The sequence below is a fragment of the Medicago truncatula genome, chromosome 5 (assembly GCF_003473485.1).
Source record: "Medicago truncatula cultivar Jemalong A17 chromosome 5, MtrunA17r5.0-ANR, whole genome shotgun sequence".
NCBI classification, from domain to species: Eukaryota; Viridiplantae; Streptophyta; class Magnoliopsida; order Fabales; family Fabaceae; genus Medicago; species Medicago truncatula.
The window spans coordinates 20,996,729-21,068,817 of record NC_053046.1 but is presented as its reverse complement, the minus strand read 5'-3'; the positions used below and the strand labels follow the sequence as shown (position 1 = coordinate 21,068,817).

At 32.7% G+C, this 72,089-nt stretch overlaps 5 protein-coding genes across 5 annotated transcripts in view; 1 reads left to right on the top strand and 4 right to left on the bottom strand.

Annotated features, from left to right (window-relative positions):
- The window catches only part of LOC11430090 (dipeptidyl aminopeptidase BI), an 8,869-nt gene extending 5,076 nt beyond the window's left edge, over nt 1–3,793 (bottom strand). The window contains exons 1-6 of the mRNA XM_024785256.1: nt 3,383–3,793; nt 1,995–2,161; nt 1,460–1,682; nt 1,196–1,340; nt 910–1,113; nt 652–786 (exon numbers count right to left, since the gene is read on the bottom strand). Coding sequence (XP_024641024.1) covers nt 652–786; nt 910–1,113; nt 1,196–1,340; nt 1,460–1,682; nt 1,995–2,161; nt 3,383–3,789 — 1,281 coding nt within the window. The 5' untranslated portion in view covers nt 3,790–3,793. The remainder of the gene's footprint in view (nt 1–651; nt 787–909; nt 1,114–1,195; nt 1,341–1,459; nt 1,683–1,994; nt 2,162–3,382) is intronic.
- A 28,944-nt stretch (nt 3,794–32,737) lies between these two features.
- Nucleotides 32,738–37,917, bottom strand: LOC11432095 (uncharacterized). The gene is made up of 6 exons (XM_003614274.4): nt 37,366–37,917; nt 37,177–37,280; nt 35,162–35,259; nt 34,505–34,710; nt 34,096–34,145; nt 32,738–33,206 (listed from the first exon to the last, which is right to left on the bottom strand). The coding sequence occupies exons 1-6, from the start codon at nt 37,745–37,747 to the stop codon at nt 33,156–33,158; spliced, it is 891 nt and encodes a 296-aa protein (XP_003614322.1). The 5' UTR covers nt 37,748–37,917; the 3' UTR covers nt 32,738–33,155.
- A 4,063-nt stretch (nt 37,918–41,980) lies between these two features.
- On the bottom strand, nt 41,981–43,510 carry LOC11432094 (F-box/kelch-repeat protein At3g23880). The gene has a single exon (XM_003614273.3). The coding sequence runs from the start codon at nt 43,464–43,466 to the stop codon at nt 42,165–42,167; it is 1,302 nt and encodes a 433-aa protein (XP_003614321.2). The 5' UTR covers nt 43,467–43,510; the 3' UTR covers nt 41,981–42,164.
- Nucleotides 43,511–52,899: 9,389 nt separating this feature from the next.
- LOC112422086 (uncharacterized) lies at nt 52,900–53,891 on the top strand. The gene is made up of 2 exons (XM_024784829.1): nt 52,900–52,938; nt 53,259–53,891. Exons 1-2 carry the CDS (start codon nt 52,900–52,902, stop codon nt 53,889–53,891), a joined length of 672 nt encoding a protein of 223 aa, XP_024640597.1.
- Nucleotides 53,892–63,154: 9,263 nt separating this feature from the next.
- On the bottom strand, nt 63,155–65,446 carry LOC11432584 (probable root meristem growth factor 8). Its single transcript, XM_003614270.4, has 4 exons — nt 65,294–65,446; nt 65,085–65,137; nt 64,921–64,984; nt 63,155–63,574 (listed from the first exon to the last, which is right to left on the bottom strand). The coding sequence occupies exons 1-4, from the start codon at nt 65,376–65,378 to the stop codon at nt 63,429–63,431; spliced, it is 348 nt and encodes a 115-aa protein (XP_003614318.1). The 5' UTR covers nt 65,379–65,446; the 3' UTR covers nt 63,155–63,428.
- Nucleotides 65,447–72,089: the final 6,643 nt, after the last annotated feature.

The window sequence follows — 72,089 nt, the reverse complement described above, 5'->3', positions numbered from 1 at the left end:
GATTTTATGAGATAGGTCCTGTAAAACTTTATTGTGATACCCAATCATTCTTCAAATCCAATCTTTCATGAAAGAACTGAACAAAAAAATGTTACTGCTGCTTCAATTGAGAAACGAACCTCTCAAGTGTTATCAACTTTCTTTTGTGGAATGATATCCAATGTAAGCTGGTGGACATGCTGACTAAGTCCTTACAGGATCGTAGAAAAGTGCATTTATGTAACAAGATGGATGCATCTAAGGTTTCATTTTTGACTGGATGACTCTTTCCTTTTATTCTTTATAGCATTTCATATTTTCAGTACATAGCCCTAAGCTAACATTAATACTAATACAAGTTTAAGGATTTCGACAGCACTGCCTTTGTATATATTTGTACAGCCCTTTCTGATTAATAATAAAAAATATGCAGATTCAAATAATAAAAAATCTGCAGATTCAATTATGCTATTAGTTGAAGTGGAAGAAACCGGTTTATATACAAAATGATAATTTGTTTTTATCGAGCCAACTTTCCCACTAAAATGATTTAGCAACAAATTCAATTAACTAACCCAACACTAAGCCATTCAGTTATCACATATAAATTAAGTTTAGAAAATGTATATCAGGTAGCATCAGTTTGATTGTGATTGATGTCAAATAATATACCTTGAAATCAATTTCGAAAGGTAAGTTCAAGGAACATAGCAAAGGAAGACCTTTCTTATTGAGGAAAAGAACCAGATGTCCATTAAAGATGTCCATATCACATAGGCTTGTATCTTTATCAGGAAGGATGATAGTCTGAAATAAAAAGAGCATACAAATGAGGAGTTAGAGACACGATAACGATATCATCACACACAGACGCACAGGTGAATGACAGCTTAAATGAGAGAGAGATGTATGAAGCTCATCAAACATAACCTGCAACTTAGGTGACTCGATATCTTCAACTCGGCATCTAACAAGGTAATACTCTTCACCAGACCATTGACCATCAGGCAAAGGAGCATTAGTGAGGATATAAAATAGACTAGAGTGATGCTCTACAAAGTACTGTACACCAGAAGTACGTTCACATAGTCTTTGTAAACCATCCATTGGATTGGTGGAATCTATAACATAAACCTGTGATAAGAATCAATATAAACATGTCACTAAGTTAGAAAGAATTTGTTATAAATTCATAAAACAAGACATATAAGCCTTCCTCAGATGAAGTCCTTGAGTTTGAATTCACAGTAATGAACTTGCCATCCTTTGTGCTTGTTATGTCCACACAAAAACTGGAATCACTTTCAGTAAATATTGGGAGATCATTCACAAGATCACATCCAAGTTTCCTGCAGAGAACCCTGCCGTAATATCATACAAAAGTTAGGATACGATCTTAACGCAACTATCATTCATTACCTTCCCTTCCCCAAACCCTAAAAAAATCCACAAAACAGAGATTCTGGTTACAATATTTTGCCTGTAAGGTCGCTGGTTTTCATCCGATTGAGTATAAAAAAGAGAGCTTGCATCTCGAGCCCAAGCCAAGCTAACAACATCATCCACTTCTATATTTGGGTCATGTAATCCACTTCTGAGGTCTTTAACCTGAAGCATAAACCGTTCACCACCAGAAATATCAACCGTGTATGCAAGGTAGTTATGATCAGGTGAAACCCTACATGTTCCCACGTGGACATACCCTGTAGTATTGTTTAAATTGTTAAATATCACCAATCACCAATAGGGAAGTAATAAAACAAAATAAAAAAATCAAGCAGAATTTAACATTTAACAATTTCAGTATAAATCCCTTAAAAAAATTCAGTATGAACCATCCCATGAAGTAATATAGCCAGAGGTTAAAACAGTGACCTTAATTCCTTATCCAATTTAGAGTAACAAGATTAATTATAACATGTCAGACTTGCATTCAATTTTGCATAATCAAGTCTCGGAATCAAACTCAAGGTAACTTACAATACATCCATATATTGTGTTGAATGGTAACTTACCATATTTCTCTGCGAGTTCATTCCAGTCAAGCAAAACCTCCTCCCTTTTAGATCCTGCCATTCCATGGCGGTGCAAAAATGTATTCATCCAACCACTTCGCTCTGTTTCCAGCTTCCTACACATCACAGGATATTCCTTTCCCTCTGGAATGTACTGGTAATACAACCTGAACAACAAAACAAAAGCAATCAATTAAATCAAAATAAACCATTTTGCATAAATACAATTGTATAGTTCCATTAACACAATCAATTTTAATTAAAATTAAACATTCAATTTAAATTAGTTTTCAAAATATTCAAGATTATAAATTATAAATAACTAGCAGAAAGACGGACAAAGGTGTGTTCATCATTCTGCATTTCTTTTGCGTTTAGTGTGTCTATTTTATTGTATTCTTTACAATAGTTGTTTCAATCAAAACCAATAAACCGCGCACAAAATTGAAGAAAAAAATGTCACACTAAAATCTTGTATTCTCTTTATACATAGGTAAAGTCATTAATATGTGAAAATAGTCAGGTCTAATTGGTTGGAGGGGAAGCAAGTGGTTATTTCAAGATTTAGTGTCATGGTTCATTTTTTCTGGAGGAGACAAATGAACTTTTAGATGAGCTGGTTTGACCCAAATGAGATCCTTATGAGTCGCCTATTCATCTTGAACAACCTGAGTCAACAATGATAAATTCCTTTGACTGAGTACCCATCATTAGGATAAATGTTCCAATACCATTTGTCTTAAGAGCTATCCTGCAAAAAATTGTTATCCGGCATAGAACTACATTCTTCCACCAATCCCTCCTGAGACCATTTTAGCTCCCTCCAAAATGGGGGACTTGGAGGGCAAATGATATATATTTTTCGTGTGAATTGGATAACCTTTGCATGCAATTCAAGAGTATTCCCTTGATCCTCGTCGTAAGACCGCAACTCATAGCTGGATTCGAACTTAGAACCTTTAGTTAAGCTGAAAGATCCTTACCATCTCACCTAAGTGTTCTTGAGCGAGCGGAGAGAATAATCGATTTAACTTACACTACAATAACCCTATACTCTTAATATGACATTAAATATTAGGGTTAATAGTGTTTTACCCCTGTAATATTAGTCATTTCTGGTTTTTCCCAGTAATAGTGTTTTAACCCTGTATTATAAGGGTGAAAAATGTAATTTACTTTCCGTCGAAATTCCTCCCCTTGTCTAACCAAACACAAAGCATTTTAAAATCTCTCCCCTCTATATCTCTTCCCCCAACAAAATGTGCATTTGAATTATGTATATAACATTGTATTCCCCAAATAACACAAGGTTTAAGTTTAATTATTTTATTTCAATTGAACTTGAATGTAAAGAGCTAATTAAGTTTAAAAAACAGAAGAAAACTAACCATGGTCCCCAACGTTCAGGTGGGGTGCAAATAGAAGGAGGCAATCGTGCTTTCATCTCAGAAGACAACTGAGAGCGAAGTTTGAGAGTATCAGCCATGAATGCATCAGCATAACTATTTTCACGGTTGAGATGTTCCAACAAATGAGGATCGTCGGTGTTGGACATCCAGTGATATGGGTCCTCCCATGTCCTGCCGTGAACAGACACTGTGAAAGGGAGTTTTCTTGGGGAGGGTGGAGGTTGTGGCGGAAGTGTGGTGGTAGGGTGGTGGCAGAGGGTGGAGAAAAGGGAAGTGATAGTGACATTGGTGAGTTCGAGTTTGAGTTTGGCGGCGTGGCAATGTGGGAGATGAATAAGGGCGCGGTGTGCCATGGAAAAGATTCTCGTTCTCTCGCAATAATTCATATAAAAATTTCAAAATAGTTCTTTAATACGTACACCATTCTCCGGTCGCTATTATAAACAAAAATCTACATTTGTTTACCTATTAAATAAAGGCGCGGTGTGCACATGGTCTTTATTATAGACCACATACATCATTAAATAAATAAATCTAAAATGTAATTTTTTACTTGTATTAGTGACCGAAGGGTGTATCTATACCTACCTGTTAATGCAAAACATAATTTTGGTGTAGCCTATTTGTTTACCCATTTTACCCCTGATTATTTGTAAATATTCCATATAAAATAAACGGTTGGAAGTAAAAAAAAAATCAACGATGTTTGGTTATCATATTTGAAAATCAAAATGTAACTTCTTTTCTTTACAATCTTTTTGTCATTGACCTTTATTCCATTACAACCTTTCGTTACAATTTTCCCTTCCACCATTTTTTTCCCAGGCACTACCATTTCTTTTCATTGATATTCTTAACCTTCCCATTAATTTTAAAGTCACGCTTGGTCACTTAAATTGGAAATTTCAACATGAAATGAGGGGTACCACTTACACTAATTCATTCCTTGATTCTTATAATTCTTTTCATTGACATATCTTTATTTATTTTATCATTTCCTTCTAATTCAAGTTGATTGTCTGTATTTGAATCACTCTCTCCATCTTTCATCTCACTGGATCATTTCTTTATTTCCTTTCTAACTTTGCTTTATCATTTTTTTAATTTTAATGTGTGGCTATGAGGCCTTTACAATGCAATGATGGTAGGAGTTCCTATAGTATGTTTTTCTTCCTTATATTATCTCTTCCATTTTTTTGGAAACTAACTTTTGAATTTGATATCTTTAATTTCTATTTAATGAAACAAAAATGTTGTAATTCCATAAGACATAACTCTCTCTCTCTCTCAATTTGTATCTCAAACTATTTCATCATGAACTTATTTCAATTATCAATTTTTCCTACTTGCTACATTTATCATTAAAGTACATATAAGTGATCTCCTTTTTCAATTTTCACTTTGTTGAGAAATATTTTTTACCAGTAAAAATTTCTTTTAAAACTCCGATGAAATGTTTTGCATAATTTTTCTATACTACTGATGCAGTTATAGAATTTGCCTCTCAATGAATTACAAATTCATACTAACCTTCATATTGAACGTACCAGATGGAGAGGCCAATGTGGAAACTTGATTCTACAAACTTTAATGAAATTTTACATTGATTTTTTATTTAACCGGACAAATGTTGAAACTTGATTCAGAGAGGGAGCATAACATTCACAGGAGGGGTCTTCTACTCTATTTTTTTTCCAGTAATGAATTCAATTTTTATAATTTGTACTTTATTAATTTTTATTAGGGTTAATAGTGTTTTATCCCCCTATAATATACGTCATTTTCGGTTTTCCCCCTGTAAAAATTTTTGTTTAGTTTCTGTCCTTATAATTTGAAGATTTTTTAGTTTTGGACCTTCATGACAAATTTCGCCCCCTGTAAAATATTCAAATTTCGGCTTACCCCCTTGTAATTTGAGAATATTTTGATTTACCCTCTTGCTAATTTGAGCAAATTTCGGTTTACTACCATGCCATATCATCTATTTTGTACAGTCAAAATTCATGAAGGTCCAAAACTAGAAATCTACAAATAGTCCCTGACCCCACTTTTGTGATAATTTGCATACGTGACACATTATAATTGAACCAATTTTGTAGTTTTTGGTCCCTGCAAAATATTTTGTTTTTAGAAAAAGTCCTTGCAAAATTATTTGTTTTTGAAAATAGTCCCTCCAGGGACTATTTTCAAAGACAATATTTTGCAGGGACCAAAAACAATTTTTTTTTTTACAGGGACTAAAACCAAAACGAGACATATTTGCAGGGATTAAAACCATATTTTAGCCTTTTACAATTCGTAATATTTGTGGAACATACTCCTCATATACGTAGACCATAGTTAACATAAAACACATAACAGCTAGTATGTTAATAATTGAGCTTTTTTGGTTTGGAGAACATGACCATTTTATCTGAATCCTTTATCACATTCACCTCAATACATGGACCAATTCTGTTAATTATCCATAATTGCATATCTTCTCTAATGAAAATGTCTCCTTTGCAAATAACAAAGACTTTTGGTACACTTTCATCCCTCTGCTTGGTAACTCTTGTTTCGTTCAACAATAGTTTTATATTCATTAAAGATAGGATGTGGCCTCACCAAAAATGATCCAAATTATATATGCCAATTATAGAAGCCTTGACAGCGGGATTTGAAATTCTGTTACGACTGGGGGCAAAGAATGTTGAAATAAAAAATGCTCGTAGAAATTCTGCATTATGCAGGAAAAATCTGCAATCAAAAACACTCTCCAATGCATCAATTGGACTTCCTTCCCTGCTACACCAATACCTAACATGCTGCGAGATAACCTAAGACACCTCAAACCTTTCGCATACACAGCTCAGCGAAACAACCCCATACAAATCTACATTAAGCTGTAACTCAGATAGTAGTAAAACAGAACAGCAATAAAATTACCTTTAATAACATTCTTCATTATAGTACATAATTCATCAACTTTTAGTACATAAAATAAGTGAAAGAGAAGAAGAATAAAAGTGACTCAAAAGAAATATGCACTGAAAAAATTAGATTATTATTCCTTTTGTCATAAATATAGCTTTTAAGTTTATATTGCTTATAGCTTAATTTCATCGAGAAAATGAGAAAGGTTACAAATACGGGAACGATTCCACAAAAACAGTCAAAATCTATCCTCTCAATGGTGCATCAAGTTCACTTCCATAAGTACGATTAATTTTTATTGAACAATATGAGCCTTAATCAAGATATTACAACAAAAAATTAAAAAATCATACATTTTGAAACTTATTCAAAAGCTATAAGTTCCATAGACATTATGTCTAGTTCTTAAACAGACTGGTTACTCATTACTTACTCATATTCATGAAACTTATTCCAAAACTATGGTTTCTTTAGATATAGAGAAACAAAAAATTTCTTCTTAAAAATGAGCAAAAAGTATTTACAACCTAAATCAGCCAATTTAACTCTTCTCATTATTTTACTGCCCTTAATTACTTGAATGGAAGAGTAAAACAGATATATTCTTATTAGTGCAACCAAAATTCAACAAAATAATGCAACTGACATGATAACCTAAGTTGCAGTTTTGACAGCTTCGTTGGTATAGACTCGTTGAACTCAACACCATCAGCACGTTGATTTTTTAGTGTCATGATGGCAGAGTCAAAAACAAAAATTAAAAGAAGGATTTTGCAATTTTGTTCAAGAAACAAAAACATTTTCATATTTATTCAATCAAATTAAACACAATAACCACCAAACCTTTAAACCAAGAAGAGCAGTTGTTGCCTCTCGATTGTTGCTTGCCATGATGAAATTCTGCAAACACGGCATATACACTGAAGAAAAATGACATCGGTCTTGTTCTCTAATGCATTTTCATAGTCCAAATATATGCAAAAGAATTAAGTCATTAATAGAATTTGTATAAGTGACTTAATAATAAGGGCTAAAAATGTGGATGAATTAATATTGAAAACGTACATCAAAATCAGAGATTTGGTTTGCATAAAATCACTCAAATTTGAAGAACAGTTCCAAACATATAAAATACTTGGTGAAGACAAATACACAAATTAGGGGAGATCACAAAAAATAAGAAGAAAAAAAAACTTACACTAAGAACTCTAGAAACAATTTATAAAATTGGATGCTTGAACTTCTTTTCAGAAATTGTTTCATCAATTGGTTCTCTCATAAAACAGGTTTTTTTTATCCAACACTAATCAACTTTCAAGCTAATTTCAATGTTCCTTTAATTTATAGAATCAAATAGTTACATTTAATACTAAAATGCTATCAAACCTTTGCAGGAAGAAAAAAAAACTTCCAAGCTTCCACCAAACCATCAATAAACATATAAAAAACAGAAAATTCTAAGATAATATCCAGATGATCCGCACAAAACAGGATTTCATCCTTATAGACTCTTCGAACACAAAAAAAACATCATCACTTTGATCTGTCAATGAAAGAAATGCTTAATATCATATATGGTTTGTAACCAAAAGTAATCCAGAAATGCTATTTTTATGAAGATTGTTTAAAAGACAGAATCACTTGCATATTTGATCATAGTAAAGTAAAAGCAAAAATCAACCTTTCATTTGCTAGATAATCTATAAAAACAAAACAATTACAGTAGCAAAGCATATTAAAGAATACAATTAAAATAACCAAAATTGAACCATATATATCAACAAAATAGATTATGGTGGTTCAAAGATGCATATAGGTCATGTATAAATTGAGTGTAACAATACAATTTAAACACTCACCAGATTACGAATAACCAAAAATAAAATTAAACAAATGCTATTACTCTTATCTTAACCCCTAATTTAAAAATTCATAGACCGTAAAATCAACAAACCGATCAAAAACAAATGATTCAATTTTATGGTTAAGAAAGAACCTTATGCTTGGTATTTCGGACTAAGCAATTAGATGATTCCTAACTAATTGGTTTCTGTAATATTGACTTTCCTAGAAATCATGTATAATCACGAGTAATAGCTTTTACTTCATTGGAGCCAACACGGTATCTTGGTCCCAGAATTGCCAACAGATGGCATGGCGAGATATTGGATTGGACAGTTCCCTTCAACGAAGTATTAGGGTAAATGGAGATGCTAGACATGTCATCAACATTGATACATTGAAAAAGATTTATGAAACACGGACACGAACACATATAACATGGTATTGACGAGTCGATTGCAATAATTAAAACAATGGTATAATTCAATGTAATCATATGTGTCAATGTTGTTGTGTTGGTCACTGATACATGTTGGTGCTACTGAAGAAACGATTATGAAAATTATTCGTATTAGAAGGCTGAAACAAGATACAAATTTGATGAACAAAATAAGCCCAAAAAGTGCAATAATGATCCAATAAATATTTGGAGTTTATGGCAAAATCGAGTACAAGACATACTCAAGTTAATCGCAAAAGATTAGAAGACACCCCACACGGGGCCTCTAAACAACTTAGCTTAAGTCTAAAACACAAGGGACCTTATAAAACCACTGCATAGGGGCCTCTAAGCAAAAACAAAAGCTAATACACTAAAGTGAAAAACCACATCACTAACCGCTAAAACATAAACTCAATCCCATGAACTAGCTAGAACTAGCTAAATCCAAGTAACAACAAAAACTCTACTTATGGAAATAAAGACTAGTTCCAAGCAAATAGTTCAATTTTCCCCCTGAAATTGTAAGTTTCGTCAATTACCCCATGAAATTGTAAGTTTCGTCAATTACCCACCTGAAATTGCATAACATTAATCAATTTACCCCTCCGTCAAATTTTTCTGTTAACTATTTACGGTTATGATCAAATACCTTATACCCCCTAAAACATAAACTTCATCAGGAATTTCGAAATAGCTTACAAATACAATCAGTCACAACAATAACTGATTAATTGAAAAATAACTTCAATCACCAGATAGTTTTCCTTAAAGCATATTAGACATTCCATTGATTCCAGAGAAAATTTTGGGCCAGAGGTTAACATCAATAGAAATTTTCAGAATATCAACAAATAGAGTTTTTCATACTTCTAACTTTAAAAATGAGGGCAGACAACCTGAAATAGTATTGTTATAAAAAACAATATAAAATAAAAAACCAACCTAATTCATTTTCATTAGATGTTGAACTAAATGCAGAAATGTAACCAATACAGAAATAAAAACCAGCCTACTTCATGTTTATAAGATGACCCAATTTATGATTCTTTTCACGATTGCAGCTCATCTGAACAAGTCCGGTAAGAGTTTGAATTTCAACATTCACTTGTTCGACCAAAACGAAAGGAAATCAATACAAAATCAATATTAATAACAAAGTTACCATTTTCATATTATAGTAGAATCAATCCTAATTCTAGATAGCTGCATAAAAACCCTTCAAATAGTTTACATGTAAGGCATGTATAGAATTTTCAAATCATTTGAAAGCTCCATAAAAATACAGCAAAATCAGTTTGTAAAATATTCAATCTCCTAACCTAAAGTTCCAAAGGGGCTGCACTAGACTAAACATTGATATTGATATTGCCCTGAGGTAAAACTTGATAAAGATTTTGAGACACATGAGTCTATCCTCCATAGTTTGCATTTCAACTCTGAGACTTTCCAAGTTCTCGTTTAATATATCTCTATCCTCTAGAGATTTGAGATAATTCAGCATAAAACTTTTCATATATCTAACAACCACCAAAAAAATATCCAACTTAGCCATCCTGATTATCATCGTTTTCTCATCGATTTTATCCATATTTTTTCTCTTCTTCAATTGTTCCTCTTTTCGTTCAAGATTAGATAGTTTAATCAACGCTTTCCATCTCAACACCTCCTCATCCTCCTCATCATCATCCTCATCATCATCATCATCATCATCTCCCTCTCCCTCTCCCTCTCCCTCTCCCTCTCCAGAATCAGCACCATCAACATCAACATCAACATCAACATCAACATCTTCTTCTACATTCGGCACAAGCGGGGGGTTATATACAATATGTGATTTGAAAGCAATAAAGTGTCCCTCGATCTTGTAACTAAGAGAAGAAAAGCCGGTAATAGATCTGAGAATGTGATTCTTCATGAACTGAGGATCACGAATTAACGATTTCCACAAGTTGCAAACGCACCTCAAATCCAGATGATTACTTGAATCAACTCTTGAAAGGATTTCCATCAGCAGTTCATCCGGTAGTACACTGATCGGTGAAACCGCCATCGTGAGGTGGCCGGAAAAAGGAAGTTACGGTGGCGGCGGATATGGTTTTGAGTGAGAGAGGTACGGCCACTGTTAAACAGGGGAAAGGAAAAAATTAATTCGTCACGTGTCTGCTGAAAGGAAAGGTACGTTTGTAGAGTTTTGGAGGCGAGGGGAGGGAAGGGGAGGGGAGATTTTTAATTTGAAGTGTTTGGTTCAATTTTTAGAAGGGAAGGGAAGGGGAAGGGAGGGGAGCAAATCTCTTTAAAATTTTATTGCATTGTCATAATTATACTTAAATTAATTTCAAATCTCAATATTAACCTTGTAACAACTTTTATTATTATTAGATTATATTATTTTTGTAACAATCTTATTATTATTATTAGGTTATCTTATTCTTGTAACAATTATTATTATTATTTTGTTATATTTTCCTTGTAACAATTTTTATTATTATATAATCTACCACTCTTATTTGTTAGATGTACAAACCGCTCTTACTACTATTTTGTTGTTGTCAACGACTGCTTGAGGCTTCCTCCAAAGTGAATTGTGAGTAATTTCATCATCTCATTGTCTATATCGTAGTATTATTATTTAAGATAAAATAGCGGCTTAGATGTGTGCTTGTCTTTGTCAGTTTCTGAAATCGTAAAAACAAACAGTTTCTTTTATTTAATTAAGTTTAAGGGTAAAATGGTAAAATACTGTTAAAATCCCTCCCCTCCCCTTGTGAATCAAACACACTTTTAATTAAAAATATCTCCCCTCCACTCCCCTCCGTAAAAATCCCTCCCCTCCCCTCCTCTCCTAATTCTCGAACCAAACGGACCCTAAAACTCATGATCTTGTTAAAAAAAAAAACATGATCATTTTGCAAACTGCTACAAATTTTCACGGATAAATATGAAATTAATTAATTTATTAAAAAAATTATAGATAATGATCATCACAAATCTAAATTTTTTTTTCAAATAACTATGAAATCAATTTATTTCTTTTTTAAAAAATAATATTATTGGACTATCCACGGATATAACAATTTCCCACACATAAATATTTTTTTGAGTCAAAATTAATAAGTCTTTGAAATATTTTTAATTTTAAAATTTTATTTTGTTTTTTTATCTACTAACAATACATAAGAAAATTCTTTATAAAAAAATTTAATATATAAAAATTGAAATCCAACAAAATTTCGTAATATTCATTTTTAAAAGCCAATATATTATCATGATAATTACGGACAACTATTTTTTCAATTCCACACAACAAATTTAAATATCTACTTTTATTACTAACTAGTAATAGACTCGTGCTTCCACACGGATCACGTGACATTGTGCCAATTTTATAAAAAATAATTACATTGTTAATATTGTCAAATGTTTAAAAATATTAAATAAAAATTATCAACATTAACATAATATTTTTATTGAACTTTTTTTCTTATATATAGTAAAATATTTGAATTGTATATGTTATGGATTTTATTTTCTAATGTATACGAAAACAAATTTTTATATACATATCTGAGAAAGTTAATAAACTAATTTTTTTAAAACTAATGATTATTTTCAAAATATCAAAATTAATTTAATGTTTCTATTAAATAACTTTTATTTTATATGTTCCTTTAAAAAACAAAAAAAACTTTTATTTTATATGCAAAACGTCGTTCAACATTTGCATCGCGTCCGTTGCAGATTTTATGTGTTTATATGATAAAAAAATTACGTAAATATATGATAAAGTTTATATGATAAAATTGTGGAAACTCATTAATATTGTCAAAATATAACATTAATATAGTGTTTATATTGAATATATTTTTACTTTACATGCAAAATTCCGTTCAATGTTTGCACCGCACTCGTTGTAGATTTTAGGTGCTTATATTTGCATAAATAATTTTTTATGTACATATATAAAAAAATTGATATGAAAAAATTTTGGAAACTCGTGACCATTTTCAAAATATCAACATCAATGTAGTGTTTTTATTAAATAACTTTTTATTTTATATGCATCGTTCAATGTTTGCACCGCACGCGTTGCAGATTATATGTGTTTTATGTGAAGAAACAAATTTTTATCTAAATATATGAAAAAGTTGATATCATAAAATCGTGGAAACTCATTAATATTGTCAAAATATAAACATTTATATTGTGTTTCTATTGAATAACTTTTTATTTTATATCCAAAACACCGCCCAATGTTTGCACCGCACCCGTTGCAGATTTTATGTGCTTATATATGCATAAATAAAATTTTGCTTACATATATGAGAAAATCGATACGATAAAATTTTGAAAAATCGTGACTATTTTCAAAATGATAAAATTTTAAAAACTCACGACTATTTTCAAAATATCAACATCAATGTAGTATTTCAATTAAATAACATTTTATTTTATATTTAAAACACCGATAAATATTTGCACCGCACTCGTTGATGATTTTATAAGCTTATATATGCAGCAGAAATTTTTTATTTAACGATATGTGATAGTCGATATGATAAAATTTGGAAACCTCGTGACCATTTTCAAAATATTAACATCACTATATTGTTTCTCCATGTGCTTATATCTCCAAAATTAAATTTTATGTACACCGATATGAGAAAGTTGATATGATCGAATTTTGAAAACAAATTATTATTTTAAAAATATTAATATTAATGTATTGTTTCTTTTTTGAAGAAATTAATGTATCGTTTCTATTAATATAAACTGTTTTCCTATATTTATGCTATAATACACTGTTTTTTCTTATTATTTAATAGAAAATTGACCATGAAACCCATTAAACTAATGATATTAGAAGTCTGACCGATGATTTTTTTGTGCAATTTATTTAAAAAATAAAGAGAATAAGATAATAAGGAGAAGAAAGAAGAAACAAATTGACTTTTATATTTGCAAAATATAGGTAATTAGTTGTAGGCTTCCTAGTGGCAAACAAAAAAATATCTATACCTATTAATAAAGGCAATACTTTTGTTTTGGTGTAGCCTAATTAGCTTCCAAAAATACCCTTTTGTAACCACTTTTTTGCTTCACGTTCATTTCAAACAAAGGCAGCAGTTACAAATCAAAACACCTGTTATAAAAACGGATACACATATACATGCAATTAATTAACCAAAAAGCACCGGTTACAGATTGCTAAAGAAAGCACAAAGCAGGAAGTGTTTCTCCTTCTTCTTATTCTTTTATACTTCTCTTTTATTTCTGTAATTGAGATTGGTTTCTTCATCTGCTTTTTTCTTATTTTCCTATTTGAAATTCCTTGAATTGTAGTTTGATCGAATTTATGTAACTATTGTAAAGCAATTGGTTGTTATTATTATCAATCAGTGAGAAACAAAGGAAAGAAATTGTAACGCAATTGAATTGTATTTGCTAAAGGTTAACAATGCAAAAACCCCTTTGATAAGTTTTCAGATGATGCAATTGCAAAAAATATACACACAATTTAAGCAATGATAAATTAATAAGTGTACTTTTATTTGAGGATTAAATTAGCTTTAAGTATAGTAACAATGAAGTGTTTATAGTAAAGTTTATTTTCTACTGAATCTCAAGACTTTGAAAAGGGGAAGCATTATATGAGTAATTGGTTTTGGATATGGTGGGTTACATAACCTTTGGATTTAGTGTCCTTTTCAAATTTCAATGTCCAATCACACAAACCAAAACAAAAAATGTACATAGAGTTAACAATGATAATTTGATGAAAATTTGTGTTATGTAATAGCAGTTGGGCGCAACCTATTGGGATAATTAGAGAGATGGAGAAATCGAAAAGGGAGGAAAAAAAAGGGTTCTCTATGCCTTTAACGAAGACATCAGGGAAGTGACGATAGAGAGAGCAGACATGGATATGTCATGGCGACACCGAGAGCCCACTATCACACAAAGACGTTGATGTTGGTGGTGGCATCATAGAGGGTACTTCCGATTCTCACATTCTTTTTTACTGAGTGGTTTCATTATGTTGCGAAGCGGAAAAAAATCAAAGAACAAAATTAGGAATATGGCAATGGCAAATTGTACACATTTGGAGCTTTCAATACAATTTATCCTTTGCAACTTTGGTATACCAGATTGCACATGATCGGTTCTTATTCAATATTTTTCTTTTCTTTTGAATAGTACGTATCAACTATTACTTTTGATTATAGTTTTACATTTTTTAATTTTTCTTCAATAATTGTAATTATTTCTAGAATTCTATTTACTGCAGATGCTTTTTTAATGCCTTTCATACATTATGTTTCTATTTTAGGGGATACGGTTATTAAAAATAAACTTCTCCCGTTAGAAAGATTGTATAAGAAAATAGTGATGATAAGGAACACATAGATAAACGGTACAAAAAATTAAATGATTTATTGGTAGAAAATAAACAGTTAAATGATTTCACTTTTTCATTTTCTAGAATTTGGTTATGGTTTGAACTTTGGATTTCTTCATGCAGACAAATGATATATGGAGTATTGTCTTTCTATTTGATGCGACGGTGCCCGAATCCATTTCACACTTACAATTTGCTATTTTTTTTTTAATAAAAAGGGGTTTCAATTTGCTATTGATGGTGAGTTTTTTTTTCTATAGCAGTGAAGGATTCATGGTAAAGTGATGCTAAGTCAACATTTACACCAGTTTGCAACCACAAATGCCTTGCAGATTGGAGGTTTCTTGATAATCATAAAGAAAATTTTTGTTGTGATAATGATTGGGTGAGAAAAATGTAAAACTAATAGTACTCCTTATATCCTTCTATGAAATGGTTTTTTTTTTTTAAGGAAATATACTTCCATAAATTTTGTTTCCTCTATAAACTTGATGTGTGCATAATTTGATTAATTTTTGATATTTTGTACCATCATGAATTGTTAATCCAAATTGCACACTTTTATTATTTATGACAGTTTCTCAAAGTAACTTCTAATAACTCTAAGTAACTGATTTATGATAGGTTCTCTATCTATATTTGCCAATTGCTAATGAGAATTGAGGATTGAACAGTTCTATTGTTTTTCTTTTCAAGACAAAGAATCAAGAAAATGGGAGCAGGGACGTCCAAATTACAATTGCAAGAGACATTTCATCCAAAGATAGAGAGGAAACATGACAGGTTTCACCGAAGATCTATATTTCTTATCTCTTTTATGATCCAATGATTTCAGAACAAAGAGAGATACATTTCATCTATTTGACACTTCTTATTTTTTAATTTCAATTTTAGTATGAATGAATAATTTAGTTTGTGATTTTATTGGTCAATTCTTACAAACTACAATATTATGGTGGACTAAAATTATCATTAAAATTTTCTAGAAACTAAACTTAAAAGTTTCTGATTTTATAGATACTAAAAACATATTTAACCCATTCCAATATTTATTTTTCTAAAAGTTCACAATGTAGTAGTATATAGCTTTGTTCTCAATTTGGAAATCCAAAAACACAAATAAGTTGAAGGTATTATTAGAAAGAATTCCATGACTTTGATAACCACAAGTTTCGATTACCTCTTTTCGAGCTTGATTTTGTATATTTGACGTTGATTTTTATTTTGATAAATAGTGATGTTTAATTTGAAAAAATGCAGTTATTCTAAAATAATGTTGTGTAATTGTTACCTATTAGATTAAAATGATTTCCCTTAATCAGGTTGCTGTGTAATTTTAAGGGTGATTCTACTATCTATCTATGTGGTTCTATTTATAGTTTTTTTTTTTTTTTTTTGTGATTCTACTCTTAATAGAAAGTATCCCAATCAAATACCCCATCTGATATTCAAAAATGATGGCACAAAACTCAAATCTCTTATATCAAATAGTATGATTTACATTCAAGAGTGGTTGCATTGATGAAGTGGACTCCACCATTTCAAGAGTATGATTTACATTTTTTTTTAAAAAAAAATAAAAATAGTATGATTTACATTCATTTATACTTTCACTTAAGAGTCTTAGCATAACCAAGATTTCTTTATGATTAAAATAAATCTGAATTTTGTTGGAAACCATAGTTGTTTTTACACACATTCAACAACACCAATAACGTTAATTATAAATATTTCTCTATAAAATGGTAATTGTGTAATGTACTTCTACTTTATAGTTTGACACATGGTACTTGAATATAGAAAAACTATGGTTATAGATTACACAAAATTAATTTCATTTCATGACCCTTTGTGCTTAATTTTAAGTCGTTAAGGATGTTTACTTTATAAGTTGGTTTCCTTCATATCAATTAGGAAATGTTACCGATTTTTGTGTTTCTCAACAAAGTTTGTGAAGGAAATGTTTAGTCAAGGAAAATGGAAGGAAGTAAAGAAAAGAAGAGAGTAAGGTAAGGAAAATGGTAAGAAAATAGAGGACCATTGAGACCATCCTCCAACTGCGGTCTAAATGTAGACCTCCGTTGCAATCACACAAAGATGATGGAAGGGAGAAAGTTGCGCCAACGACCGAGATAAGGGTTTCCTTATTGTTTTCAATCAACTTACCAACATTGAATGTTGCCACAATATTTACTTTCTTTCGAAAACATGAAGGTTATATTCCTCTACTTTTTTCTAACCAGTTTTCTGCTTTCCCTTAATTTCGCAAAATAGTGAGTGAGTGTGAGATGTTCATTGAAATGATCATCGAGGTCCTATAATTATTGTCATGTTCCTTTTTGTCTGATTGTTTTCTTCTTTATTGGATGTATTAAAGGTATTTGATTTCGTTAACTAAAGAGTTGTAGTTTTCTCGACTCAGAGTAAACTTGAGATTGAGGCATTAGGTAGTTGAAATTTTCCAGAAAAGGTCTGAATAACAGAAGACAAACACATGGTGAGGGATAAAGACCTAAAGACAATGGCATGAAAATGTGATTAAGATTACTACAACATATTGAAAATTCTGATTCATCACAATATGGACTTTCTATTGCTATTTTTTTTTGGAAAACACAATTATTTTTAGTGATGATTAATCAAAATTCAATAGGGCATTATTACAATGTATTGAAAGTGGCCATGTATCATTTTACTTTCTGATGAAGTACAATTTTTTAATATCAAGTACATGTATGATCATCATTTTAATTCTAATTAATAATTTTGTCATGATATATCAATAAAAAGTAAACCAACATTAAACAAAAACATATTGTTTATAAGTTATATACGTTATCGCAGTAGAAAGAGCGGACAGACGGGCACGGGAGTGCCCGTCTGGACGCTAGTATAAGATAAAGGGAATCATATCATAAGGAGAAGAAAGATGAAATAAATTGGCATTTTTTATTTGCAAGGTCGAGAGAACTAATGTTAGGCTTGGAAGTGATAAACCAAAAGAATTAGCTATGCTTAGAAGTGCTAAATCTACAATATGACGATATAGAGACTCCTAAGTGATAAATATACAAAATGACGATATAAAAAATAAGTTAGGCTTGAAAGTAATAAATCTGAAAAATGACGATACATATGGAATAAGTTCGGCTAGGAAGATAAACAAAAATATATATAATGATTTTTTAAAGATGAATAGATTAAGTTTTTATTTTGTTAGATAACAATTGAACCCTTAAAATTAAGAAGATTATTAGTTTAATCGAGGATACTTATGAAATTTACTCGAGTAAGATTTTCTTATTTTCTTATTATTATAGTAGTAGTAGTAGATTAGTAGTAAAAATAGATATTTAAATTTGTTGTGTGGAATTGAAAAGATAGTCGTCTGTAATTGTGATGATAATATATTTTTTTATTTTTTGGTCTTAGATGATGTGGTAATCCACTGAAAATAAACTCAAACACAACTTTGAGGTCCCAGGTTCGAACCTAGGTCACGACGTATGTCCTTGCAATTTCGACATTTGTCAGCTGAGCTAGGACTTCTAGACGATAATATATTGATTTTTAAAAAGGACAATTATAAAATTTTGTTGGATTTCGACACAAGGACATGGCAAGGGTTTCCAATGGCAGGTTAGGGTTGCAACATGAAGAGAAGGTACAGTTCGATGGTAGGGTTTCCAATGAATATGGCAGCCGTGTTGCTTCTGCAGAATGGCACAATTCTGATGTTGTCGAGTTCAGAGATAAGGCTTCGTTCTACGTTACCAATTTTCCTGATAACATGTCTTTGTTCCGTTTGAGACAAGCCTTCGAAGTCTGTAAAATTTTATCAGATGTTTTCATAGCAAGGCATCGTAACGCTCGTGGACAGGAATTTGGATTTGTGAGGTATATGAAGGTGAAAAACAAGGACAAATTGTCACAGGCGTTGAACAATGTTTGGTTTAGAGATTGTTGAGTCTGGGCACATGAGGCGAGGTTTGATAGGTTTGCACATAACGATGGGGATGTTAGGGTTTCGAATGTGATGAGGAGGGCCGGTTGTGATAGTGGCAAGGAGTGAGGGAGTTACAAATGTCCGAATTGAAAAAAAAAAGGCTGATGTTATCGGTGTGGGGGTGATTCTGTTGAGGGTGGGGGATTTGGAGGTTCCGATGGGTAGACATGAGAAAGTTGTGAAGGTCGGGAAGGTGGCGGTGGTGGGGAAGTGACAATGTTGGCCAGGAGGGTGACATGAAAGGAAAGGTTGGTGTTAACAAATTTGTGCATGGTGAGGAACGGTGGAAGATTGCTGAAACAATTCTGATTGATAACGTGAAGGACCAGAAACGGTCACATTAAATTCCTATATTTAAATCATGCATTCAGGACCTGAAATGGGCACAATCCGGTATGGTTTCATTGGTGTTGGAGGGGGAATCGTCGTTAGCTATTCAACAAAAAGTAGATGATGCCGGTTTTCCCAACGTGGTAGTTACACAATTGGGGGGTGATCGTGTTTTTATTCACTGTAATAATGGGGAGGACACATGGAAAGTTTTCGATGACGCGGTTCATTTTTTCGGGATGTTGTTTACCACAGTCAGAAAGTGGATGCCGTCGGAGGTTAAATATGAACGAGGAGCTTGGTTGCGTATTTATGGAGTTCCTATTCATGCTTGGACCGAGGATTTTTTCAGATTATGTGTCTTGGATACGGGCAGATTTTTACATATAGATGATTGTACGGTTGACAAGGCGAGGTTGGATTATGCATGAGTGCTTGTGTCGACAACACAAATTGAGATTGTGAACAAAACTGCTGAATTTTTAATCGATAATTGTAATTATGTCGTTAAGTTGGTGGAGGAGTGGGGTTGTAATTTGGGGGAGGATGCTTTCATGACGGAGGAGGTGATCGATTCTAGACCGGAAACATGATTGCAACCAAGTAATGTGAATGATTTAGAGGAGGTGTGTAACAGCCCGATTTTCGCTAGATTTATTTTTAATTGTTTTATTATGTGTTTATATGTCTTGTGTGTGAATATTTATCATTGGATGCATTTTCATGGGTTTTCGTGTTAGAAGGGTAATTTGGTCATTTTGTGAGTAAGGGTAATTTAGTAAATTCATGTGAGGGTTATTTTTAGTGTTTAAGTGAGAACCATTATTTTACTAAGTTACTAGTGTGGTAATTAGTTGTGAGTCGATAAGTGATCGTTGTTAGTATTTTATCGTTAAGTGAGTAAAAACATTTTAGAATTGGGAATGAGTGAGTTAAGCCCACTAAGGCATTAGGGTTAAGCCCATTGGAGAGGAGCCTATATAAACCCTTGTCTTAAGAGAAAATAGGTCTTCATTTCATTTCGTTAGAATTTTGAGAGAGGTAGAGAGAGAAAATTCAAGAGAAGAGGAAAATGGTTAGAAGGGGGAAAAGCTTGAAGACCCAAGAGGTGACAGAGATTCTAGGAGCTAAATTGAAGCTTTGGCTAGGATTATTGCTAATTGAGGTAAGGAGGTTAGATTTCAATCATAATCACTTAGTTGTAATTTTTCCCTAATTGTATGCTTAAGTGCTTATTTAAACAAATTATTATTTTGCTCTTAGTTGTTGAAATTCGTGCTCTTGTTCTGATGATATGTTTGAGTACATGAAATTGGTAATAATTGAATTGTTGTTGGTGAAATTGCATGTTCATAGTATGTGAAAATGATATATTGTGAATTGTGCTCTAATTGTTGAATTGTGTTATGTTGTTGTTGATTTGTGATGAGAATCATGTTTAATTGATGTTGTTGTTGTTAAGAGATATTGTTATTGATGATTCATAGCTTGGGTGTTCATAAATCATGAGTTTGTCATGTGAAATAAGTTGCTATTGTTGGTTTTGTGAAAATGGGTTGAATTGGTGAAGTTGTGCTAAGATGTTCATGTGAAGGATCCAAAATGAACTTTTGATATACAAAGTTGTTGACTGAGTTGTCGGTGTTGTTGGGAGAGTTAAACTTGGTAGAATTTCTGTTTTTATGTTGTAGTTGTGATAGTCGAGTCGTTTGGGAGAAAACGGAAGTTTCATGTGAAAATTCAATTGTTAACCGTTTTGGAAAATGAGTGTTTGTGTGAGGTTTTGGAAAATGAATTTGGGGTTGTTGAAACTTCAATTTTTCTGTACATTGTGATAGGGCTAAGTGTCAGGAACATGTAGGTGAAAACGACATCGAAAACAGATTAACGGTTTGATATTTATGCGCGAAAACGTGAAGGTTGAAAATCTGATACTGTCTGTCAAGCTATGGTCGTGCCACGATGTGGGACCAACGTGCCACGATTTTGATCAGGATTCTAGTTTGTCTGATCCTGGAAAAATCGTGCCACGATGGAAGACCAACGTGCCACGATGCTGTCAGACAAGAAACCTTAAAAATGCAATTTTCTTCGATCCAATTGTTTCCAAACTTATTCCTAAGTGTAGGGAATTTATCCTAACCATCTAGGGGTGATTTTATGAAAGAAATAACTTTGTACAAAGGGTCTAGTGAGTTCTTGTGTTGCTTGACATTAAATGAAGTAATTATGATACGAATCTTGCAAAACTTTGAAGTTTAAGTGAGTTGGCCTATGAGACGTTGATGTATACACTACTGCACTCAAATGTGATTGGTGTATATACTTAGTTGAGGTTTCCAAATGTGTTTACTTGTTTTGTGGGATAACTTGGAAATTGGTAAAATGAGATGAACTTGTCGTAACTTGTGATTTTGATGATTTTGTCGTGGTCGGCCGGTGAAACACACATGTATATTCAACTACACTCATATGTGATCTAAGTGTATACATAGTCGAAGCCCTAGAGTTTATTTACTTGGTATTGGTTCATTTGTCTCAATTGTTTTAAAGTTGTAAAATGAGAGACGAACTTTGTCGAAAATAATCTTTAAGACCAAATACTTGTCAAATCTTTTGCGGATAGTTCGTTATGATTATATGAAGATATGTGAATGATTGTTAGGTGTTGAATATGATGTTTACCATAAGGTGTTGTATTTTCTCCTTTACTTGGATTGTGAGAAAGTATATGGAGTTGTTGAACTATATGATATAGTTGATGTTGAATATTACATATATGTTGATTGATTGTGATATTGTTGGTGAATACATATATGTTGATTGAGTGTGATATTGTCGGTGAATACATATATGTTAAGTGATGGTGTGCTGATGACTCTTAATTGAATTATGACTTGATTGATTGTGTGGACGTAAATACTTGATAATGCAATTGTTGTTGAAGTTGATCAATGTAAATGGAGGTGTACTTTACATTGTTGTTGGTGAATGTATGATTTTGCATTATTGAGTCTTTGCTTGTGTGTCCATGCATCATAGTCATATTGAGTCATATGAGAAATGTAAAAGGAGGTGTACTTTTACATAGTTGAATTGTAAGAGTCTAGAACATTGCATGCATTATAGTAATTGATGAGTCGTGTCATAATTGAATATGTGATTTGATGAATTTGTGCATTGGTGGAATTCGGTGAATGTTGTAAATATGTGGATTGGTGTATATGTACATTGGTGGATTTTGTTGACAGTTGTGAATAATTGAATTATGCTCTAATTGCATGTCTTACTTTCTCGTGCTTATTTACAGAATGTCACACTTATCTAAGCAGATGAACATAAACAGGTATTATCCTAGCACTTGTTAAACCATAACATTGAATGACTTTTGGATAACTGAAGACAAAAAAAAAAATCAACAAGTACCTAGAAAATCATCTAAAACCCCTAGAAAAATCATCTAAATTTAACATAATTTATGTGATGTTGACAGATCATGGGAAAACAACAAATACCCTAGTAAACAAATAACATGGTAATACCCTTTCCCAAAAAAAATAACATGGAAAGATGGACAATCATTAATACAATTCAAACAATAACATGGTAATACCTTTCCTCAAAAATAAATAGAGCGGTGCTATGTAGCACGACGCCCTTTACCACATGACTAGCACGACAATGAAAATCATGCAATTTGCATTGTGAAAATATACATGTAAAACGCCACAGACTCCACAACAACGGTCTACACACACTTGTATTCATCATGATACAAATTCTAAAGCATTATAGTAATAAAATAAGATAAATAAATACTATCTTTAGTCAAAAAAGAAGATAAATACTATTAGTATTAGACAAGACAAAAGACACTCACTTTATGATATGGAGATGCCACAAAGATCACTAATTTGTGATTTCTTTTAGGAGAAGTGCATCATTAATTAAAAGGGCTATTTAGGTTAAAAAAATATTAAAAGAACCATATCAAATGAGCTTATCTACCCATTCGTGCAAATATAACGACAAAATATGTCGTGCACAATAGTATTTTCATTTCCAAGTAAATAACATCAAAAATAAATAACATGGAAACACACAAACATAACAATCTAAACAGGATTATATCTTGATCTATGTTTTCTAAATAGGTATTTTTTTCTAAACACTAAATGTTAAACCCTAACATGGAACAACTTTAAAATCTTGCAATCTTGATTCTTGAAACATACTCAGTTAAAGAAACTATGTGAATCTTGAAACACCCTATGTTACATCGGTTATAGAAACTATGTGAATCTTGAAAACACCCTAGTAAACCATAACTAGTATAGCAATGTTGTGAATTCGACAACAAACTCGGTTAAAGATGTAGAAGATAAGTACCGGTACCTGCTTCATTGCCTTTGTGCATAAACTCTGAGTAGCAGTTGTCACTGAATACTCTTATGAATCTATGTTGTGGTTTTTCTGTATTCCTGGAATAGCATGAGTTCATACTTGGAGTTTCTTTAGACATTGTTGTGGGAAGGAGTTGTGTGCAAACTTGTTACTGAAGAATAGAAGATCTCGTTTGTTTTTAGACCGTTGAACTAAAAAAAATAACATGGAAAGATTGACAATCATTAATACGATTCAAACAATAACATGGTAATACCTTTCCTCAAAAATAAATAGAGCGGTGCTATGTAGCACGGCGCCCTTTACCACATGACTAGCATGTTAATGAAAATCATGCAATTCGCATTGTGAAAATATACATGCAAAACGCCACAGACTCCACAACAACGGTCTACACACACTTGAATTCATCATGATACAAATTCTAAAGCATTATAGTAATAAAATAAGATAAGTAAATACTATCTTTTGTCAAAAAAGAAGATAAATACTAGTAGTATTAGACAAGACAAAACACACTCACTTTATGATATGGAGATGCCACAAAGATCGGTAATTTGTGATTTCTTTTAGGAGAAGTGCATCATTAATTACAAGGGCTATTTAGGTTAAAAAAATATTAAAAGAACCATATCAAATGAGCTTATCTACCCATTCGTGCAAATATAACAACAAAATATGTCGTGCACAATAGTATTTTCCTTTCCAAATAAATAACATCAAAAATAAATAACAGGGAAACACACAAACATAACAATCTAAACATGATTATATCTTGATCTATGTTTTCGAAATAGGTATTTATTTTCTAAACACTAAATGTTAAACCCATAGATGGAACAACTTTAAAATCTTGCAATCTTGATTCTTGAAACATACTCAGTTAAAGAAACTATGTGAATCTTGAAACACCCTATGTTACATCGGTTATAGAAACTATGTGAATCTTGAAAACACCCTAGTAAACCATAACTAGTATAGCAATGTTGTGAATTCGACAACAAACTCGGTTAAAGATGTAGAAGATAAGTACGAGTACCTGCTTCATTGCCTTTGTGCATAAACTCTGAGTAGCAGTTGTCACTGAATACTCTTATGAATCTATGTTCTGGTTTTTCTGTATTCCTGGAATAGCTTGAGTTCATACTTGGAGTTTCTTTAGACATTGTTGTGGGAAGGAGTTGCGTGCAAACTTGTTACTGAAGAAAACAAGTAATCGTTTGTTTTTAGACCGTTGAACTAAAAAAAATAACATGGAAAGATGGACAATCATTAATACGATTCAAACAATAACATGGTAATATCTTTCCTAAAAAATAAATAGAGCGGTGCTATGTAGCACTGCACCCTTTACCACATGACTAGCACGACAATGAAAATCATGCAATTTGCATTGTGAAAATATACATGCAAAACGCCACAGACTCCACAACAACGGTCTACACACACTTGTATTCATCATGATACAAATTCTAAAGCATTATAGTAATAAAATAAGATAAATAAATACTATCTTTTGTCAAAAAGAAGATAAATGCTAGTAGTATTAGACAAGACAAAACACACTCACTTTATGATATGGAGATGCCACAAAGATCGGTAATTTGTGATTTCTTTTAGGAGAAGTGCATCATTAATTAAAAGGGCTATTTAGGTTAAAAAAATATTAAAAGAACCATATCAAATGAGCTTGTCTACCCATTCGTGCAAATATAACGACAAAATATGTCGTGCACAATAGTATTTTCCTTTCCAAATAAATAACATCAAAAATAAATAACATGGAAACACACCAACATAACAATCTAAACATGATTATATCTTGATCTATGTTTTCGAAATAGGTATTTTTTTTCTAAACACTAAATGTTAAACCCTAATATGGAACAACTTTAAAATCTTGCAATCTTGATTCTTGAAACATTCTCAGTTAAAGAAACTATGTGAATCTTGAAACACCCTATGTTACATCGGTTAAAGAAACTATGTGAATCTTGAAAACACCCTAGTAAACCACAACTAGTATAGTAATGTTGTGAATTCGACAACAAACTCGGTTAAAGAGGTAGAAGATAGGTACCGGTACCTGCTTCATTGCCTTTATGCATAAACTCTGAGTAGCAGTTGTCACTGAATACTCTTATGAATCTATGTTGTGGTTTTTCTGTATTCCTGGAATAGCATGAGTTCATACTTGGAGTTTCTTTAGACATTGTTGTGGGAAGGAGTTGTGTGCAAACTTGTTACTGAAGAAAAGAAGTTCTCGTTAGTTTTTAGACCGTTGAACTAAAAAAAATAACATGGAAAGATTGACAATCATTAATACGATTCAAACAATAACATGGTAATACCTTTCCTAAAAAATAAATAGAGCGGTGCTATGTAGCACGGCGCCCTTTACCACATGACTAGCACGACAATGAAAATCATGCAATTTGCACTGTGAAAATATACATGCAAAACGCCACAGACTCCACAACAACGGTCTACACACACTTGTATTCATCATGATACAAATTCTAAAGCATTATAGTAATAAAATAAGATAAATAAATACTATCTTTTGTCAAAAAAGAAGATAAATACTAGTAGTATTAGACAAGACAAAACACACTCACTTTATGATATGGAGATGCCACAAAGATCGGTAATTTGTGATTTCTTTTAGGAGAAGTGCATCATTAATTACAAGGGCTATTTAGGTTAAAAAAATATTAAAAGAACCATATCAAATGAGCTTATCTACCCATTCGTGCAAATATAACAACAAAATATGTTGTGCACAATAGTATTTTCCTTTCCAAATAAATAACATCAAAAATAAATAACAGGGAAACACACAAACATAACAATCTAAACATGATTATATCTTGATCTATGTTTTCGAAATAGGTATTTATTTTCTAAACACTAAATGTTAAACCCATAGATGGAACAACTTTAAAATCTTGCAATCTTGATTCTTGAAACATACTCAGTTAAAGAAACTATGTGAATCTTGAAACACCCTATGCTACATCGGTTATAGAAACTATGTGAATCTTGAAAACACCCTAGTAAACCATAACTAGTATAGTAATGTTGTGAATTCGACAACAAACTCGGTTAAAGAGGTAGAAGATAGGTACCGGTACCTGCTTCATTGCCTTTGTGCATAAACTCTGAGTAGCAGTTGTCACTGAATACTCTTATGAATCTATGTTGTGGTTTTTCTGTATTCCTGGAATAGCATGAGTTCATACTTGGACTTTCTTTAGACATTGTTGTGGGAAGGAGTTGTGTGCAAACTTGTTACTGAAGAAAAGAAGTTCTCGTTTGTTTTTAGACCTTTGAACTAAAAAAAATAACATGGAAAGATTGACAATCATTAATACGATTCAAACAATAACATGGTAATACCTTTCCTCAAAAATAAATAGAGCGTTGCTATGTAGCACGGCGCCCTTTACCACATGACTAGCACGACAATGAAAATCATGCAATTTGCATTGTGAAAATATACATGCAAAACGCCACAGACTCCACAACAACAGTCTACACACACTTGTATTCATCATGATACAAATTCTAAAGCATTATAGTAATAAAATAAGATAAATAAATACCATCTTTAGTCAAAAAAGAAGATAAATACTAGTAGTATTAGACAAGACAAAACACACTCACTTTATGATATGGAGATGCCACTAAGATCGGTAATTTGTGATTTCTTTTAGGAGAAGTGCATCATTAATTAAAAGCACTATTTAGGTTAAAAAAATATTAAAAGAACCATATCAAATGAGCTTATTTACCCATTCGTGCAAATATAACGACAAAATATGTCGTGCACAATAGTATTTTCATTTCCAAGTAAATAACATCAAAAATAAATAACATGGAAACACACAAACATAACAATCTAAACAGGATAATATCTTGATCTATGTTTCCTAAATAGGTATTTTTTTCTAAACACTAAATGTCAAACCCTAACATGGAACAACTTTAAAATCTTGCAATCTTGATTCTTGAAACATACTCAGTTAAAGAAACTATGTGAATCTTGAAACACCCTATGTTACATCGGTTAAAGAAACTATGTGAATCTTGAAAACACCCTAGTAAACCATAACTAGTATAGTAATGTTGTGAATTCGACAACAAACTCGGTTAAAGAGGTAGAAGATAGGTATCGGTACCTGCTTCATTGCCTTTGTGCATAAACTCTGAGTAGCAGTTGTCACTGAATACTCTTATGAATCTATGTTGTGGTTTTTCTGTATTCCTGGAGTAGCATGAGTTCATACTTGGAGTTTCTTTAGACATTGTTGTGGGAAGGAGTTGCGTGCAAACTTGTTACTGAAGAAAATAAGTACTCTTTTGTTTTTAGACCGTTGAACTGAGAGTTGAGTATTTAAATCGGGCTTGTTTAGTCTTGGGCTTTTAAAATCACACTATTTTAAAATCCTGGCCAATGGGTTTATTTTCACTTGTCAAATTTAAAAGAATTTTGCTCTTCCACCTGCACTTTTCGCTCGCGCCCTGTAGCCTTGCCCAAAATACCCATGCGTTAGTTAACTAACGCAAGTGCGAATTTATGCGATAGTTAACTAACACAACGCAACTTAAATAGCGCAAGTGTCTAACACTGCATGGGTTAACTGGCGCATCCATTAGCACATGCATGAGTTAACTCACGCACAGTCTGTACATAAGACCAAAAGAGGCAGAAACCTCTATTTTCCCTATTTTTTCAATCCTTCTTTCATACATTCATTCAAGAATAGATTTTTCATCATTCATTCAATAATACATTCAATTAAGCAACTTATAATTATATTTCGAAATATAATGGAATAAAATAACGAATAATGTCATAAACACGCCAAAAAGCGCAAGTGTAATAGGATTACAATCAAATCCAACAAAATGTCAAACAAAAATATCTACACAAGTCATATTGGTCCATCCCGTAGACTCCTACTCCTCCGCGGAGCCGGCACCTGCTCCAGCATGCTCCACTCAGACTATATGCCATGCATCAAGCGGATAACCTCCTCTGGATTATGAAACACAACAGTGTTCCATTGCACCGTCCACTCTGGCCTTGATGTTGTTGATGATTTGGTATGGTTCGGAAGGATGTCTGGCCCACTACTGCTCAACAAGAACCTCCTCGTAAGGAGGGACAGGACGAGGAGGGGCAACAACTGTGTAGTCAGGAATGGCCGCAAGGGGGGTTCACAATAGGATGCGATACTCTAATGAACCATCTCATGTACCCCTTAGTATGAGCCCACGACTGGTTATCCCGAACCAGATGACCCCTCTGTTAATGGCTGAGGACATGTAGAGCAAACTCCGCGAAGGTCTGTGCCACGTCATCTGCCGCAATAAGGTCAATGTCTGTAGGAGCCCTAGGAATAGTCTGGACATACACGTACTGCCTAAGAACCCGGTCTGGTAAGTGACGGACCATCCCGTCGCTGCCGGCTGTGATCCATCCTGTCTCTGCTCAAACCTTTTTAATGATTAGGGACTTATCTTGTAATTTCATAACAGTTTAGAAAGGCATGAAATCAAGTAATTAAGCTTTAATACAATGTCTTTGCATTCATAAGAGTCAATTACGTACAAATATGTGTTATGTTGGGTAGCATTATAACCCTTAGAGATGGGGAAACAATAGAGACTCGACATAGATAGTTGAGAATAGTTTGTTATTATGGTATTCAAAGGCATATTAGATATATGCATAGGATAGTAATTGTATAAAACAATAACAGGAATGCATTAGGTATGAATTAATACAATAAAGACTTAATAGTAAAAGCTATGAAACGGAGCGGGGCAAACCTGGGTAACATAAGAACCTCACTTAAAAGGCAAATCCTGAATGTTTCTGTAAATGCTTATAGGTTGTGTCCCTCAGCAGGCTCCGGGCTCCGTCGGATGAGATTCTCCCCGCAAAGGAAATCTACACAACGATTATAGTTAGAGGAGTTCTGGTGACTAGCCTAAGATAGGAATTTTCACCAGATTATAGTGGGATGTTGACCAGATTTACTCCCCTCGGGACCCATTCCGTAAAATCAACCGAGATAATAATTGTTTGTTCAACGCTAACCTTCTAACATAATTAAGAATATGATATAAATATGTTTATGATTGAATCATGATAGTATATTGAAGGTGAGAAAAGCACAAGAAGGGGGGTTGAATTGTGTTAGTTTTTTCTTCATTTTCTCCTAAGCTGAAAACACTGATCAGAAGCAGATAGAGTTCCACTTTTGAAGTGATGTTCAGGATCTAATTGCAGCGGATAAAACACACACAGAGAGAGAGAGAGAGAGAGAGAGAGAGAGAGAGAGAGAGAGAGAGAGAGAGAGAAGAAAGACACAAAACAATTATACAGGTTCCTTCCACAAACCGGAAGTCATTACTGTCCCCCTTGCATTTCCAATGAGAGTTCACTAAAATGTAATATCTGATTACAACGGCTCACTGCTAAAACTAGCAAGAGACTTCAAACTACTCAAGCACAACTGCAAGAGATTTCCTATGCTCCTGAACATAATCAATAAACTTCTTATGCTCAAACACAACTACAAGAGACTTATATTCAAACAGAATTACAAAGAAAATTGTTTAAGATTGAACACTTGATATACAATCAGTGGTGTTCACAATACAAATCAGATACAGACTCTTAAGACTCTAGGATTTCTAAGATATGAACTTTGATAAGAAATTCTAAGTGAACTTTTGATGCAGAACAATTTCAACAAAGTTTTGGTGCTTTTAAATTGTTATAGAGTCTTACCATTCTCTAAGTCTTCACTCCTTTATATAGAGGTGTGAAAGAGACGTTGTGAATTGCCAGCACATCAAAATAGAGTCGTTTGAAGCTTTGATTAATCACCAATGATCTTTTGCCTGATATGGTTATTGTCCTATGAAGGATCAATTTCAAATCCATTCTAAGTATGAAGGAACATTGTTGCAAGCATAGTTGTTATCCTTGTCCTGTAGCAGAGACACAAACTGAGTAGTGGAGGTAGTGGTTGTACACTTCGTACAATTGTACTTTGTAAACGTTCTTCAAAAGGCAAGCATCCAATGCCTTCAGCTTCATTTGAATTAGTTGTTGCTTCACTCTCTTGGTCTTTTGTAATGCTAGGCATGATTAAATCCATTTAACAGCCTTTGAAGCTTTAAGTCTCTGATCTTCTGATGAACTTTAGCTTCTGGTGATTTTCAGCTTCTGATGAGGTGCTTTTGATGAACTTGCTTCTGATGACGTCATCACTTCAGGAGCACTTGACTTCATGAGCACTTTTCTTCAGACGCTTCAAGCCTCCTTTTTGTTGATTCCATGGCTCTTAATTTGTTCTTCCAAAACCTACAAATATACTTAACCTTGTATATGGTCATGCACACTTCAACAAATATTAGCATATCCAATTGACAATTTTTAATACATTGTTATCATCAAACTCTCAAAGGGTAATGTTAAACACATTTTGTTCCAACAATCTCCCCCTTTTTGATGATGACAAACACTGGTATTTAAAATGTTCAATTGTTGTTAATCTAATTAACAAATTGACTTTAAGGGTATGAGGTTTGTAAGCTCCCCCTGAGTTCAATAGTACTTTAAGGTGAGGTTTGTAAGCTCCCCCTGAGTTCTATCCATGTTAATTAGATTCATCATTTAAAATGTAATATCACTTAGAATAATCTCACATTAATATGTTGGAACTCACGATCAATCCATATCACTCAGAATAATCTCCCCCTGCTGATCTGTTAATTAAACACATTAATATGTATAGACAAATGGCGATCATAGATTCCCCGCGATTGCCCACAGCCTAGGATAGGTGGAACTCACTGAAACATTCTGTCTCATCTCAATCCTTTTATTTATTTTACAGAGCAGCAGGTTGCTCGTAGCAAGATGTAGCAGATGTGTAGCTGAATGGATCATCGTCAAAATGCTCATTCATACCAGTTTCAGATTATCTATTCATGTATCAAATATGTATCAGATATATGTACTTGACAGTTGATAATTTATCAGATGTACGAACTGGTATTGATGTATACATTCATTCGGCCAAAATTATGTTGTAATTTTAATGTATTCAGTACTAAGTTAACATGCATGCTAAATATTCTAGACAATTTAGTATGGGTGTTACAGACCTGTTCCCATGCCAAGCCACGACGATGCGGCATTTTGCAATTCGGGAGGCAAACTAGGGTTTGTTTTTTCATATATTCGGCTATTGACGCTTAAAATATTCGTAATTAATGAATCTCTCATGCAAAATTGCCAAAATTTCTCGGTGGAGGTCCTTATGATGTCTCAAACATGCCTGAATTATTGGTTAACAAAATTTGTCCCGTGGATGAATGCGCATTTGAAAAAAAATTCGATTTTGCGCATTTCGGTCGAAAAATCAAAATAAATCGAAACGTTGTCGATTTTCTACGAAACTTTGCAGATCCTCTAGGTGTATTTGTATTGAGGTGTCTACAAAAAACCAGCTCAAAATTCGATTTTTAGATCGATGTTATGGGTTGAAGAAAATTAGTGCTCCTTAAGTACTATTGTAAAATGAGTGATGTGAACAAAGATGTCCCATTTAAGCACTTAAATCGGGATGCTCTATTGTGGATGGTCTAGACAAGTAGTTCGATTCTGATAAAAAAAAATAAAAAATTAAATGTCAATGTTGTTTGAACCATTCCATTCTAGCATTAAACTGCTCTTCAACACAATGTTGACCACATTTTATTATGACATGTACAAGGTCTTGTTGCTAAAGACCTTGCAACATTAACAAAAAAATACGACCATACAATCTATGATCAAATATAAGATGTAAAATAGAAAGCACACTTTTAATTGACAAGAACTGTGTCCACGCTCTTAGAGAAAGGAAATTGGAGACACCGTGCTAATATGACATACATTGGGACATCAAACACTTAACGTGCAAAATTACATTAAGAGTGAAATAAGATTTTCTTATAAAAGCTGTTTGCTCAATATACTTATCCCCCCAAGTGGCAACCACGTAACAAGCCCAGGAATCATATTATGTTGATGTAATGAATAAAAACATTATTATATAAGAATTTAGTAACATCAACAATTATGGCAACTGTACAAGGCAAGTACCCGGGTTCATCATTAACTTCTTATCTAATGAGTTAATCCACCACTATATAGGGTACTATGATCAACAAATAAACAATAACGAATTACTTAAGCATTTTCCACCAGTTCACCAAATCTACAGGGTACCACAGCCACTGATCTTAAACTCGAGACTGCTACAACCATTCGTCTCTAACGAATATATCGGCTAGTTGCAAGCAGCTAACTTCATTTTCAAGTAGGTCAAAAGAGTAACTCTGCATCCTAAACTGTTGCAGCAGATGTTTTCTTTGCATGCTTCTCATCTTCAACATCCTGAAAGTTCCCAGCACGATAAATACAAATTATCTTAACCAAAAAAAAGCCGCTGACAGCTTAAGTTACTATAAATGCTGAGGAAGGCCATATATGCAGGCAGACAAAAGAAAAAACTTCTCAATCAACATTACACGCTGTCCTAATAATCCTATTAAATTTTCCGCCTCTTTTGAGAGTGGACTTGCTCCCTGGTTCTCTTTTTTCTTTTTCCTCTTTATGATATGTTACTGCAATTATTATTGGAGAAAACCCAAGAAGAGTGCTACGGGAACTCACTAACAGTCATTCTTTTATTAGGTCCCACCGCTTTATGTGGGACCCATTCTGGAAGTGTGGGACCTACATAGATTTCAGCCAATAAGTGAGTATTCCTAGCACTCCTCAAAAACCTAATTCTACCGTTAGAGATATATACAAAATATCCAAGAGCTGACAGCTTTAGTGGTATGGTTGCAGCTTAGCATTGTAACCTCAAGGAACATGGTTCAAATCCCACCTTAGATATGTATACAAAATAGAGCATATAAAACTTGGACAATCCCCACATTACAAATCAATTTTGTGGGTTTGAATCAAATTCAAAACCCTAACCTCACATAGTATTAGAGTATATGCTAGATCTATTATCCATCCATATTATCATCCACAAACCAAGTCCAAAAGTTCAAGCAATTACGAGCTGTACAGCTATAAAGCATATGCAACCTTAGCTTATTAGACCCAAAATATGAAGATCGATTATGATTCTACTAACTAACAAAATCAGTTTTCACAGGGAACATCATATTTGCCTGCTCTCTTAACAATATTAAGGCAACTAAAGATTGTTAGCACAACAGAAAACAAGAAACCCAAACCAAAGTATATCCAGATAAAAAGCACTTACAGAACTTTCAATCTTGTCAAAATCATCATCAAAGCTTCCCTCACCATCATCTGCTAAATATAAAAGATTACACAAAAAGGTAGAAAAACAATGCAAGATCATAGCATTTGCAGATCATGACTTGACAGACAAATCTTAATTATAATCATCAAAGACAGTGTCTGCCCAAAGATTTCAAAATCAAGCTTTTTTTTTTTTTGAAGATTTCAAAATCAAGTTAATTCTCTAGAATCATAAGAATGGTAAGTATTCACGCTTATGCAAATAAAATTCCCTACATAATGCGTGCATAATTTCAGTTACTGATCACATAAACAAATTCAAATAGCCATGGTAAACTACATATTTTTGTGTGTGTGTGTGTGTGTGTCTATATATATATTAACAAACTTTTGATTGAAAAACATACCTGGAGCTTCATCACTGTCTTCAAGATCTCCAAGAAGAAATGTATCCAAGTCTTGCTCAGTAGAGGATGAATTAGAAGATTTACTCACAATCTTCCCTGTTACTTCGGCCTTTCCACTTCCTCCACTAACATCAGATTGCTCTACCTTAGCGTCTTCACTCTTCTTTGCTGCTTCTCTCAGCTCCTCCATGTATTGCTTCTCAAACCTGCTTGTAAAGTCATAATTATTAAATGATAAAAACTGTTGCAACACTACCCTCGTATTATATATGTTGCTCAAATTACTTACATCCTAAATGCCAAGTACTTCATGAAAATGTTTCATCTAGGGTTATAGCCTTTAAATAATACAATCAACTTATCTTGCTCACACTTTTAACCTTAAAGATTAAATTTTTGTAATTTGATTCTTGCATATTAACATTGTTTAATTTTCTATTAAATTGTCTGAGGTGGCTATACAAATTTCCATGCTACAGTTGGTGTTAAAACCGAGGCAAACAGTGAAAAAATTGTATCCAGACATGGTAACAGGACTTAACCAACCCTCCAAAAACATGGAGTTTAATCAACAAAATCTCATAAAATAGAAAATTTCTTAACCAGCATTAAAAAACCTAACATATTATATGACCTGTTAAAATATATACTACTTACGGAGCCACGTGAGTGTTGACAAGTGTGAAATATATCTTCCAAAAGTGTCTTTCCTTCATAGCACGTGGGCATAGTTCATATCTCAACCTTGAAATTTCCTGTAAAGGAATAAAAATTATAATAGGTAAACAGTTTTAAAGATGCACCTTGAATTTTCAAATACAAGCATGTATTTTTTATATTTTAATTGATGCATTATACAACCTTTTTTAAGTGAGAGAGAAAGAGAATAGATAGACCATGCATGAAAATAAGAAGACACCAGCATCACCAATCATTAAATAAAAACAAAAAATAGGGCATAGAAGTAAGCACACAAAAGACAGACTAAATACATAAATTTCTTAATCATGAATCATTCATTTTATGTGAAGGGGAATGCATTATAAGGCCAAAAATGCAGGTAGGATCAGCATGCTAGGTGGTCCACCATAGATCAGGGCTCTTTTATTATATTTTCATTGTTTTAAAGTTTTTTAACTTCTATAATACATATATTATTTCTTCTTCTCTCCCTTCACCCCGAGACACAGACACTACCCCTCTCTCCAATCCCTTGCCACTCCATTCAACTGGAATTATAAGAGTCCACTTCTTTTGCTTTCTCTAATTAGAAAGTATTGACGCCCAAACCATTTCTACTTTTTCACTTGCTATTCATGTGCCTCTGCTCTAGTCGCATATGGCCACGAGGATGGAAACGTGAGAGGAACCAGAGACAGATGCTAAATTCTCATAAAATCCAACAGAGGGGAAAGAGGATGTGAGGGTAAATTATAACATTAAAAAAATGATACTATGGGATTTAGTAGATAAAAAGTGGAGATAAACAAAAAAAATATGGAGAAAGATCCCTCAGAATGCCAAGTATCAACAAAGGAGAGGGCATGGCATGAAAATCAAAATGGGTTCCTAAACTTCTACTTTTCTGTAAAGAAGGAAGCCTGCACTTTGATTGAAAACCATGAACACCCGCAGTCCTCCTTCAGATTACTAAAATTTTCGTCATCGGGAAATCTTCTCTACTAGAACAATCGCAGCTGTTATTCTCAAATTGGAGGAAATTCTGTTTTTAGAAGAAAAAAGAATTGTGATTTCAAACTCAACCTTTTCTGCTAGTAGTTTTTAGAAGAAAAAAGATATCTTGTGGTTTCGATTACTAAAATTTTCGTCATTGAGAAATCTTCTCTACTAGAACAATCACAGCTGTTATTCTCAAATTGGAGGAAATTTTGTTTTTAGAAGAAAAAAAGAAATGTCGTGGTTTCAAACTCCACTTTCTCTGCTAGCCAGTGGATTGTGGATATAAAGACAGTCACAATATGGCCATATAAAGTACAAACCCTATATATCAAATTCAATAACTCAACTCACAATCACAACCAAGTTTTATTTCGTTTTTTTGAAACTTGGTATCTGGTCCAAGGACTGACTATTCCAGGGGACACCCAGTTTTATTTCACAAATTCTTAAAAACAACAATATTAACAACAACCAAGCTTAGTCGGCTACATGTATCAAATTACGCCATAATGTTCAATCCTCCATCTGATCTACTCTCCCTCTAGTGATCTGACTATCCTCCATCTGATCTACTCTCTTTACTACAAAATCTCCAAGTCTTCCCTCTACATGCCCAAACTACCTAAGCCTATTTTCCACCAACTTTCTTTCTCTAATATTGTCATTTCTAATTCCATCACATCTAGTCTTACCACACATACAACGCAACATCCTCATATCCACTACACTTATTTTATTCTCGTGTTGGTTCTTAAATAAAACATTCACAAAAACAAACAAAAAATGCACCACACGAAGGAAGGTTTTCACACCTTATAGGCACTTTTACACATTACTAAAGTAAAAATGTGAAGTGAAATGCATTACAAAATAATCATATCACATATGATAACACAAATGCAATTCCTCTACAGTATGAAACCAATATAGAACACATTCACATGAAAAGAGAATTTCATAAAAATAAAAAAATTCATAAAATATGAATTTACCTTAACAGTAGTTAAAACAAGAGTAGCATGCTTCTCCTGAAACTCATTGAGATCCTTCCTAACATTAGAAGTAGCCACATCAGAACCTTCAGATTCAGATTCATCTGCATTCCAAATCACATAAAACAAATCATTTAACAAAAAAAAAAAAAAATTACAACATAAAAGTGATTTTAAATCACAAATTACCTGAATTAACAGGAAAATGTTTGAACGTGGTGGAAGTAAGTCCCTGAACAAACGATCGAAGATCATCAGTGATACCAAATCGTTCAAGGTTTTCCACCGGAGGAGCTACGGTAGAACTTGTTGCGGCGGCTGCAATGGCGGAGAATTGAGGAGGAATGGAGATGTTATCGGAAAAGGACTTGATCTGATCGGCTTGACGGAGAGCGGCGGATTTGATCTCATCTGCTTTCTTGGAAGCTTCGGCGGCGAGTTCTTTGGATTTCTTGGCGGTTTCGGAGACGAGATCGGCGATTCGAGAAGTGGCGGAGGAGGTGGTTAGAGATTGGGATTTTTTTGCGGCTTCTTCGGCGAATGTCTTCGCTCTTTTCCAGAAGTCTTCCATTTGGTGGTGGTGAAGTGTGAGAGATAGAGAAAGGTTGAAGATGAAAGGAGGAAAAAGGATTTGGAAGATTGGGACTTTTCTTTTAAGAGGATACGGCGACGTATTGTAACGGGGACGTGTGAGCTAATATGTATGTAGGGATCATTTCACTCTGTTTTTTGAAGAGGAAATATGATTTGTTTTCCTTTATTTTTTGTTGAATTGGTGCGAAGTTTTTAATAATCTCTTTTGTTGGGAAATTTATTATATTTTTTCTTTTCTAAACGAAGAAAAATTTATATGTTATATAATGTCCGTTAGACGGTCAGGATAGGGATTTAATCATATCCTGTTTAAATTTCATGTTTGATGCACCAAATGGATAGGATAAAATCTCATTTTCCTATATTATCCTCACTTTCCTATGTAATTTCTATCCTGAATATAAACTGAGTTATAAATTATCCTGATGAGATTAGAATATCATTTCTTATTCATTATCTTTTTTTTTTTTTTAGGGAAACATGCTTATAACATTTCATTAATAAGAGTTTCAATACAATTGGGTATTTCAAAATAAACGGCATGACTAGCTAAAGATGTGACCTCTATTACAAGAGCATGAGGGACCCCATTGGCTTGTCGCCTAATAAACTCCACCCTAGAGTTAGAGAAAAAGGTACTAAACAAAGAACGACAAGATGAAATAATGCAGCCAAATTCGGATAAGTCGTTCTTGGTTGAAAGGAAAGCATCAGCTGTCAACTTAGAGTCTAAGTCTGTTTTAAAATCCACATTATCAAACTGCATATCACTCAACCATTGCATAGCAGAGTGCAACCCTAAAGCTTCACCCATATCCAGCAGAACGGTATAAGGGTATCTCACAGTATTAGCCAGAACAAAAGTACCTTCTGCATCGCTAACACAAATATTAATACCTGTACGGTTAATGTTAGATGAAAAAACTGCATCTATATTACATTTGTATCTCCCGACCACATGAGGTTGCCACGTGATTTGCTGTTGTTGAGAGGTGGAGGCCGTTGTGGGTTGATGATGCGATCTAGATGCAAGAACATCTAAAGCATTTGCTAGTTGCCAGTCTGCAACCATGTTTCTAGCACGTTCGACAATTGTGGCACTCGTTTCTATTGCATCATCCCACACTCGGAGATTGCGGTGCTTCCATATACTCCATAATACAGATGACAGACTTTGTGTTAATGCAATAGACAAAGTCTTTAAGAGGTAAAATATAGCTTCTGAAGCTGAGGCAGTAGTAGAAAGGGCGTGTTGTACCGAACCCCAAAGTCCTGTTATGTGCCAAACTTGTAAAGCAAAAGGACAAGCAAAGAAAACATGCATAAGATCTTCATGATTGGATGCGCAGCTAGCGCAATTAGTTGGGCAAGTAACACCTTTGTCCAATAAACGGACACGAGTCGGTGAACAACCACGACAAATGTGCCAAATTAAATTCTTGACTTTCGGTGGAACTTTTAGATTCCAAATACCCGACCAATACCCCGGTCGCCAGTTATAAGAGGAATCAATAAGTTCTGATACACATAACCTGTAGCACTACGGACAGAGTAACGTCCGTGCCTTTCCGCTTTCCAAATATTCTACCATTTTTGAAATATTGTCATTTTTAAAATAATGATAGCATGTATTTTCTATTATAATTAATAACATGTCACTTTTACAATATTTAATTAATTATGAGAGCAATTTTTTCATTTAATTATAATGATATCTTGTTTGTTATCATGTGCGCATCAAACACATGATAGGATTAAGGTTTATCATGTCCTTATCATATCTATCTGCAATGGCGGAGAATTGAGGAGGAATGGAGATGTTATCGGAAAAGGACTTGATCTGATCGGCTTGACGGAGAGCGGCGGATTTGATCTCATTTGCTTTCTTCAGCGGCGAGTTCTTTGGATTTCTTGGCGGTTTCGGAGACGAGATCGGCGATTCGAGAAGTGGCGAAGGAGGTTGTTAGAGATTGGGATTTTTTTTGCGGCTTCTTCGGCGAATGTCTTCACTCTTTTCCAGAAGTCTTCCATTTGGTGGTGAAGTGAGAGAAAAAGAAGTGTATGAGAGATAGAGAAAGGTTGAAGATGAAAGGAGGAAAAATGATTTGGAAGATTGGGACTTTTCTTTTAAGAGGATACGGCGACGTATTGTAACGGGGACGTGGGAGCTAATATGTATGTAGGGGGATCATTTCAATTTCTTTCTTTTTGAAGAGGATATTTATGATTTGTTTTCCAATTTTTTGTTGAATTAGCATAGGAAGTGTCCCCATCTTTAATGATGATTGTTCTCGGTTGAAAAATTTATATTCCTCCGATTCTATTTAAAAAAGACAATTTACTTTTTAAATACATTAAATAATGTATGTATTTGGTTTAGATTCTTGACTAGATACATACATTATTCAATGTATCTAAAAAGTTAATTTTCTCTTGTAAATAGGACCGGAGGGAATATAATATATAAGGTCGATTATTGCTTTGATCAATACTTATAGTTAGGAATCAAACGGTGATTATATATTTAAAGAGCACAAGTTCATTACTATTAGATCAATACATTGTTGGTTATGATTTGTTTTCCTTCAAAAAGTTAAATATTCTTTTAGTTTTTATAAATATTTCAATTTTTTATTATTTTTTGTGTCAAATAACGGAGTGTTTAGAAATTTATCATTAATCGGAAAACTAAGAGTTTAAAATTCGACCATTACATATCACAATGTTTCTATCAAGTGAGTTATGCTCATAGGACTTCCGACTTTTCTTTCTAATCTTCCTAAAAATATTCTTCGATATTTAGTCCCCAAACGTTATTCACCACTTTTAATCCTGCTTTACATTAATGTTCCTGAAAATGGCAGCACAAACTGCATGGCCAAGGGAACCTAAGGATGCACCATCTATATTAAGAAAGAGGTTACCACACAACTGCATTGATAAATCTTGCTTAATTTGTAGAGAACATGTTGTTGAAAACGTGAAATTAGTTGAGGTTCGGCTGAGTTTTCTCTATTATGATTCAATTTAATTCAAGTGATTGAGCTAAAGGAGCAACTATGTCCCCCCCAAATCTTATGTAACCCTACTCCATCCAACCAATTCTCATCGTTATCTTTTCTTCAATCTTGTTGATTTCTCTCCTCAATAAACTTGAAAGACTATACTCCAATTATTCACATTTATTCGCCTAGAAATCAACTCATTTCGTTGAACAAATTTGATCACCTTTTTTTTTCTTCTTATCAAGGTCCCCCCCTATTTCAAAAAAAAAAAAAAAAGAATTATATGACTCAAATAGAAAACATTACAACATGTCTCGAAAACCATAGATAATTGTTTCAATAGTCCTCTATTTTGGATTAAAAATAAATAAAAATAATCAAAAAAAGATGCTAAAAATAACGTAAAATGACCTGACGTCAATTTTTAAGGAGATATTTGTTGTCAATTTGTTTATTTATTTCTTCCAACCTTCTTAATTCTTCTTTTTGTTCCAATTTATTTAGTATAGGATAGGATGCGACAAATGGTGTGTGGTGGTTTTGGAGTGTCATTATAGTTAGGAATACACTCTCTATCATATGATATGTAACACATAACATAGCGTTTGAGTTTGTATGATTAGAATATACTTGATGAGTATTGGTCTTCTATCACAAGTTTCAAACGTCTTTTTTACTAGTTTATAACATATTTGAAATATTACTCTTGTGATCTTCATTAAAATGACTTAAATATTAATTAACAATATAATTTTTGAATCATTTTATATTTTTCAATTAGTTTAATCGCCTAACTTTGTCTACTATAAGTTTATCCGCATTAGAAAAGGTTATTCAAAATGAGCTGTTTTTAGGAAATTAACTATTAAACACAATTTTATCTTGGAAAATTCTACGATGAAGTCACGAAAATGACTTTTTTTGGTGAAGTTAAACTGTAGTATAAAAAATGTTGTGAGTGACACCCCACTGTTTGTACAATGACATCAAAAGTTCAGTCCCCATAGTATCAACAATTCATCATACTAACAAGAATACATTTAATCTAACTTTATCCTACCTTGTTTTAAGTGTAACATCCCACAAAGTGTAACACTTAAGATTATCACATAATATCATCAACTATGTTTGTATGTTAAAGATGCCAACGATAAAATAACATCTGTAAATCCAAGATGTTGTAAGCATTACTAGATGAATTACTATTAATCATGAATAAATAATCAATTTAAAAATGAATCAAACATTAAGATTAAAGTTAATTTTTTTTTAAAAAGTCAGTTTTCTAACTGCGTAGATGATCCCATATATCTTTCATGTGAAACAATTTACAAAGTATATGTAAAAAATGACATACACCCTGAGTGGGCCCTTATTAGTTGAATAATATTATTTCCCCCTTTGAAGTGAAACAAGGCTTTCCTTGTATACAACAGCTCTGAATGAATCATCATACTTCCCATAATCTTTGACTTTTATATCCCTTCTTTTTTGTGAGTCATGTTCATGCAATACCAACTCATCATCATTACATTTCCAAAGAAAACGATTACTCCCAATGAACCCCATAAGCCTATCAATCTCTAATTCAATGGACCCAACACTGTATTGTTTGATCCAAGAACCTTCATCCCAATAATCTCTCATCACCCAAACATCAAAGTGTTTCACATTTCCTCTTATAGGGTTAACAATGAAACCAATTGTAGAAGATTCTTCAAAAGGTGCTAGTGTTACAAAAGTTTCTTGTGAAGACTCACATATTCTTGGTACTTTAATTTTTCTAAAAACTTCATTGACTATATCAAATGACAAAACAAAATCTTGGTTCATACCTTGAGATTCATCATGATTATTAACAAAGCTCCACCAGTGACAACAATTGTTTACATAAGTATAAACCCGAGAAGACGAAGACGACGATGAACCACAAATTTCAATGGGAAGAGGAAGGGTTTCAGCATCAAGCTTTTTCCAAGAGTTTGAATTAAGACTATATAACTCACCTGTCCAATACCCTTTTTGTCTTTCATCTGTTTCCTTTAACCAAAGATCTTTAAGCACAATAACTTTATAGTCATTAGTTTTAGGATCAAAACCAAAACTAGCATAATCAGTGAGAGAATAAATGCCATTTGAATCTGTTAAATGGGATTCAGGTAAAGCCTTGAACTGTTGTAAAGAAGCATTCATCAAGACATTTGGATTTCCTTGAAGTAAGTATATACCATTGCATGGTCCCATAATTTCAGACCAATATTTATGTTCAGAATTGTATTGCTCAGGAGGGTTTAAAAGAGAAGAACAAACATTTTTTTTAGGATCATTGAAAGTTGAAGAATGAAGAGAAATTGTAGTTTTGAGGCTTGAAATAAAGGGTCTACGAATAACCAAAAGATGCTCCTCTTGGTTTTGAAGTTGGTTGTGAAAAGAATAGTAATTGTTTGTAAAATGAGAATCAGTTATGAGATTGTACCAAGTTTTGCAAACAAGCTTGTTTTTCAACAACTCTCTTGAAGGTAACCTTGAGAGAATGTTTGATACCAATTCATGTGGTAAATTCTCCATGCTTGTTGATACATTATTTCTTTTAGGTTTTTGAACTGGTTTGAAAAACAATGCTAATTTGGAAAACTGAATTTTCTTGAATGCTAAAAATAGAAGAAAGTAAAAAAAGCAAAAAGATAGCATGATTAGTTGTGTTTGGAATGGGTTTGTTTTGTTGTGATAAAGATTGTGTGCATGTTTTGAAGATAATATTAGAAATACTTATAGATAAGTTTTTCACTATTTGATCCTTACCAAATAACGTGTACGTTGCCTATGACTTGGTCTTGGTCATTGTATTTAAAATTCTTTTCACATACCTTTACAATAGAATATTCAGATTATTAGTTTGATTTTAAGCATCCATTTTTGGAAATTTATCAATGATCGAGAAGTGATGACCACGTAATTTCCAACCGGTTTACCAATACAAATAGTTTTTTTTGTTTTAAGAAGTTAAATTAGGTCATCTAAATTGACACCAGAGATAATCGAATCTGAGATCTTGAGGAGGAGCACACTGCCAGATCCTAAATCAATACCATCAGACCAACTCAAGTGGATTTTTACCAATACAAATAGTGATTGATCATGAAAGGATCAAACAACAATCATAAAAAAAAAATCCATGAGTTGTGAGTTTTTTTACGGCTCCAAAGAGCCTTTAAGTCAGACAATTAGAGAACTAATTAGCATAAAAGAAAAACAATAAAAAACAACCCTTTTAAAAAAAACAGTAAAAAGATTATCAAGTAAAAAAACAGTAAAAAAACAGTAAAATCATGAGTTAAATGAGATTAAAATAGTAGGTTTCTATTGTTTTGAGGTGTGCTGAGTAATTTGATTTGCATTTTAAGATTATCAAGTTGGACGAATCTGGTCTACGGATTGAACCCGGAATTGGACCTACTTGTCTTGGAATTAACATTAAAAAATTTCATGAAAGTTACTTTATATAATTGACATATTTCCGACAATAATAAAACTTCAATTATTCCATAAAATTGCAACGTTAATCAATTTACCATCTCCATCAAATTCTTATGTTAGTTAACACGACGTTTTGCAAATATCCTCTTAAGTTTTGCACTTATGTGCAAAATGCGCATTGAACTTGAAAATATATATATATATTTATTTATACTTGACTCAAAAGATATTAAAGACAAACAATTAACAGTTAATTTTAATATTTCAGTTATTTAAGATTCATTTTTTAAATTATCATGATAGAAACTGGTACCAAACATAGAAATATAACAGAAATAACTTACTTTTACATTGATGATACAATAGGAATATTGATGAGTGAAGTATAAGAAAAAAAAATATTTTCAAGTCAATGCGCATTTTGCACATAAGTGCAAAACTTCAAGAGAGTATTTGCAAAATGTCATGTTGACTAACAGAAGAATTTGACAGAGGAGGTAAATTGATTAACATTGTGCAATTTTAGAAGAGTAATTGAAGTTTTGTTAATGTCATAGGGTAATTGACGAAACTTACAATTTTGAGGAGGTAATTGCCTATTTACTCATTTATATTTATTGGGAAAAAAACAATGAAATCCGTACAAAAAGACGATAATCGAACCATTTTAAGTCAAAATTTCTTAGTTAGACATCAACAAAAGATTAATATAAATCACTCATTTAAACGTGTGAGCTATAGCCAATAGACTACTTGACAAAAAAAAAATTACTCATTTAAATTAACATCAATAAAAATTATTTATTACGGTCTTTTAGTAACATCCTTATAAACAAATTAATGATTTTGATTTGTGATAACTCAAAATGATATTTTACTTAACTTTTGTTGATAGTTATGTACTTGTCAAAAAAATGTACTTGTCACCAATTTTTAAAGGTTGGACTACAAAATTAATTAGAGTATACGCGTCAAACCAATTTCTCAGTAGGATTGTCGTCCCTGTTTTGGCGGTGGAATTGTGTCAAAATATCATAACTCAAACTAAATTTGTCATCGTTGACCAGATAGATATTTATACGATCTTGATGTTGAAGTTTTTTGCTTAACCTTGTAAAAAAAATCAAATACTTCAAATGGTCATTTAAGATAGATATTTGTGGGGGTTGAATATTATCATGAAGTCGGTGGTTGTGAGAAATATTTTTGAAGTGTATAAAGTTGGGGCGTCCTCATCTATGTCAGATACACATCTTCAATTTGCTAACGACACTTTACTCTTTGGTGTGAAGAGTTGGGCGCATGTTCGGGTTATGTGAGCGGTTTTGATGTTGTTCGAGGCTATGTCTGGTTTGAAAGTTAATTTCAATAAAAGTATGTTGGTGGGTGTCAATGTTTCTTATTCTTGGATGAATGAGGCAGCCTTTGTCCTCCGCAGTCGAGTGGGGAAAGTGCCTTTTGTGTATTTGGGCCTCTCTGTCGAAGGTGAATCGCGTCGATTCATTTTTTGGGAAACTCTTCTGCGTAGCATTAAAGCGAGACTGTCTTAGTTCAATAGTTGGCTTTTATCATTTGGTGGTCGGTTAGTCCTTCTAAAGTCTGTCTTGACCTCTCTACCTGTCTATGCTCTTTCCTTCTTCAAGGCTCCGTCAGGTATAATTTCTTCCCTTGATTCTATTTTTACTGAAAAAAAAATTGGGGGAGGAGGGGGGGGGGGGGGGGGGGGGGGGGCTATTATGTATCTTGATGAGCAAGCAAGCAAAAAGACATAAAGTACAATGACTTGGTGACCAAGTATTCAAATATAATTTATAAATGGTATCTTGGAGACAAAGCTTTGCAAGGACAATGACAAATGATGCATCTTGGAGAACAAGATACGAACAGTAGTAAAAAGAAAATATATTTTCACTGTTCATGTACTTTTCACTGTTCACACACGCTCCTGGTCCATTTCAAGCTCAAGCTCAAGCTCAAGCTCTTAGTGTTAAAAGTTGAGGCCGAGGCTGGCAAGCTCAAACTCAGCATACAAAAGATGGGACAATGGCAGTTTTGCAATTCCTATCAACAACAAGGGCGTCTACACAAGAATGAACAGCTGCAGATATTGAAGGATGAAGGCTGGCTATAAATAGAAGCTTTCTCTCAACAAAGAAAGCATGAATTTCCAATACAATCACAAGCCTACATACAAGCAATAAATTCATCAATCAATCTCAATATAAGAAATACTCTTACAGAACCAAATTATATTTTCGGATCATCTTTCTAAGAGTATTACAAACTACAATCTCTCATTCTCTTAAGTTTGAAAGTTGTAATTAGATCCAAACATCAAATCTCATTTTGATTGTATATCCTCAAGCCTGTAAAATCTTAAGTGATATTGTAAGCTTGCTGAAGCTAATAATATCAGTGGTGTAAGCCTGGTGAGGCTAAGAGAATACATAGTTGTTTTAGCCTCAAGCTCAGCGAGAGCTCGAGAGTCAGTGTAAGCCTGGTGAGGCTTAGAGAATACATATTGTTTTGCACATTGCAAAGAGGAGGAAGAAACTCCTAAGAACTAGTGGATAATCTCACAAAAGCTGTGGGGACTAGACTAATCCATATTGGGGGAACCATGATAACTTCTCTGTGTGATCTCTCTTAAACTCTACTCTTTACTTTATGCTTTGCTATTTATTGTTTTACTAATCATCTTACTCCAAGCAAAGTATTGAGAGCTCAAACTCTCTAAGAGTACAGAGAAAATTTTAAAGGGTCACTCTTCAACCCCCCCTTCTAGTGACATTTACTTCAACTTCAATTGGTATCAGAGCTCTGCCTCCAAGGTTAGAGCACTTAACAGTGTAAGAGGAAAAGATTAAGGAAGAAGAAAATGTCAAAGTTCGTACCTGATGGAGGATCATCAATTAGACCTCCATACTTCGATGGAACAGACTACTACTATTGGAAAGGAAAGATGAGATTATTTCTAATGTCTCAAGATAATTATATGTGGCCTGTTGTTGAAAGTGGAAACTTTGTTCCAATGACAACTGCTACAACAACATCAACTTCAGTAGTAAAGCTACAAACCGAATGGTCAAAAGAAGAAAACGAAAAGGTACTCTTAAACTCTAAAGCTCAACTTTTTCTAACATGTGCTTTAAGCAGGGAAGAATATGATAGAGTAGAAGAATGTACAACTGCTAAAGAGATATGGGAAGCCTTAAAAATTCATCATGAAGGAACAAGTCATGTCAAGGAAGAAAGAATAGACATGGGAGTTAAGAAATTTGAAACCTTCGAGATGAAAGAAAGTGAAACCATTGATGAGATGTTTGCAAGATTAACAATCATTGTAAACGAATTACGCTCTTTTGGAAAAACATACACAACCCACGAGAGAGTTAGAAAAATTCTGAGAAGTCTTCCAAAACTTTGGAGACCAATGGTTACGGCAATCACACAAGCTAAGAATCTTAAAGAGCTTCAGCTTGAGGAATTGGTAGGATCCTTAAGAGCTCATGAATCAATCCTCATGGAAGATAAGCCACGACAGAGAAATAAATCAAATGATGGAATAGAGGTTGAAGAAGCAAACTTATGTCTCATGGCAAAAGATGATGCAGAAGAGGTAACTTTTTCAAACTCTTGCTTTTCTTGTAAAAAGATAGAAATTATTTTTGACAACCTCTTAAAAGATTCAGAAACTTTATCTCAAAAATGTTTATCTCAAAGAGATCAACTTATTGAAATAAAGAAACAAAATGAGGAGCTACAAAAACGGAATGAAGAATATCTTCAAACCATTCAAAATCTAAAGTTAGCTAATCTCAAATTGTCTGAACAAAAATATGTTTTAAATACTTTACCTCTGGAAACTTTTGAAAAAGAAAATGATTCATTAAAAATTCAAGTAGAGGAACTTACAAATGATATTACCATTTTTGAACAAACAACTGAAACTTTTGAAGAAGAAAACAACTCTTTGAAAACTCAAGTAGAAGAGTTAACTAATGACATCAGTAGCTTTGTTAAATCTACCGAAACATTTCAAAAAATTATGGGATCCCAAGCTGGAATGTTTGATAAAGCAGGGATAGGTTTTAACACTTCAAAGAAACAAAAAATGTATAAAAACTTTTTTATTCCTAAACAGGATCAAAAAGTCTTAGTTCCTAAAATTAGAAAGGAGTGCACTTTTTGTAGAAAACATGGTCATATTGAGGATAACTGCTTTCAGAAAGCAAATATCAAAAGAAAATGTTATGATTGTAGAAAACGAAACCATCAAGAATCAAACTATCATGTTAAGAAAAAGAGAAAATGTTCCTACTGCAATAAATTTGGACATCATGAATCCAAATGTTACAGTAAAAACAAAAGTTTCAAGAACACTAACCCTCAAGGACCCAAATCTATATGGGTACCAAAATTACTGCTAACCTCTGATACAGGGATGTATGCTGGCAACCAAGAAAAGGCATTGGTACTTGGAGAGTGGTTGCTCAAGGCATATGACAGGGGATAAAGACTGTTTTCTATCCTTTGAAGAAAGAGATGAAGGATCGGTAACTTTTGGCAGCAATGATAAAGCTAAAATCAAAGTGTAAATGAGGATGAAGATGAACATCATCATTCTAGTCATCAACAAACTTCTGATATATCAAAACAAAATGTTGAAGACGAACCAGATTCATCTTCTCTATCCACGTCCAAGCTGGAAATTAGTTGTTGATCATCCTAAAGAGTTAATCATTTGTGACACTGCTGACAAACCATGACTGAATAGCTTTCTCAATTTGAGAGGAACAAAGTCTGGAATTTGGTATCTGAACCTCAAGACAAAACCATCATTGGAACAAGATGGGTGTTCAGAAATAAACTGGATGAAAATGGTAAGGTTGTCAGAAACAAGCCAAGATTAGTTGCTCAAGGTTATAATCAACAAGAAGTCTATTTTGATGATATCATCTTTGGATCTACAAATGAAAAAATGTGTGAGGGTTTTTTCTAACCTCATGCGAAGTGAATTTGAGATGAGTATGATGAGAGAACTTCGCTTCTTTTTGGGTTTACAAATTAAACAACAAGAAGACGGCATTTTTATTTTTCAAGAAAAATACACCAGAGATCTTCTCACAAAATACAAAATGAATGAATCAAAAATTATGTCTACTTCCATGCATCCTTCCTCGAGCTTAGACAAAGATGATCATGAAAGGACAAGAATTTTGATCTTACAGCATATTGTGATGCTGATTTTGTCGGAGACAAAATTGAAAGAAAAAGCACAAGCGGAGCGTGTCAATTTCTTGGTCAAGCTCTCATCAGTTGCTCATGTAGAAAACAAAATACAATTGCTCTATCTACTACTGAAGCTAAATATGTGTCAGCTGCAAGCGTTGCTCTCAGGTATTATGGATAAAAAAATCAGTTGGAAGATTACTCAATAAGGTACACAAAAAATTCCTATTCTTTGTGATAATACCAATGCTATAAATCTGTCTAAAAATTCAATTCAACATTCTAGATCTAAACTATCAGAGATCATGTTCAAAAAAGAAAAATTGAATTGATTTTCGTTAATACTGAAAATCAACTCGAAAATATTTTTACCAAACCTTTGGTATAAGATAGGTTTAATTTTTTTGAGAGATAAATTATATTTCATTAGTTTGTCTTTATTAGAATAATTTATTTAGTGTACTTATATTTTTCTCCAACATTAAAATAGAGGATTAATATATTTACTACACCTAAGTTCAATATTTTTAAATCCATGTCTTTAAAAATCACCTTTTTGTCACTTCTCTCCAAAACCTTTCTTTTTGGAGTGTCTCCAAAACCACTCTTAATCTTTTCAAATTATTCCTTACATAATTTTTTTTTTTAAAACTTTCCCAACCTTCTCTCTCTCACGAGGTTGGCTATTTTTTTTTCATCATTAACTTTTATTAATTATTTGTATTTCTTCCCTCTCTTATGTATTGAAAAACTTTTGTCCTAAAAATACAACATTTCCTCTTCCTCTCTCTTCCATCGCTGAACCCTCCTTTCCTTTCTCTTCTCTCCATTTTTTTTTCTGCAAATGGTAAGAATAAAAAATGCCTTCATGCCATCACTCAATGTTGAGGACGAACCACCACCATCTCCGCCGCCATCTTCGCCCTCTTTTTGATGCATCTTTTTCTAACACAAACTCATCTAACTCTGATGGTCGTCCTAAGGTACCTCCTGTACATTCTCATGTTCCTACTTCTGGAAATATTATGGTTGAAAGAGGACCTACCATTTATGATGTGATTCAAAACTTGGTTGAATTACAACAAACTGTTGCAAGCTATGGTAATCGTCAATGGTTATGGATAATTGGATCCTAGGTAATTTTCTGCCTACTGCTACATCAACTTTGCCTGCTCTATTCTTATCTAATGTTGTGTATTCCATTCTACCTGTTACATCAGTTGTTGAGCCCACCGATCCTGATCCCACTCCACCTCCAGCCTAAGGCTGAGGCTGAGCTTGACACCCCTTTCTTTTTTGGTTGCTGACCAAAGGGGGAGAATATGTCTTGAAATTTGGTCTGCTGTCTGTTATTGTTTCTCTTTCGTACTTCTGTTTTTATTTCTTGCTTTCAAAATTGAAATTGGTCTGCTGTCTGTTATTGTTTCTCTTTCGTACTTCTGTTTTTTTCTTGCTTTCAAAATTGAAATTAGTCTGCAATTCGTTTTGAACAAACCGTTGTTAGCCTAACCTTATGGAAAAACTAGATAGTACTTAGTTTTTGGAAGAAATTTCTCTTTTGGCTAGTTAAAAATTTCCAGGATCTTTTCTTTGAGCTTAAACATGGTGTATGTAGCAATTTGATCCTCTGAAATTTTAATATTATGCTTATACAAATATTTATGAATCAATTGTAATCATGAACTATTATGATTAATGAAATGAATGATTCTATGCTTTTAATCTTTCCATCTTATAATCATATCATTATATATTGTATGCATAATTTGAGGGGGAGCCCCAAAATTAATATGATGCATAAATTAAGGGGGAGTTTTTATTCTAAACCTCCTTATGTAATTTTAATTTCAAGAAGTTTGTCATCAATCAAAACAGGGGGAGATTGTTGAAGCAAAAATCCCTTTGAACTTGTTTTTAAATAATAAACAAACTCTTGTATTAAAATTAAGATTATAATGTTATTTGGTTATTTAATTTGTGCTCTTGAGTGAATTTTATTAAGGATAGGAAAGTCCAATTCTCACACATTGTTAAAGCCATGTATCATTGGAGTTTCAAACTCAAGCTCTCAAGAAGAATATGTGTTCATTATTAAAGGGTAATTAAATGATTTAATCCAAGAAAGCATCACAAAGAAAACCATGCGCAAATGCAAGGGAAAATTGTCTTTCAATCATGTGCTAATCATTTGGAAAAGAAAGGGATGATGACATAAGCCCTATTATGTATCTTGATGAGCAAGCAAGCAAAAAGACATAAAGTACAATGACTTGGTGACCAAGTATTCAAATATAATTTATAAATGGTATCTTGGAGACAAAGCTTTGCAAGGACAATGACAAATGATGCATCTTGAAGAACAAGATACGAACAGTAGTAAAAAGAAAATATATTTTCACTGTTCATGTACTTTTCACTGTTCACACACGCTCCTGGTCCATTTCAAGCTCAAGCTCAAGCTCAAGCTCTTAGTGTTAAAAGTTGAGGCCGAGGCTGGCAAGCTCAAACTCAGCATACAAAAGATGGGACAATGGCAGTTTTGCAATTCCTATCAACAACAAGGGCGTCTACACAAGAATGAACAGCTGTAGATATTGAAGGATGAAGGCTGGCTATAATAGAAGCTTTCTCTCAACAAAGAAAGCATGAATTTCCAATACAATCACAAGCCTACATACAAGCAATAAATTCATCAATCAATCTCAATATCAGAAATACTCTTACAGAACCAAATCATATTTTCGGATCATCTTTCTAAGAGTATTACAAACTACAATCTCTCATTCTCTTAAGTTTGAAAGTTGTAATTAGATCCAAACATCAAATCTCATTTTGATTGTATATCCTCAAGCCTTTAAAATCTTAAGTGATACTGTAAGCTTGCTGAAGCTAATAATATCAGTGGTGTAAGCCTGGTGAGGCTAAGAGAATACATAGTTGTTTTAGCCTCAAGCTCAGCGAGAGCTCGAGAGTCAGTGTAAGCCTGGTGAGGCTTAGAGAATACATATTGTTTTGCACATTGCAAAGAGGAGGAAGAAACTCCTAAGAGCTAGTGGATAATCTCACAAAAGCTGTGGGGACTGGACTAACCCATATTGGGGGAACCAGGATAACTTCTCTGTGTGATCTCTCTTAAACTCTACTCTTTACTTTATGCTTTGCTATTTATTGTTTTACTAATCATCTTACTCCAAGCAAAGTATTGAGAGCTCAAACTCTCTAAGAGTACAGAGAAAATTTTAAAGGGTCACTATTCAACCCCCCCTTCTAGTGACATTTACTTCAACTTCAGGGTTGTGAGGATCATAGAAAATTATCTTGGGTCAGTTGGACCACTATATGTTCTCAAAGGGAGTATGGAGGGTTGGGGGTGCGGAGGTTGAGGGGGTTTAATGATGCGTTGTTAATTAGGAAAATGGTGTTGGCAGTTATTGGTGGAGAAGAGAAGTTTATGGTATAGGGTTTTGGTGGCGAGATACGATGAGGAGTATGAGAGGTTGGGGGCCGGAGTGGTTCTTCTTGGTGGCGAGAGATAGCTAAAATTAGAGATGGGTTAGCGGGAGTTGGTGGCGAGTGGTTTCATGAGGGTGTGTCTCAGTTGGTGGGAGACGGGGCTGGTACTCTGTTTTGGCATGATCTGTGGTAGGTTGTGTATATGTTTTCGCAAGGTTGTGAGGTTGGGGGAGTGGGTTGGAATTGGAGAAGGAGTTGTGGGCGTGGGAGGAGGACATGCTAGGGCAGTGTACTACTTTACTTCGTAGTGTTTCTTTGCAGATTATTGTGAAAGATACTTGGAGATGGCTGCTGGAGCACTTTGCAGGTTATACAGTTCGTAGTGCCTATCACCTTCTAACTGCTCAGGACAGCCCTCAGGTGGAAGGTGCAAAGGCTCTAGTTTGGCATAAACATGTTTCACTCAAAGTCTCAATTTTTGCATGGAGGTTGTTACAAAATCGGTTGCCTACAAGGATGAACTTAGTGCGTCGCGATATTCTTTCTGACACCGCAGCTGGTTGTTTGTTAGGGTGTTGTGCCAACAAGACTTATCAGCATTTATTCATTTCTTGCGATTTTTATGGCATTCTGTGGCAGAAGGTACGGTCTTGGCTTGGTGTCTCAGGTCCAAACCCTTTTACTGTTTCAGATCACTTCTTTCAGTTTACTCATTTAGCAGGTGGCGTGCGAGCAAGGCGCTCTTTTATGCATCTTGTTTGGTTGCTTTGTACGTGGATCATTTGGAATGACCGTAATCAAAGGTTGTTCAACAATTTAGGTAGTTCCATTGATCAATTGTTGGATAAAGTAAAGCGGTACTCACTTTGGTGGCTAAAAGCTAGTAATGTCATTTTTGTCTATGGTTTTCAATTGTGGTGGTCAAATCCTATGGCTTGTTTGGGAATTGATTAATTTTTGACTAACATTGTTTATCTATAATTATTTAGGGTTTTCTTGATACACCTTGTACTTTGAAGACTCTTTGGTTTGTTAATATATAAGTTTCATATTTGATTGTTAAAAAAAAAAGATAGATATTTGTAATAAGTTAGTTGTTTAAGAAATTTATGTAATAAATTGAACGAATCATTTTTTTTAAAGGAAATTGGTAGGATTATTGTGATTGTTTGATGTTAAATTAGTAGGATTAAATTTACCGTTATAAAAACTAGAGTTCTTATGTATTTAATCTTGTTTTGAAACAAAATTAATCAATTACTTAATTTATAACGTTCTTGATAAATATTTATTTGTAAAATTAGATTTGAATTCAGAAACAAGAAAAAAAATGTATGTAAGTAATCATGTTTGATGTAAGAAACATTTGTGGACTTGTCACTTCAATATTAAACAGTCGCATAAGCATTTAACAAAGTTGAATAAAAACAATCAACAATAATGCATTTTATAACTCAAAGGACCTATTTATTACATAAAAAACTTAAAAAGACTAACATATTACAAACATCTAACTTCAATCGCTGCGATAAGTATGAATGTGAGAAAAACACAAGAAGGAGGGTTGAATTATGTTAGCTTTTTCTTCGTTTTCTCCTAAGCTGATAACACTGATCAGAAGCAGATTGAGTTCTACTTCTGAAGTGATGTTCAGAACTAAATGCAGCGGATAAAACAGAGAGAGAGAGAGAAGAAAGACACAAAACAATTATACAGATTCCTTCCACAAACCGGAAGTAGTCTTGTCCCCTTTGTGTAACGCTCCTATTTCTATTAAAGCAATAAAACATGCGAATAATACATTTATTCAAGAAATAGAGATTACGTCTTATTCAAAATTCAAAAACCGATAGACATGTATATGAACTTCAACAGTCGCAGCGGAATATAAATCAGAGTGATCAAATATATACATGCCATGAGCAAATAAATCATGTCTCAAAGATAAATCTCAAACCCAAACATACGGGTAGTCATCAACAAAACAATAATCCAAAGGAAATATAAACAACCTAATCTAGACCGACACGACAAGCCTAGATCAGAGCCGACACGACCCGATATCGGAGAAAGCTCCCGATATCCCACGCAAAGACTCACCGAGCACTACTCCTGCACAACGTCTACTCACCCATACAGGCAAGTAGGCGGTTAAAACCACTGGGGGTAAACATTACATTATCATAACCAAATAATAATCAAATCAAATAATATCATGTACTTGAATAATATTAGTCATGCATAAATACTTACATCACAACTCAATATCTCATATCAACATACATCAATCACATGAATAATTACCCAATCATAAATATTCATTCACAACACCAATCATTGAACAATCATTATCAACATTCATTCATCTCATTTCATCACCAATCACATATTTCACATAGGACTCATGCTATGATATGCACTTATGGACACATAAATGCATGTGGTACCAAATCTCAACAAGGTCGTCACCTCCGATGGACAAGTCAACATCGCATGTAAGGCTCACCTCTGCCTTACAATAATCTCGAAGTAAAAGAGTCATCCCTTTTACAGCAACAACGACTATGATGCATGGACATGTGTAAGGACTCGATAATGCGACAACAATTCACAATCTCAACCTCAATATATAGGACAACACCCAATTATATTGATTATCTCCACAACATTGCATTATCAAGAAAACATGCCCACACAAATAAATCATAGTATTCACCATCACACATCAACATGATTATCAATAATCAACAATGTCGTTCAACATCAACTATATCATATAGTTTCACCATTCCAAACAATTCTCATATTCCAAGTAAGAGAACATACAACATCTCATGACAAATATCATATCCAACATATAACCATTCAACATCAACTATCACATAGTCATACAAGAATAATCTCAATAACTCACAAGACAATTTGCTAAAGAAACATTTCCGAGAAAAATCTAAATCATGTGGCAAACGGCCAACATTGACAATTTTTAAAGCTAGGCAACTTATTTAAGTTTGAAATCCTACAATTCAATCTTAATCAATCATGTAGTCAAGGACTCAAGCCACTTACAAACTATTAGAAATTAGTTCAAAGGATAGCTTAAGTTCGTATGAGAAAAACCAAGACAAAACGACATTTAGCTCAAAACCCGTTTTCACCGATTCAACTCCGCCCGAAATATTTCTTAAACCATCAACACATTCACATTTCCAAATACATAAATGCATACTCAATTATTCACTCTAAGTACTTCATTAAACACAATATCAAGTTTGGAAAAGTTCCACGGCTCATAGAGAAAGTTATGATAAGTTTTCACAAAAATCCACATGACCCATGTGTAGTAATTTAATCATATCTCAAGTTCTAAAAATCATTTGGACGTCAAACCAATGCCATTAGAAAGCTAACAAAATTATCTAAAACTTTCATTTTTACACCAAAGTCCAATTCAAAACAGAAACGTGTGAAAAAGACACAAGAACGCGAAATCAGAAATGCTGTCAAAAGGCATTTCGCTTAAGCGAACGATTCTTCGCTTAAGCGAACTGCTTACAGTAGCTGTTCGCTTACAGCTCGCTTCCGGTTCGCTTAAGCGAACAATCATCATTTCTGCATAATTTTTCACGGGTTTGAACCATTTTTCACCCCAAAATCCAAATTTTGATCCCTCAATGCCCAAATGTGTTTCCAGAACATGTTTATAGGTCAATATGACTAAAAAGACTTACAAAGACACAATCAAACTTGAAAACACTTGACATTTGAGCTAACTCTTCATTTTCACCAAAACACCAACACAATTCAAATTCTCATCATCAATCCATGAATATGCATACCCAAGCAATTATTCATCAATCATAATATCAAATAACATTGATAACATCATTTGAACAAGAATCACAACTCAAATTAACAACAACTTAGAAGAAATTCACCACTTTAGCACAATCTTCATAACTTATCATTTTTGCATATATGAACATGTAATTTCACCAACAATTATACAACTAACATCCATTCATGCATACAAACATAACATCACAGCAAGAGCACGAATTTAGCATGAATTGTTCATTAACCCATTTTCATACAACATGAGAAAATGCAAAATTACACATGATTATGATAATAACTAACCCCCTTACCTTTGAAGTTGATTATCCTTAATCCTAGCTTCAATTCAGCTCCTAGGTCACCCACTTGATTCCTAAAGCTTCCCTTCAACCCTCTTGTTCTTCTCTTCTCCTCTTCTCTCTCTACCTCTCCTTCTCTCTATGAAAATTGTTTTGTGAAAATGAATACAATTCTAAGACAACCCTAGTGTTATCCCCCTTAATGGGCTTAACTCAAAATGCTAATGGGCCTAACCCATTCTAACACAATTCAAAAGTTTCTATACACTCGACGGTAATTACTAACGACGGTAAAATATAACCAACGGTTACTAACGGCAAAAACTAATCACTCCACTAGTAGTAACTTAGTAAAATAAGGGTCCTCACCAATTAATAAAATAATTCTCACCAAAATTATCATTTTACCCTTACCCGTCAAATGACCAAAATACCCTTCTAATACGGTAATCCATTTAAATGCACCCAATGACAATTAAATACACACAAGCACAATTAATCACATACAATCACACAATAAAAGTAATTAAATAAAACTAGCTAAAAATCGGACTGTTACACTTTGCACTTCCAATGAGAGTTCACTAAAATGTAATATCTGATTACAACTGCTCACTGCTAAACTTAGCAAGAGACTTCAAATTACTCAAGCACAACTGCAAGATATTTCCTATGCTACAGAACACAATCAAGAGACTTTTAATGCTCAAGCACAACTGCAAGAGACTTATATTCAAACAAAATTACACAGAAAATTGTTTGAGGTTGAACACTTGATATACAATAAGTGGTGTTCACAATACAAATCAGATACAGACTCTTAAGAGTCTAGAATTTCTAAGATATGAATTTTGATAAGAAATTTTAAGTGAACTTTTGATGCAGAACAATTTCAGCAGAGTTTTGACGCTTTCAAATTGTTGTAGAGTCATGCCATTCTCTAAGTCTTCACTCCTTTATATAGGAGGTGTGAAAGAGACGTTGTGAATTGCCAGCACATCAAAAAGGGTCGTTTGAGCTTGATCAATCACCAGTGATCTTTTGTCTGATATGGTTATTGTCCTATGAAGGATCAATTTCAAATTCATTTGAAGTATGAAGGAACAATGCTACAGGCAGAGCTGTTATTATTGTCTTGTAGCAGAGACACAAACTGAGTAGTAGAGATAGTGGTTGTACACTTCGTACAATTGTACTATGTCAACGCTCTTCAAAGAACAAGCATCCAATGCTTTCAAATCCTTTCAAAATAGTTGTTGCTTCACTCTTCTGGTCTTCTGCAATGCTGTGAGTGATTAAATCCATAGAACAACCTTTTAAGCTTTAAGTCTTGCATCTCCTGATGAACTTCAGCTTCTGGTGATCTTCAGCTTCTGATGAGATGCTTCTGATGACCTCATCACTTCAGGAGCACTAAATTTCATGAGCACTTCTCTTCAGACGCTTCAAGCTTCCTTTTTGTTGATTCCTTAGCTCTTTTTTGTTCTTTCAGAACCTAATAAAGATATCAAATTTTTGTCTATGGTCTTGTACACTTGAACAAATATTAACATATCCAATTAACAATTTTTAATATCTTATTATCATCAAAACTCTTAAAGAGTAACATTAAACACATTTTATTCCAACAAAGTATTTAACTTGAAAAAATATTTATAGCATTTCATCAATAAAGATGTCATGGTACAAGTTCAAAGATTTCATCAATATTTATGTAACCAAAAAAAATATCAGTGTGACGTTGAAAAAAGAGCATGAGTTGTTTCCTTGGATTGTCTTGTAATAAATTCAACGGTTAATTAAGTTTTTAGTCCCTATAAATATTCACAGTTTTATTTATATTTCCTACAAAATAAGATCATACTTTTTAGTCTCTGTAACATTTTTCTTAAGTATTTTAGAGACTAAAAATGCTGATGTAAAAATTTTATAGGGACTAAAAATGCTGATGGAAAATTTATAAGGACTAAAAATGTTGACGAAAAATTTTATAGGGATTAAAAAGTGTGATTTTATTTTGTAGGAACTAAAAACAAAACTGTCAATATTTATATGAATTAAAAATTTAATTAACCCTAAATTCAACCATTGAGCTTTGAGGAAATGGAAGTAGTCAAATAACACCTAATTCATAGAGAACCTCTTTGAGACTATGGAATTTTCCACAACAATTTTTGAGTCCATTCCAAAATCAGCAGGTTCAATATGAATATCATGAATCCATCGTAAAACAATAAGCAATCCACTAGCTTCCTCTTGCTCAGTAGCACAAAGAAGAGAAAACCATTATGTTTTGGATAGAACCAAGTTACTGTTGTCATCATCTCTTATGAAAATTCAAATTCGAACTCTAATAAATTGATTAGAACATGATAATCAGTTGTTTCTATAAACATCATAATCCACTATATCCCATCACCTTTGTTAACTAACCCAAGCTTTGCTTATATCAATCTTCAAATCTACTTCACTGACCCTATTGCACATATGGAATTAATTATCTTAGATACAACTTCCTGCTACAAAAATGATTTGGGTTTTCTGAAAATGTCCATGACGTTTTCGGATTTTAAAATCCGAAATTATTTTTTACTAATTCGGGTTTTATATTCTGAAACATGCTTATATAGAATAATTCTCATTTCAGCAGTTTTGAATTTTGCTTTTAAAAACAACAAAAAAACAAAGTAAAAAAAATGCTAAAAACTTGTAAAATAAAATCATAAAAATATGACAAAAAATGCTAAAAATCAAATAAAACTAATGCAATTTTTTTAGATTTTTCTAAGAATATGAAAAATAAAATAAAAAATAAAAAAATGGGTCTAAACAATGGAATTTTGGATTTTGAGGGGCAGTGTCCAATAAGAAGTCCCTTCTAGGGGAGTCTTGACTCTTGATTTTTTCTTGATTTTTTGGGGAAGTTTCGAAGCAATCCAATCAAGTAGCATGAAAACCGGATTTTTTTTTACTAAAAACAGCTAACAATGAAAATAAATGGATGAGGGTTATGAAGATTAATATTGTCCTTAAAATGACTATCTATGTTACAAATATGTTCAGAATTTGTACTGATTCAGTTTGGATTATATAATCTGAATTATTTTTTCTTAAAAAATGATGTTTAGGGGTGTTCGGATTCTATAATCCGAATAAATAAGGAACATCCTTTTTTTTTTTTTTGTTGAGGTTTTCGGATTTTAAAATCCGAAAATTACAGGAGCATTTTAAAAAAAACACAAAACGCGGGAGAATAAAATATGATGGAAAAAGTAACAGTGTTGATATTGCCCCCAACGATAAAAAAAAGTGTTGGAAATAATGGCCTCTTTAAATTCCTACTTAGAAAAAGGTTCTAGGCATATTTCTATTCTCGTCTTCAATATAGCTTGGGATAAATTTGCTCAAACCAGGAGCTCATACATACTTTGCTTCTCCTATAGGTCATAAAATAATCTCTTTCCACTCGACATAAATTTTATGAGTCTATATTGGTCCAATCACTATCGTTGTCACTAGGTAGCATGTTAAATTAACAACTTGCATGGACTTTAGTGAAATTTCGTATTTATTATCAGAGACTTAACTGATACTACCTCCGTTCTTAAATATAAGAGTCTTTTGTCAAAATTGCGGAGATTAAGAAAGTTGGTTGTATTATTAAATTTGTATATAATTACTATTATTTTTACAATTTTATCCTTAAGAGAGGTAGTTAATTTATATTTTCAATATAATATTTATTGTTGATTGAAGAAAAAAATGCAAAATAAATAAGGGTATGTTGGTAAAGAAATAATTAATGTACTTGGAAATACCAAAATGGTCTTATAAAAAGGGACAAATTATTTTTTCAAAAGGGTCTTATAATTAGGGACAGAGGTAGTAGTAAGTATGCACAGGGGCCTAACAGTAAGTTGGTGTTTAATGAAATATTGATTTTGAAGAAAATAGAGAATTAGATGACATTTAGGGATTTGAGATTCAAGTTGAGAATATTGATTTTCAGTTCAGGGATCAAATGACCATTTTCTACTTTCACTTTAATCCATATGACACGTCATACTCCTTGTCAACATAAGTCATGTGCCACATCATCACTTAACAAAATTTTTTAACGGCATATATTAAAGTGAAAACAGAAGTGCAGAGTCAAGGACTTATTTGTATTTAATCCTGAGTCAGAGACCTCTGTGACAACGAGGTGCAGAGTCAGAGACTAAAGTGACTATTTGCTCATATTGTTTAATAGCATGAAATATATTTTGGTTCAATTCAGTGGTGGAGCCAGAAATTTTATAGAGTCTGGGCAAAAAATTTATCGCAAAACGTTATTTCCTTCCTGGAAATAATTTCACATTTCCTGCAGATATATCTTTCCTGTGGATCCTAAAATCCTATGGTATAACCTCACCTAGGAACCTAAATCTTTGGCAAAATCTGCAGGAAATGTGTTTCTTGCGGAATATACACAAAAATGCGCAGGTAAATCCGCAGGAAAGGCTAAAAATTCTAGTAATGGTTGGGCTTACTACAAAGAAAGTTAGAGTTGAGCCTGAGCTAGTGCCCAGGCTAGCTGGGGTGTGGCTCCGCCCCTGGTTCAATTACAATATCACCCTTTTACAATGATACTAGAAATTCCATTATGTACGCCACCATGCTTTTAATCACTACTGTTTAATCAAATATAAATATATCCAATGATATCTATTTATTTTGCAAGCCATCTTTCAAAAAAAAAATCTGCAAGCCTCTCATACCGTAAAAGACCTAAGAAGGTCACGTACTGGAGACAACACCTCCAAGAGTGCTTGAACCTAAAAGACATTCCAAAGTTCATGCAGAGAACACATTTCATATGAAGATTGTAACAACCCAATTTTTCTATGTACTATATTTCAACCTATTTATTATATATATATATATTCGTCTTTTAAATTACTAGCTATTATTTTAGATAGTTTTATGTGTAATTGTTATGGTGTGATAGTTTTATACATATTTATTTGATTTAGGAAGTAATATAAATTGTTAATATTGTGTATATTTAATTATTCTAATCATTTTGTAAAGATGATAGTAATTTAGTCCAAGTGTTTTAGAGACTAAGATTTAAATTTTTAGACAAAGGAATGAGTGTCTAGTATTCGTTTTTGAACTTGAATTAATAGAAAAATATTTATGAACCATACTACAATTTTTACACACCCTTTTTTATACTGCATTTTATTTACAATTTATATTTGTACTTACACAATTAAAATCATTAATTCCCTTTCAGCATTTTCATCAAAATTGTTTCTTATGACAAGACCCACCAATTAAGGCAACTTCAACTCCCTCCAAAGAATTCTTTGTCACCAAATATGAAAACACCTTTATATATGCAACAGTTTAACCACTTTTTGTAACTTTTTTTAAGGATACTTTTTGTAAGTTATAGAAATATATTTTATAATACAAATGCTGATATTTTTTTTTGAAGGATGCGTGTAACGTGAACTTCTCAAAAATGATTCAAAGGTGGGTTATTACTATTTTTTGTAAAAAAAAAAAAAAAAAAAAAAAGAATCTATAATATTAAAAAATAGGAAACAAATATAATATTTATTAAAATTTATTAGAAATTGTTGGATTCACATTTCAACCAGATCCATATTACCTCTACAAAAACCAGATCAATATTAGATGCTTTTAAGTAACCAAAATTTAGTCATCGTGATCTTAACTCAGTTATATGCAAGGTTCATGGTTCAAATCCTGAACATCACAGAAAAAAATGGTCATGTTAACCGATGCCTCCGGTGCACTGGTTAAGGAAACTCAAAAAAGGAAGTTTTAAAATGAAAGTACTACTTTTTATGCTTTTGAAGAGATGACAACACAAGTTTCAATGTAATACTTACTACATTTGACTCCTTAACCAGTTTCCGGAGGCACTGGTTAACATTTTTTTTTGGTAGATAGACGAAATGACAAAGTTATTATAAACTCACACACACAAGTGGATGAGCGGGGGTTCGAACCTCCGTCAAAGCGTCCGACCTAACAATTTCGATATTTTACCAGTTGAGCTAGGACTTCTGAACGGCACTGGTTTACATTACCCAAATATATATACACAATATGAAATGATTTCAAATAAACGGTTTAATTAAGTTGTTGATACAAGTCCTCTAAGTCATATCATACACTTTTTAAATAAAAGAAAGACTATCATCATACTAAAAACCCATTTTCCTATATCCTAATGTTACACATTTAGCAAAACTTTAGCCTTAAAAAGACTTCCTAAGGTAGTGTTATTTATTGGAGAGATATGATCAAAGTGGTCTATATATCTTCTCCTATATGTTTATGGACCAACCGGCAATTGCTTGTTGTGTATAGGACGCCGTCTTTTGACACGATTATAATCCATAGTAAAGTATTGTGAAGGATCATCTGATTCCATCCACTCTTGTCTTGTTCCTTTGCTTCCAACCTCCATGTTTTGTTTCCCTATAATGTTGCACAATTTCGTAAACATGTTGAGTAAATTGATGTTGTATTTTGAATTATACTAATGTGATTAAGATAACATGTATATGTACATATGGACATACCATACCTTTTGAACTTATTTAATGATCATTAATCTTGTGCTTTTTCAGTAAACAAAATTAAATTAGTTTAAAATGTATTAGGAGCACTAATTTTCAAACACGTGAAGAAAAAATATATTATAAGTCAATCCAATTAAATTAAAATAAATGATTTTACTTTCACTTTTAGCTAGGATCAATCTCAATATGAATTCATTTAATCAACTTTGTCATCGTACAACTAAACAAATTCTAAATTTGTTTACTATAGTTACATAAAAAAAATTAGGCGTAATAGCAGTTTTATTCCCTAATTTTTTCAAAGTTACGATTTTGATCTCTAAGAAAAAAAATTACAAAACCGCTCCTTAAGTTTTGCAACTGTAGCAGTTTTGGCCCCCCAAGGCCAATTTTTGGTAAAAAAAAATAACACGTGGCACCTCACTTAGGGTGCCACATCAGCGTAGACAGATGCAAAATTTAAGGGGCAGTTTTGAAGTTTTTTTTTCAAGGGGGCCAAAATCGAAACTTTGGAAAAGTTAGGGGGCTAAAATTGTTATTAAGCCAAAAAATTAATGCCGCGATACATATTAAAGTTGTTGACCTTCTTTTCAAAAGTTTGACTAATAAGTTTTATAGTAGCGGAATAAAAAAGAAATAATATTTGTATAACTATTGTGATAATATTAGACAATTTTTTTTTTTATCTTATACTCACATTAAATTGTTATTTTCTCTCTTTCTTTTTCTCTTTCTATCGGTTTTGACCAATAAGAAAAACGAAAAAAAGAAGGTTGTCAAAAAAATTATCACTAAATAGTTGTAAATATCATTACTCGGATTAAAATGTCTACTACGGTCTGATAAGATCTAAACCGCGTCTAATGTCAAAGTTGTGGACCTTCTTTTGAAAACTTTGAGCGTGGCTTTCTACTTTTGTTGAGAAAATTTTCCTTTGTTTGAAAAAAATGAAAAGAACTTTTGTTTACCCCCTTGCATGATACAACCTATAGCTTCATGCACCAACAAGGAAAGGTAAATAGAGCCTGCGGCTTAGGTTAAAGAATACCTAATACTTGATAAACTTTTATCATATGAAAAATGACACGAACGAAAGATAAAAAAAAAAAAGGTAATCCGATGTACTAAAGCTCTCGCATATGCATGGTCCGGGGGTCCATAAAAAATATAACATTATGCATCCAATATGCATGCAGTGATCACTGTTTCTAGTAACTAATTAATACATAGTTTGATCATTACCAGCAGGAAGGGAATCTTTCCTCTTATGTGATACAAGATGTCTAGCTTCATCAGATTCTTTAACCTAGTTATATATAGGAACATATATAGTCAGAAATAAATAATATAAATATAGTGAAACAAATAATGATGACTAAAGAAGCTTCTTCAGATTTATGTATTACCTTTTCAGTGAACATTATCTTTCTATGCAGTATTGGTAGAGAAAGCTGCTGGTCTGTATTTACAAAAACAAAATTAATTAAAAGTTGATTAGTTTTTTTTTTTACAACAAAAATTATTTAAAATCAGGTCTCCGATCAAGACGAATAAAGACCGATTAGTTTAACTTACATACAAACATGAACGGTAGATAGATAGATTATGTGTATACCTTGGTGGTGAAATGAAGGATGTGATTCAACTAGTAAAGAAGAGAAGAAAAGACAGAGAAAAGTGATGATTTTTATAAGCTCCATTTTCTTTTGTTGAAAGGATGCATGAGATACTTTCTTAAGCAGGTGAGTTTAACTTATATACTAAACCTAGGAAGGAAATTTTGCACTGACACACGCATGAGAGAGAGAGTAAACACAAAACACAAAATGCAGAGTTCCAAAACAAGTACAAAAAAAATGTTAAATTAATATTCATTCACTTTTTAGGAGGCTTCACACAATTCGGGTTGGTTTTTCACCTAATCTAGTAGGCCCCCTTTGTGACTTTCTGTTTGAACGATGTTTATCCCATCCCATCCATCACTCCCTTAACCATGCATTCATTTTTGGTTCAACCTTGATATGTGGATATTCATAAATTTTCTACATCCATATTCAACATTTTATTTCTCTCTTTCTATCACATTATCGATTTATCACGTCCGTGATATCATTCCACTATATATCATTCTTTATCATGTGTTTTTATGGTGTTTGAGGTTTTAACCACAACCCTTATATATATTATACATTATTTTTAGTTTGCGGATACCTTTTTCATGGTTTATATATGTATATACGTACACAAAACATTTTCCTTTTTGATAAAGCCCTCAACCATATGCATTCAAATTTACACCAGTAGCTCTATTAATATTATATAATTGTCTTAAGGTTTCATCATCGTGTTAGATTTAATTTAGCTTATAATTTCTAGTACAAGAAAGATATTTTTAACCATTAATGAGATAGGAAATTGTATGCTCCTTTTATCAATCAATTACATTTGTCAATCATATATAGAGCCAATCAGTTTATATATGGCATTTTCACATGTAAATTGCATGAAAGGCTATTGTTGGGTATATATACCACAATATTTCACATAAGTTGCAAATTGTAATGATGTAATCTTGATAGCAAAACTTATTTCTTGGGGATGGTTTGCAGCTAGATAAGAAATGAGAAATGATATTTGAACATTCATTTAGTGACAACTTTTGCAACAACTTTCTCTCTCATACTCACATTACTTTTTACTTTATCTCCCTATTGTTATGATTTCCGTGTCAATACCACTTTTTTCTTTGTAAAATATGGGTGTCAAATAAGTTGTCACCAAATTGATTGTTCAAATAACACTCCTCATAAGAAATATTTATTCGTGATTGTGTGTTGTGACTATGACAATCGGCTCTTGTGTGCATTGTATTTGTTCTTTTTTGGAGTATCACTTGTGCTTCTCTCAATAAAATTTGTCCGTTCCAATAAAATTGAAGGCTCAACTTTAATATTAAAAATGACCCCTAATAAAAATAAGGGTTAAATATGTTTTTGGTCACTATAAATATGTCAACTTTTCGTTTTAGTCTCTAAAAAATTTCTTCAACTTTTAGTCCCTTAAAAGTTTTCCATCTTCACTTTTGGTCCCTCCTTTAAAGTTGAAGGAAAATTTTAGAGGGACTAAAACGAAAAGTTGGTAACCCTAAAAATAATTAATGATATTTTAAACGATTACAAATTAATAATAAGCATTATTTTGATTTTAATTTGTTTTGTTGATAAATTTGTGAGTTTGACCTAACTTGTTCATTTACTCTTTATTTTTGTCAAATAATAAGTGTTTGATTTGGACCCACATAACAAAAGAAAATATTATCTTACATACCAGCAATTATACTCATACCCCTACAAATAATTAAGACCCCCATAAATTAGAGGTCCGGCTCTGTAGAATTCTTTGCGCTTGCCAAAGAACGGTCTGCATAAAGTAAGTATACATTCTTCAAATTATTTTTATGTTTGTGCTAAAAAGATTAATACAAAAAAAAAATGTACGAATACTAATTATAACCATTTTCTATAAAATTACCCTCAAATAAAATAAAAGATCTTCATCTCCCAATGCCCTCTCCTTCCATTTCCCTCCCTTTAAAACTCTCACACGGAGCCTAAATCTCTTGAATTTAATTTAGAGAGATTATGGGTTCACCTTTATTTATTAAAAAGATCAGTTTCTAATATGAACCTCTTGAAAACGGTTTAAAAATAAACCCTTATCGTTTTTCGTAAAAAATAAAGTTCATAATAATAAACAAATATAATATTTTGATAAAAGTTAGTAACATAGTAATTTCACATTTATACCGGATCCATATTGGACTCCATCTTAACATACCACATATCAATGGAGGGGAAAAAAAACATAATTAACATGTGATACACAAAAATAAAATTATTATTAATCTGTATCAAGATTCCTCTAACTTTTGACCCATTCCTTCTTGTGAAACAGAAGAGTATGATATATGTACAACCATTTGGTACAATTTTGATGACAACTTTCATTTGCTCTTTTCTTATTGGCCCAAAACAATAGAGAGAGAAAAAGGAAGAGAGAGAATAAAAATATAATGTAAGTATGAGAAAGAAATTTATCAAAAAGTTATAATAAAGTGATTGTAGAAATATCATTTCTCAAAACAGAAAGAACTATGGGAATGGAACTTTCTAGCTAGCAGGGTAGGCTAGTAACTTTTGATTGTTACATTCCATATGAATAATTGAATATACAACTTGTACGGATTAATTATATTGTTGTACACACACTTGTCCCGCAAGTCAAAGCCCTTGAAACTTTCAAGAGGACCGACATTCATGCAAGCCAAGAAAATATACAAGAGGGTTCATGGTATTAAAGGTAATGGAAACAGCAAATTGGAATATACAAATAGTAGTTTTTTTATAAGCTTAGCACGTCTTGTTTCATTGTCAAATTCAAGATTCTATTAAGTGCCCAACACGAAGTGATCCCCAAGAAAGACTTGTGGTGTTCAATGCCAAGCACATGCAACATGTTTCATGAAACATGAGAACGCGTAGTATTTCAAGAAAGGTAAACTTTTTTGTCCAAATGTGTTGTCCTCCCAAAGGTTAAGAAAGCAAAACATCTAAAGATCCTCTCCTTGTCAAGGACACTTTTGTTCTCTCTTTATTGTTATTGTCCAATAAGAAGAAAGGAAAAAAGATTGTCGTTAAAATTGTTTAAAATTGATTGTTCAAATATCATTCATCTTTTAGTTAACATATTAATATTGAATCATGCACAAACTAGTTTTTGTCGTGGAGTCAATAATTCACTATTAAGTGTCTGTTTGAATATACGTTGCGAATGGCCAAACGCACGGCAAGCCTAATGCTACAATTCTCAGCTTAAGAAAAGTCACGACAAATCATGCAATGGAACGTGAGAATTAAATATAATATGATGTGGTTTATTGATTCAATGGTGAAAAAAACATTTGTTTCTATTTTTTGGTATAAGACCGTTTTGGTTATGCATATTAATTAGACAAAGCATATTAAATATATGATGCTCTTGAAAAACTTCTTCTACTTTATTAAAAAATAATTTTGTTGAGACAACTTCGAACAACAACAAATTTAGGTATGAGAGGGGTGGTCTTGGGGAGTAATCAAAGAGCCTTCCTGTGGGTGATGTCTGGAAGTCTGGGAATCAAGGAACATTTGTTCGTTAATTGTAGTTTGAATTTTTTTTTTCTCTCAACAAAAAACGTTCTCTTCCAACTCTGAAATGATCTACGTGAATGGTGGCGTGAGTTAACTCACACACCTTTCTGCATCACACAAAACACGTTTTTTAAATGGTTTGGATGGTGATCAGATAATAAAACTCTCTTTCGGATTTTTTCCTCTCAAATTTTTTTCTCATAGTGTTATTAAAATTGATTCAGAGTATGGTTCATATAGCCAATGAAAAATAGTAAAGAGAGGCTATAATTTAAGGAGATTTTTCTCCTTTACTTTCCATCAATTTCCTTTAGAAAATTATAGAAAACATGCCTTTCCATTCCCAGACTAGTCACTTAAATAATTAGCATTCATCCGACTATGATTCATAAATCATAACTATGTTAACTTATTAAAGAAAGTATTTTAAATTGGTATTCTTCTTAAATTTATATATAAAATCAATAAAAATGTATATTTTTACATTAGTTAACTTTCTCAATTACCGATATAAAAAGGTAAGATTTTAAATTGAACGCATCTATTTTATCGGTTAACCATTCAACTGATGTAAGAAAATTACAATATTTTTGAAAATGACAGCATGGTTGTTCTTACAAAATTAGAGGCTCGATTCTAATCGTAAAGATAGACCCTCTAGTAAAAAAAACATTACTTTCTTAAGAGAAAAAATGTTTCAAGTGTTTTAAAAAAAAATAAGAAAAAATATATAGTGTTTATAAGAGAAAATAGAGTATCCTGGTTAGATTAGACCCAAATTGAGGCCCAATCATTTCTAAAAAAAAACAATTATAGCAAAAAGATTATGTTGCTAAATCGAGTGGGAGTTGAACCCATGACATCTTAAATGTGCACAAGTGTCTTTGCCACCAGGCTAGCTCCATATCCTAATATTCATGCGCGCTTTTAGTTTATATTACTATCTCTGTTTCTAAATAATAGTCGTTTAAGGTTTATGCACGGTTATTAGGGAAATGATTAATTGTGTTTATTTTGATGGTAAAATTAGTATTATTTACTAAAATACTCTTATTAATTGTAGTTAGTGGAGTAGTTAAGTTGGATAAAATTCAATAAATAATGGTATAATAATGGAAAATAAAATAAATGATGCATTGATATTCTAAAGTGACAATTATTTCGAGGAAAATATTTATATTTTACTCTACAAGGCGACCCTAGTTTTCTCTCTCTAGGTTTTCTCTTCTAGATTTTTCATCGAGTGGTGGTTTTGGGTCAATTCTTGATCTGAAATCACCACTCTTCATCTTTTTCTCTATATTTCAATCTAAATAAGTGATTTTCACATAGATGTAGGTTTTTTCTTCGTGATGTCATCATCTAAGTGTGGTGGTTTGTTGTTCGTCGTCTTGTGCGGCACTTTTTGATTTCCCGTCTTCTTGCAGTGTTCATCTAATTCATTTTGAAGATCGATTATTCAATCAAAGATTTGGGCGTCAACGTTGCAGATCCGGAGGCCATGGATATTCCGGTCACTTTAATTTTATCATATATTTTTGTAGGCATTATGTCGTTATATTCTATCAACTTGGATGTTGTGAGTATGTTCGTAGATTCATCCTTTACGTTTTTAGCGGTGTTGAATGATGTAATCTCTCGATTTGAATGAATGAATATCATTTTGTTTTTGTCAAAAAAAATATATATATTTTGAGGAAAAAAATTGGTAAAGAGACAATTATTATGAGACTGAAGGAGTATATGTTTTCACGCATTGCACAAATAAAAAAATATAATAAATTGACCGTCCAAATTTAAAAGGCCCAGCTCAGTAGATTTGTTTGCACTCTGCACCCCTAAAGGGCCAGCCCTGATGACATCTCATCAATTTCTAGTATGCAAGCAATATTATTATGAATGAAGTAACAGATTTCATCTCCTTATCGTAGGTAAACTTCAAAAAAAAAAAAATATTCAATCGTTGGAAAATGTAATTTTACCATCAATTTTCTTAGTTCATGTGGTGAAGAATCGTATATTTAAAGATGAAGTTAGTATAATGAATTCAATTAAAATGTGTGAGGATGAGATACCCCAAATGTGTTGGGTTAAACCCAATTGAAACTATCTAAAAATACAGTCAATTAATATTTTATAAACATGAAATTTTCTCTATTAACCTACTAAACTTTCTATACAACGAGTCTGTATTGCTCCCCCCTCAATAAGATATATGGGACTTTAAAATGTGCTCATTTTAAAGGATCATATTCGATTACCTTGATGTTAATTTCGGTGAGATAATTTGACTTCAATAAAGCATTACACACACACGGGACACACCAAAATGATATAAGACAGGTGTATTTGGAGATACCTAAATTACTTACTCGTATGATATTTAAGCAAATCAAACCTTGAGGGGGTCAGTCCCTCTTGTGCATACTATTCCATAGCCATAACCATTGTTGTCAAAATCCCGATTTAAATCCTAAAATCTAGGATTTTGCGACTTTCTTCACTTTCAACGACTCAAATCCATGTAGAATCCCTAAATAGGCAAAATTCATCGATTTTGATTGCGATTTTACGATTTCTTATAAACGAAGTCATTTATGACTATAAACCATTTATAACATATATTTAGTATTTTTTTTTGTTGTAAAATCCATCGATTTTGATTGCGATTTTATAATTTCTTATATAAATTCTACAAAAGTAGTTAAGTAAAAATCTTTCGATTTTGGTTGCGATTTTACGATTGTCGATTTCTTATAACAAAGACTAACTCGTGTAGTCATATATTCAACTCATATTATGAATGTATGAATCTCTTTTTAACGAGTGATCTGTAATTATTTTTGTGAATGCTATGTAAATTTTGATGCATGTCCTAATCCTGATGAGCTCCACGAACCAACATACTTATAAAAAATCTACCCAAAAATAAAATAAGCATGAAAGTATCTTAATTTAAAAATAGTTAGATCAAACTTTTTTATATAGACAGATCTATCATTTTTTGGAAGTTTATTAATAGAGATGACAAAACAAGTCAACTTTCATATCTCATTTGTCATTAGCCCGTTAAAAATGGACGGAAAGACCAATTAGAAGTGCAAAATTATTGTTCACACTTCATATAAGGCTAAAACACATCTGAAAAAGACACAAATGCTCTCTCAGTAGTTAACTGTTGCCAGTTAATACCATCGGTAGTTAACTACCGAAGTTTTCATT

Excerpts from the sequence above, each read along its gene's own strand:
- LOC11432584 (XM_003614270.4), bottom strand. The coding sequence starts at position 65,378 with ATGGAGCTTATAAAAATCATCACTTTTCTCTGTCTTTTCTTCTCTTCT. Across the intron at positions 65,138-65,293 it reads TCCTTCATTTCACCACCAAG|ACCAGCAGCTTTCTCTACCA; the intron begins GTATACACATAA and ends TTGTAAATACAG. Across the intron at positions 63,575-64,920 it reads GAAAGATTCCCTTCCTGCTG|GGAAACAAAACATGGAGGTT; the intron begins GTAATGATCAAA and ends GCAACATTATAG.
- LOC11432095 (XM_003614274.4), bottom strand. The coding sequence starts at position 37,747 with ATGGAAGACTTCTGGAAAAGAGCGAAGACATTCGCCGAAGAAGCCGCA. Across the intron at positions 34,711-35,161 it reads GTCAACACTCACGTGGCTCC|GTTTGAGAAGCAATACATGG; the intron begins GTAAGTAGTATA and ends CTTTACAAGCAG. Across the intron at positions 34,146-34,504 it reads AGACAGTGATGAAGCTCCAG|ATGATGGTGAGGGAAGCTTT; the intron begins GTATGTTTTTCA and ends TATATTTAGCAG.
- LOC112422086 (XM_024784829.1), top strand. The coding sequence starts at position 52,900 with ATGGTGTTGGCAGTTATTGGTGGAGAAGAGAAGTTTATG. Across the intron at positions 52,939-53,258 it reads GTGGAGAAGAGAAGTTTATG|ATTATTGTGAAAGATACTTG; the intron begins GTATAGGGTTTT and ends GTTTCTTTGCAG.
- LOC11432094 (XM_003614273.3), bottom strand. The coding sequence starts at position 43,466 with ATGCTATCTTTTTGCTTTTTTTACTTTCTTCTATTTTTAGCATTCAAG.